The sequence below is a fragment of the Tripterygium wilfordii genome, chromosome 10 (assembly GCF_013401445.1).
Source record: "Tripterygium wilfordii isolate XIE 37 chromosome 10, ASM1340144v1, whole genome shotgun sequence".
In the NCBI taxonomy this organism is placed as follows: domain Eukaryota; kingdom Viridiplantae; phylum Streptophyta; class Magnoliopsida; order Celastrales; family Celastraceae; genus Tripterygium; species Tripterygium wilfordii.
Window position 1 is genome coordinate 4,195,432 of NC_052241.1, and position 70,458 is coordinate 4,265,889.

The following is a 70,458-nucleotide window of genomic DNA, read 5'->3' on the forward strand; positions in this document are numbered from 1 at the left end:
GTAATAGAGGTGGGACCCAAAATTAATTTTGTTGGGGACATTTCCCATTAAACCATTGCAGGTGCCTTTAACAAAACTCTCACACAAACAAACGACAGTTCAACTTCTCATGCTCTACTATAGGCAGCACACCTTCAGGTCCATCCTTAACCCACATTTTACATTGTTTGTCCTGGACTGCCATTTGAGCTAGGCAATGTGCTGCCGAATTTGACCCCCTTCGAACATGGCATACATCCCAGCTCCTAAATGATGCAGTGAGGCTGCAGGTTCCCTTATCCCACATCGGGTAGATGGGGCTTGGTGAAATGCTTTATATGCGCGAGGGGAACCTTAATCTTCTAGCCAAGGTTTTCGGGCCAGCCCTGGGATGGGGTTGGGCCCTGGGCCTTGGTTACAGCCGGCCCATGGGTAATATTGGGTGCAGGCTGGGCCTTGGTTGAGAGTATGCATCAATTTTGCCATTTGAGCTAAGCAATGTGCTGCCGAATTTGACCCCCTTCGAACATGGCATACATCCCAGCTCCTAAATGATGCAGTGAGGCTGCAGGTTCCCTTATCCCACATCGAGCAGATGGGGCTTGGTGAAGTGCTTTATATGCGCGAGGGGAACCTTAATCTTCCAGCCAAGGTTTTCGGGTTAGCCCTGGGATAGGGTTGGGCCCTGGGCCTTGGTTACAACCAGCCCATGGGTAATATTGGGTGCGGGCTGGGCCTTGGTTGGGAGTATGCATCAATTTGGTATCGAAGCGGGTGCCCATGCTGACGGTGCGGGTGCATGTGGGTCCACGGGGTGGGGTTCCACACGTGGGACACGTGTTCTCTTGTTGGAGGGAGGGAATTGATGCAGTGAGGCTGCAGGTTCCCTTATCCCACATTGGGCAGATGAGGCTTGGTGAAGTGCTTTATATGCGCGAGGGGAACCTTAATCTTCCAACCAAGGTTTTCGGGCCAGCCCTGGGATGGGGTTGGGCCCTGGGCCTTAGTTACAACCGGCCCATAGGTAATATTGGGTGCGGGCTGGGCCTTGGTTGGGAGTATGCATCACTAAAATAGGAAGATAGCAGTCGATAGATCTCCACAGCCACCACTCCCCAGTTTGATAAATTCATCTCATCTCCTCTTATGGTTTCCACAACAACACTCGAGTCTCCTTCAAGGATAATTTGACGAAACCCCAAATCAATGGCCAACTTGACCGCATGGAGTGCACCCAATGCTTCTGCATGGATAGGATGAAGAATAGCCTTCCCAATGGAATAACTACGTACAAGCCAACAAGTCACCATACGTATCTCTAAAAATAACACCTATTCCAGTACAGTTCCCCTTCTTATCAATAGCCGCATCCCAATTGGCCTTTACAAACTCATTAGGAGGACCTTTCCATCCTTCGCCACCATCCACCACACTTGTCAAACTCGGGGCACTATCATCCATAGTTGACTGGGCCGAAGCAAACTCATCAGCAGTGAGAATACATTGTTGTGCAATTTGAGTAGGATGAATAAAAACATTATCATGAATGAATTTATTTCGTCTGTGCCATATACACCTCATAGTGATAGCAAGGATAGCCTGATCTCTTTGGGATAACACCATTGTGGACATTCCCCAGAACTGGGTGAAAGAACCTGAAAAATCCCCTTCCATCTTCTGTAGTTTCTTAGTGCTAGCACAAAATACATCTTTGGCAGCAGGACATTCCCACAAAGCATGCAATATAGACTCAACTGGGCACTTACAAATAGGACAGTCTGAATGGCTACCAATATGTCTGGACAGAAGATTAGCATAAGTTGGGAGAATACCTTGTGCAGCACGCCAAATAAAGACCTTCGTAGATGGGAGAACTATAAGGGACCAAATAAATGATGAATGAAAACTTTCTATCAATTTTCGTAAAAGAATTTTACACTTAAAATTGTTCAAAATGTTGTACATTATTAAATCCCTGTTAAGGATGAATTGATATCAGTGATAGTGATAACGTGATTTCAAACTCTCTAATACTGAGGAATTATTTGGAAATTGACAGGACATTTTATGCATGTCTATGCACATAACCATTTCAACCCTGGCTATGTTATGGGTTTTGTAAACTAGTCTCAAAGTGTGACTAGGATGGTAGTGGTACGAGCAATTATACTCCCATATTCCTAAAGAATTGTTACCACGATCTTTCTAACGAGAAAGTATACCGGTGAATTCCCCTCTTACTAACCGATTGACAAATTCGGGAAGAACCTTAAACTGGGGAAAACAAGAATCCGACATATGAATTTATGAATGGAAATGTCAGACAAGAGGGTTTTTAAGACATTATTGAAATTGTATTATAAGAAAATACATTCGTCTTTATAATGAATTTTTGTCACTCACTGATTTACTGTCGCTTTCCGATGGAGGATCAAGTTTAACACAAGAGGTGGGGTGAATTGTGTCTCCAAATTTCAGTTGGAATCCCTTTTTAAAATTTAAACAAATTAATGCCATTAACAAGTAGCACACAAATTTGGACTTTAATGATTATCCTAATCAATATTCAATCCAATTCAAGATGTGATACAATATAGTGAATAATCAAATATCAAATAATCAAGAATTGCACAAAACAGATTTTCAAACAACACACTACGCACAGATTTTTTCAACTCAGATTTCACCTATCAAATGATGTTGAAATACAACGAAATTTTAAATGCAATGTCACAACATCTTAATAAACACTATATCAAAATTTCAGATCAAAATTCAAAGTTTAAGGCAGCCTGCTAATCTCGGACAGATTAGGGTTTTTGAAAATCCTGCAGTTTGAAACAAGTAGTAAATAGAAGCAAGTAAACAAGGAAATCAACACAGCGATTTATAGTAGTTTGGAGACCCTTCTCCTACGTCTACTACCTAGATTCACCAACCTAGGATTTTCCCAACTCCACTAAGGTGTGGTTTTAAGAGACCCATAAAACTCCTTACACCAAGGGTTTCTAAGAACTCCCTCAAACTTCAATGTTTGCAATTTGCCCTAACAAAGGGACTTTCTCAATAGGGTTTTTAGCCAAGGTTCTCACAACTAGCACTAAGCTATTTAAGTGAAGAACTTTCAATAACAACAATCACACACTCACGGGTAGGATTTACAAGTAGGTAAGGTGAGGTGATTTTAGGAGAAGTAACACCTTGAGCTTAAGTGGAAGCGCCCTCTCTTTGCAGCAGAAAATAGTGAGAAGGCCTTGAGTATTGGCTCAGGAAGAAGCTGGGATTTCAATAGACAATGGATGCTTGAATGCTTGAAAGCTTTGAACAAAGTTCTTTCTTGATTGCAAATGCTTCTCCAAGTTGAATGAAAGAGAAGACCCCTCTTTTGTGTCAATGTTCTCCTATGCTTGCAGCCATTAGATCAAACTTCAAGAGTTGATCTTTACCATTCATTGCAGCTCTTAATCTTGGCCATTGATAACTCAAACAAGTCAAATCTCAGCCCTTCCTTATAGAGCCGTTGCACATGTCTCAAGTAAGACTATATTTGCAAGCAAAATGGTTGTCATAACCACAGCCATTGATTCTCTTTCTTGGTCTCCATCTTTGCCCTTCAAAGTTGTGTCGTACAACAAGTAAACCTCAGCCATAGGATGAAAATGTACTGACCAATCTTGTCCTTCCATTTTGGCTCCAAAACTTCAAAAGCAAACCCTAGGCAAGGGCCTTGTTTGGTTGCACCAAACTAATCTTCTTGGTAGCACAAGTCTTGAGTGAAAAAGCTAAACAAAGAATATACCACTTCCAATAGAGAGTACAAGGCTTGTTCCACATGTTTGTATATTTTTGGTAAAAGCCTTGTTGAACAAATCTCCATGCTTCACATGATTGGGTCCAATTTGTCACACACTTAACACAGCTGCACTCTTCACTTGATAAATATCAGTTGTATCTTCATGAAGACCATAACCAATAGCCTCAATACTGGATTTATTCAACCTGATCAAATGCCTTAGTGGAAAGTTGGCGAATTTAAGATTTTTCTTAGTTTCCTAGAGCTCCAACCTCATTCTTAGAAACCGGACTTAGAAAATCTTGAACATACTGAATTCTGAGTCATATGATACCACAATGATGATTAACCTACAAGGAAATAGGAGGTAGAACTCCCCAATTGCATGTAAGCTCAAAGTGCTTCATATAAAGCGCATAGGTTAATTATAATAGAAAAACAACCCAGAAAATTCATATTACTACATAATAAATCATTTTATATGTATTAGAATATCCATATAAAATTTCATAACCATCGGAAATCTTTTGGTCACTCAACCAAGCAAATAGGTCATTAATAGCGAAACAGATAAATTTCAAGTGTAAATTCAATGTCATTTTGCAAACTCAGTGTAAATGACATTTCCTCTTGAAGTTTCCTAAGTCAAATATGTTTATAGTAATGAAACTAAGGTGCACACGAAATTTCATTTGAATCGGAGTTCATTTGATTCACCACGTTCACAAAAAACACATGCACAAAATTAGGTAAAACCTAGTTTTGACGAAATTTAAGCGTATGACCAAATATATATGTGATGCACTTAATTTCTCATTATTATAGTCCTAGAACATATATTAAACGTTCATGTGCATGTGGTTCAAGTTTCAAGTCATTTGGACCTAAGTTGGCTAAGATATGATAATTGGAAAATTAATACTCTTTCTTAACTTAGTCCATTCTAGTTCATTTGCAATTCTGAATTTTCAGCAATATATCAAGCATGAGTAAATGTCAAATTCACATAGTATTAGGCAAAAGCCTCACTTCAATGACATATTCATGTAAGGTAATCAATAAGATATATTAATTTAAATTCAATTCACATAAATCAAATATTGCTATAATGTTTCATTATCATTTACAAAAGATTTAATATCATCAAAATTAGACATGTAGGACCATAGATCCAACATCCGATTCCATGAAATTTTGAATGTTTTGAATAAATACTGTTAATGGAGAAATTACTATTCCCTTGTGTTTAAAATTTATGTGTTTGCTTGTAATTATTCAACGTTTAGCTTGGCTAACCCGCCTATATGTTCCCCGTACATATTGGGTTTGTTTGGGAATGTTGTGAGGTGCTGTGAGGTGTGGTGTGTTGCTGTGAGTTATAAAACTGTGGTGCTGTGAGGTGAGTTAGAACGCAAAAAGCTGTTTGGCGCATCACTTTTAAAACTGTGGTGCGGTGCGGTGTGGTGCTGTGAGGTGCGTTTGACGTATCTAAATTACGGTTATATTAGATGACTAATAATATTAATATAAAATCACTTAATTTTTATATTGTACATTAATCTAAAATAAAATAATTGACCTAATTTGATTACGTAGGACAATTCAACATACATTGTAAGCGTTTGGGAGTGTTGTGAGGTGTGGTGAGGTGCTGTGAGGTAAAAAGTTGTGGTGCTGTGAGGTGAGTTGGAACGCAAAAGCTGTTTGGCGTGTCACAAAAAACTGTGGTACTGTGAGGTGTGTTGCAACTGAACGCAGTGCAAACGCACTACCAAACACCCACACTGAAAGTGTGGAAGGGAAGAAATCCATACAAGAATAAGTGTATTTGAATACTTTTAAATTATGGATTATGTATCAATAAAGTATTTCAATGAATTGAAGTATAGTGATGTATTCGGATAATAAGACTATGGGCACACTAATCGTATGAACTTAGATAGCTGAGAAAATACAAGTAATTACCGTGTCATGTAATTAACTTTGGAAAAGGTTTGGGGTGTTACAAAAGTTTAGGTTTAAAGATTTCAATTTCTTCTTCTCCATTTTTCAAATCAAGAACGATAATCGTTTTGAGGGAGAACAAGGAGGTGGGCAAGAAGAATGAGATGGAGATTCAGGAAAGAAGGACTTTTGATCAATTTGTTCAAATTCAAGGGCTTAGTTGATTCACCATCTGAAGTATAAGGACATTTATGCTCTTAAAATGTCACATCAGTAATGATAAACAAAAAAAAATTATGCATTTAATGGTCACATGATGCCATTATAATGAAAATGTGCTACAATTACAGGTACTTGTTTAGCCCAACCTTCAAAGTACAGGGGCGTGTTTAGTCTGAAGTAAAGTAGAGTAATTTGATCCAGCATTTTTCATACGTGCAGAGCCAATTCGATATTTTTTAACAGTAGCGGGCCCATCGGCCCATGTTTAACAAAAGGAAAAAGAAATAGGTAATAACTAAAATTTAACACAAAACTAAAAAAACTAATAAAATAACCAAGGTTTTTAAAACCGGACCGGTCATCAAACCGGAAAAGTCTTCGGTTCACGGTTCAAAGGTTCAACCGTGGTTTAAAGCGGGTTCAAACCGGTTTTAACGTAATGAATTATTTATATATATATTTATATTATATGCATATAATATATAAGGAAACTTCATAAAAATACAATATATTTAAATAAATTACCATTTTAAACAAAGAAAATCTCATAACCTAGTGGTTAAAGCCTTTTTTAATGAACAAAAGGTCATGAGTTCAAACCCCACAAATAACAAAATTTCAAAAAATATTTTGTTAACTTTAATAAATGACCGAACCGGTCAAAATCGGCCCGGTTCTGACCGATTCAACCGAAGAACCGGCTGGTTCAACCGAAAATATCCCGGTTCATCAATTACCGGTTCTGGTACCTCAACCGGACCGGATAAGTGGCCGGTCACCGGTTGGACCGGTCCGACCGGCCGGTCCGGTCCGGTTTTCAAAACCTTGAAAATAACAGGAGAAAGAGATGTTAGAAACCGAGAAAGGAGTGAAACGGAGTCGTTCCTAAGCTTTCTGTAGCTCCGGCCGCGCCTCTCTTTGTCCGGTATAAGGCTCGTCGGGGCTCCGCGTTGATTCAGTGAAGATGATCAGGTCGAGACTCCGAACTTCTATTTACCCTCCATTAACCGGTAAAACTCTCCTTCTCACAAGTACTCTAAAATCTATAACAGAACATCACAGATGTCGTCATTTTGATGTGTATTAGGTGAAAATCGGCTGATTAAGCTCGAAGGAAAGCTCAATTTGCTTGAAAGGTAATTTATGGCGTTCATTTTCTCTGATTTACCGTCATAGTATTACGTACTAACTACTACTGGAACTGATTAGGGCGTGACATATTCATTTTTTTTCATTTTAATTTTTTATTAATTCTTTCTGTTTGGATACCTCTCTGTGAATTTTTTACTCTTGCACGGGTGTGAATGTATTTTTAGACTGTCCTTACAAGGGTTGATAGATACAGATTTGAACGGTGCAAGGTGAAGATATATGTGTGGTCCTTTGCCAAAGGAAACTTCGTCTCTTCACTGAATGAGGGAGGTTTGGTTGGAGAGGTTTTAACTCACTATCGGTTGAATAGAGTTTAGTGGACTCCTATATCATAATACTCTTCAGTTGATTACATCTATTTCAAATTTCAATATTATGGTCACTTGATTTTTAGGTGCTTTTCTATATCCCAACTTGGTGGCTTGCAATTGGTTTTCTAAGTTCATGACCTTGAGTGAAATATTTAAATAAATATGCGAGGAAGATTGATTAGCCATGTAGGTGCATGACCTCACAGTGAGGAAAAAAGGTATTGGGCTAATTAGCCATTTTACTTACCTGTTGGACTTCTGTTATTGGCTTTTTTATTCTTATTTATCATATTTTCACAGGCTTTACCCTGCTTTCTAAGATCATAATGTGAAGCTCACGTTTTTTGACCTGGAGTTTCTTCATCTTGAAGTGTGTGAGAATTACTTGGCTTATCTGTTTGTGGAAGATTCATGCTCAGTGCTTTCTTGTTTTCCCCTGAATTTAATATGCTCACCTCATTAAACATTCAACAATCTCTAATGCCATTGATTGCTACAACATTTTCTTTTATCTATGATTAGTAGTTACTGCTGATTTATTCTGATTTGAAGAGCAGTGGTGGTCTCTGGATGGTAGGTGCAATGTCAGAATAGGTAATTCTATTGACTTATTTTCGGTGAGGAATCTTTTGTGCTCAAGAACATTGTCCAACTTCATAACAAAAGGAGTAGGGAATCCGGAGCAGTCTCCAGACAGTTCATCTGATGAAGACGATTTTTCTGAATTGGGTCCGCCTGTGGGACAAGGCATAGATACCTTCCCTATATCGATGACAGAAAAACCTCAACATTTTAGGGTATACATACGATAATCTACTCGCTCACTAGAACACTAGCCTTGTCGTTCTGCGTGAATATTTGTGTGGGTTTGTATGCGGACAGTTCAGGTTTTTCATCCATTGTCATCACTATTTGCACATTTATATATGTTGTAGTTGTTATGGTTTCTATTGGATCTAGTCATTTGATTTGTTTCTCACCTTTTCATGTCTCTAGAAGCGTAAAATTGACAGGGCAAGGCACGCTTTATCTGGTTCATCTTTACATGAAATAGGCAGCCTGAGGTCAATAAATGAAGCCCTGGAGCTACATAACTCTTCTTCTGATCTACATTTTGGGCTTGAGAACCACAAGCATTCAAGTTCCAACGGTAAAGCTGATAAATTTTTAGATTTGGGATCCTCATTGCCGCAAGGCATAGGTCCAACTCTGAAATTGAGAACAGAAAAACCTGACCGATTTATGGTATGCAAATGTTGTTCTGACTTGAGTTTACTCTCTTGCTCACCTATCTTTTATTTGTGCTCTTGTAAATGCATCGTTGATAAATATGCTTTGAGTAAGACCTGTTTTCTTGCTTTGGTTCTTGATCTCTATATCATGCAGAAAACTAAGAGTACAAGAAATGCGTCAGCTGTTTCACTCCCCAAAAGCAGGCCCCAACTGAAAGATGAAGCCCTGAGGTTGGGTAACTCGTCGTCACCTCCACATCTCAAACTTGAGAACCACAATGGTGGCCCTAGATCTAATATTGGCAATAAACAGGAGTCCAATGTTAGAAATTTGAATTCTGTAACTGTTCAAAAAATACCTTCTACAATTAATCCTCCTCAGTTGAAAGAGGCAATGTCCATTTTTGGGAAGATCTCGAATGCAACTATGAGGACCGTAGAAAGTGGACTAAACTGCTGCGACGTTGAATTTGAGGTGATTCCCCATCCCCGTAATAGCTACCTCATCCCCATCCCCATCCCCCTCCTTGAAGGTTTTTGACGTATGCTTTTCTGATGCATGTCATTTGTGTCTAATTTTCAAGAGTGTAGAATCAAGCAGGAAAGCACTATCTGCTGGTCAAATTATGGTGAATAACTTCAGTATTCCAATTTCTCCTCTGCATGCCTTGGAGGCTGTAACCATTAGAATTAGCAACTTAAACGCCAGAACTGATGATTCTATGATTCACTCAGTGTGCATGTCTTATGGCAATTTGGACACTCTTGTAAGGACAAAAGATGATGCAGTAGATGCCGTGTTTCTCGTGAAGGACAAATATGGCTTGCTTGCCATGCTAAAAAAGTAAGAAAAAATTGCTGTTTGTAAGTTTATGTACTCATTGTTCTCTCTGTGCTATTAAATGCAATTGGATTTTCTTGTTATGAAACTATGAAAGACAAAAATGACAAGCTTATGGCATCCGGCAGAATAGAAGTTATTAATGACCATTTTATAACTTATCTTTCTGGGTCATGCAATAGTTTCTCTGCTTCTCCTTATATTGGACCATAGATAAAAAGTCATTCCTGTAGAAATAAACCAGTTCTTCATTTGGGCTGGGCAGGGGTGTGTGTGTGTGTGTGTTGAACGGGGGCTGTTGAGGGAGGCATTTTGTGTCTTGTTGGGGGCATTTGGTTCGTCTTGTGAGAGTGGAATAAGGTGGGAATCCACCATTCCCTTGTTTGGTTGGGTTTTGGGAGGGTGGAATCCCAAGTTCACCATTTTGGTGAGAATGAGCCATCTCCCTTGTGGAGACTAGAGAATGAGTTCCATTTATGTATTTCACCCTTGATGAAAATTAGTTGTTGTTGCTTTTTTTTCAAAAAAAAAACGAAAGGATATTTTGGGTGTCGTATGCTTACAAGGTCATGCTCACCCTCAATTCCCACAAGAAATGACCGTTCTCACTCCTATGATCACCTCAGTTCACCGTGTGCATTGACATATAATTGCATAGTAGTTGAATTCTTCATGTTTGTACTTCATTGTGCAACATTGGGCTTTATCATGGATTTGATTTTCCTGGAAGGTAATTAAGGTGTTCCAGAACTCGGAAAAGGTGATAATCAATGAAGATGAAGAGATTAGTGATGCCCTCAATTTGCAAATATTAAAATACATTCATATCTTATCTATACTTTAGGCTGCATTAATCAGTACGTGTTTTCAATATCTTTAAATTAACTGTTTATTCTTATTTTAGGCTGAACAACACGATGATGGATGATTGCCAATGGTCAGCTTGTATACAACCACCAGGTTCCCCATCTGCTGTGGTGGCTAATGAGAACGTTTCCCAACAGCAGTTGGGGTTACAAGTTCACCGTCATATGCTTGTGTTGTTGGGGCAACTCTCTGAAAACATTATTTATATGGAAGATTTGGAGAACTTGCATTGTGCTTTAATGCACCTTGACAGTCACCCAATGAACAGTGGTAATCTCTACAACATTATTAACTGAGATGTCTCTTACCTTAGAATGGTTTTGTCACATTATTGAGGTTGAATGCTAATTTTGGTTATGACTTTTGTTTTCTGATGTTCACTGTTAATTTTAGGAACCAAAGGCGTGAACGAGTCACAAAAGAAGTGTCAAAATGATGTATATGTTGAAAGCATGTAAAGAGGCAAATCTATGAACTTGAACATGGTTTACGACTCAGAAAATCGAGGCTACGTATTTGTCTGGATGAGCTCATTTGATCCCAAATAAATTTTTATGGATGAGCTAGCCGATGAAAAATTGATGGAAAGATATTCCTGTTTTTAGAAGCAATTGAGATTGGAGGAGAGTCTAGAAGTTATCGTGGACCCCTGCCCCCATGGGTGATGTTTATTTGACTGATATTGGGCTCATTGTGACAAGATGTTATACCACAAACATTGCTATTTGCTGATGAATTCATAGGCTGTTAAGATCTTCTGTAATGGAATGTCATTCCAGCAAAAATTGGCCTTATTTTTATCAGCTTTAAGAAATTGAACTTGTTCTGACCTTTTCTTTTCTTTTTTTGGTTTTTCTTTCATTGTTCTACTGAATTCTAGGTGACAAATTTATTTTGTAGAAGGAATGTGCATGGATGATGGATCTTCCTAGAAGATAAAATACTTTTGGTATTAGATGAAGAAAACAAAAAAAAAAAAAAAAGAATTGCCACTGTTAAGGGCTTTGCAAACAGATGATTTCTTAGACTCACGAATGGGCTACTTTGTTAAGGAAGCTAAGTCTATTGTGTGTTGCCTTGGGGTGTGTCAATGTCAACACTCTACTCGTTCGGGTAATGTTATAGCTCATTCTCTTGTGAGAATGACCAAGTATGTTAGAGTTTGATTTCAATTAGTGTGGTCAAATTCTTATCCTGGTGAAATTGAGCCCCTTGTTGCAAAGGATCAATTTTCTTTAAAAAAAAAGAAAGAAATGGCGGACACATTGTGATTGAGTTCCATTGCCCAGCGTGATTTTTTTTTAAAATTTTTTTTGAGACAGTGATGTTCAGCTGTAATTAAAGTGGTTGGATGATATTAAAAAAAATTAAAAAGTAAATTTTGCAGGTGCGGGATCCACATGAGACTTAGAAGAGAAGAATGAGAGAAAGAATATAATGATTGGGCTACAAGGTGGGCAAGAATTGGGCTGGGCGGGGCCTAATGACTACAAACCTACAATTACACATAGGCTGAGCCAAATAGCTTATCAAGGTGGATAAGAATTGGGCTACAAAGGGATTTAGTTTAAGTAAGTCATTGAAGATACCCTAATTTACAATTGGCTCACCTAAAAAAAAAATTTTCAAATTGGCCGGTTAGAAAGTGAACAAAAGGTTGGGAGAGGCAGAAAAATGGATTACACGTGTCGAACGAGAACCATGACAACACAGACAACCAATCATGTTCTGCCAAATCACTAAGATGACGGCCATGCGAGTGAAGGTCTCCTTACTCGGGCTTTTCCCGCACGAGAGTCGTACCTGCCTCCACAAAACCGGCGTGAGCTCACAAAATCAACGTAGTGAAAGCGAAGAAAGACTGAAACTCTGAAATCAAGCGATGGCGAAATTTCAGATCTGGCTAGCCGTTGTGTCGACGGCTTTGTTGGCTGCATCAGTTTTGGCAGACGTCGTTGTGCTTACCGAAGATAACTTCGACAAGGAAGTTGGTCAAGATAGAGGAGCTCTCGTCGAGTTCTACGCTCCATGGTGATTCATCTCCTTAACTCTAACCTTCACATTTTGTATCGGTTTATTGCATATCTAGTTTCTTCGTTTTGTATGAGCAATCGTTTAAAACTTAAAGACATGATAGGATCCATAGCTATCTGGATCTGTATTTCGGATGATATGCTTTGTACGGATCTTTGTATTTTTTAGTGGCTGTTGTTTGATGGGTTTTGTTTAACTGAATCTAGATTTATATGATATGATCGCGACAAATTTAGTACGACTAGTTGAGGATATTTAAGCGATAGAATTACCAAAAGTATCATCAGAAAATTGATGAGATGGAAAATTCCTATTTAGTTGCTGTAAATGTAACTGCAAGACGTTTTCTGAGATGGAGAACTGACTTACGATTACCAATTTTTGGAAACTTTTGATTTGATACGAATCAAACTTAGGATACACTTGACTAACAAAATTAGGAGATGCAATGTGATGGTTGAGAATTATTTTTCTCGATTGACTCTTGCAACTGACTTTTTGAGTTTGTACTGTGGTTTCTGGGAATATTTACAGAAACCAGCATGAATTGTAATAAGTTTTTAAAATAGAAATTGAGCATGTAAATGCCTTAATTTTCAGTCATGCGTTCCAACTTCCATTTTGTGGTTTATAATAAATTTGAATTAGTATCAATCAAATTGAGAAATGCACTTGAGTAACCAAATGAACTTGCATATCTTGATGGGAGAGGATATGTTCTTTTGCAAGTTTTAATTGGCTCATCGCAAAATTGTCTTTGGATGTTTCCAGAAATCAGGCTTTCATCACAAAATTAGTTCATGGAAGTTACTGACCTGGATTTATATTATGTTTTAAATGACAGGTGTGGGCACTGTAAAAAACTTGCTCCAGAGTATGAGAACCTTGGCACAAGCTTTAAGAAGGCAAAATCTGTTTTAATTGGAAAGGTCAGTTGTGAACTATTGCCATTGCTTGGTACTTTGTTCATCTGCATACTATTAATATACTGAAGCTATCCTTGTCTGGTTTTAAACAATCTTATACCTGAAGTTTCGGGTACTTGTTATTGTAGCTTCATCTATCATAAATCTGTTGGTTCTTTGATCATATTGCTTGAACTCATGTGTTGTAGGTGGACTGTGATGAGCATAAGAGCTTATGCAGCAAATATGGAGTGAGTGGATACCCCACACTTCAATGGTTTCCTAAGGGAACTATGGAGCCCAAAAAGTATGGCTAATTCTTCTTGTTTAAAACTGAGTTTTCTGACCTTCTTCATAAACTTAGGACATCATATATCTGAATACTATTTGGGTCATTACTCATTTTTTCCCAACTTTGCACAACACTCTTGATGCGTGTGTTGCCTTTTTGTGCTTATAGGTATGAAGGGCCACGCACTGCAGAAGCCCTTGCTGAGTTCGTGAATAGTGAAGGAGGTAATAAATATGTGGTTCCTTATAATCCTAACACGTGGAAACTTCATCTCAATATTAACTTTGGTAATATCAACATTGGAATAATCTTCATTATTGAGTATGGAGGACAGTGGCACGTCATTATGAAGCACATCCCTCCCTTCTGATGTTGTGTTACATCTACTCTCCCATCTTCTGATGATATGCTTGTTAGGCTATAACGTGCTGCATCCTGATGGGTCTCAACTCTCAAAGTTTTAAACTACCATGTCTTTCCTAAAAATGCTATGTAGAACACATCCTATTATTTTTTATTGCACTTAAATATGCTGTGGAGCTTCTGCAAATAATAATTTGATTAATTTTTTCAGGGACCAATGTGAAGATTGCTGTTGCACCATCTGATGTAGTGGTACTCACGGGTGATAACTTTAATGAGGTGGTCCTGGATGAGAGCAAGGATGTTTTGGTAGAGTTTTATGCACCATGGTAGGCACACTCTCTTCCTTATGCCTGATAATATGAATTGTTTGAAGCTTGACTTTTGAAACTAATATTTGTTTGTGGGTGTTTGCTAGTTTTTTTGGGGTAACTTTACAAGGGTGAGCTAAATGTGGCCCTTCCTTCGGGAGGCTCTATGTTCTCAAAAGACGTAATTTTTTCTGTGGTTTTATACTCTTTCTATTTGCATAGTTGAAATAGTGTTGGATCTGGTTCTTTTGGACTTTAGACAATTGCTGTTGGTGCAATATTGTCTCGGCGTATTCCTTCTGTTCAATAAAACGTATTTACTGTCCATCCTATAAAAATATTAAAGAGCAAGAGAATGAAACAGAAAATCAGGGAGAAATGCATTGTCTTCAATCATGTATTTATGCTTATCCTGTCTTCTCATTTGTGTTCCTTTGTTAACAAATTTTGGATTGCATTTTCCCAGGTGCGGCCATTGCAAAAATCTTGCTCCTGTAAGCCCTGCAACCATTCTTATTTTTCATTGTGGCACATGCTTAATTTTCAATTTTTTGGCTTGAAAAGATTTGGACCCACCTTGGCTGTGGTGGTAATGATAGACTCTTCTATATCTTTTTCTTTTAGACTTATGAAAAGGTGGCTTCAGCATTTAAGTTGGAAAAAGATGTAGTGATTGCCAACCTAGATGCTGACAAACACAAAGATCTCGGAGAGAAGTAAGTTCAGACTTGCTCATAACCTACAGATGATTGATTCTCAATTTTATAGAACTGTGAGAACAATGTTTGAGGCTAATGATTTGAGCAGGTATGGAGTTAGTGGATTTCCTACGTTGAAATTCTTTCCAAAGAGTAACAAAGCTGGTGAAGATTATGAGGGCGGCAGAGATTTAGAAGACTTTGTCTCTACCATCAATGAAAAGTGTGGCACTAATAGGGATAGCAAAGGTCAACTCACTTCAAAGGTGACCAACTCAATGAAACTGGGACACTTTCTGAAATTATTTGCTTCAATCTTTTATTTTCTGCTTAATTTTGTTTATAGGCTGGCATAGTTGCAAGTTTAGATGACTTGGTAAAAGAGTTCTTATCTGCTGGCGATGAAGAGAAGAAGACTGTCTTCACCCGGATAGAAGAAGAAGTTGAGAAGCTCAGGGATTCCACCGCAAGGTATCAAGTAGTTGTAGCTGTTTGATAAGTTAACCAATGCTGTCTTGGGAGTTCCATCCTATTCAACAGTACAGCTTGAAAGTATCAGTTGTTTTTTTTTTTTGTTATATTAGTTGTACTTTAGCCCATTGTTAGAACTCGATAGTTGGTATTGGGCATTTAAAGTCTCCCTCTCCTTTGCACCAACCTCTATTCAATACTAAGCAATTGTGTGACCCTAGAAATAAGTATCTTTTCCCTCTTCTCGCAAGGTATGGAAAGATTTACCTAAAAGCTGCTAAAAGTACTTTGGAGAAAGGCGCAGACTATCCAAAGAAGGAGATTGAGCGGCTCCAGCGCATACTTGCAAAGGTAAAGTTTATAATTTATTTTTATCTCAATTGGGGCCATTCCTGAAGTTTCCTTTAATTTTTTCTGTTCTTTATTATGGTTACTGGATAAGAAGTACTTGTTTCTTACCCTGAGTCTTAGCAAATCCTTGCATCTAGGGTCCTGAGAATTTTAATTGTACAGAGGCAGGCTTTGGCATAGAAATAGGGCCAGATTCAGAATTTACATAGGGAATGATGATAGTCATCTTGAAGTTCAGTCCAATCCCTCTGCTTTGATCACCTCTAGTACCTTTTTTTTGGATAATTCATCTGAGTGCCCTGATGAGGTTAAATATGAAATAAAAACAAACTGGGGCTGGTGTTCTCTTGGTTGATCTTTAATGTTCCCTTACGATCATCCAAAGAATTTTACCATCTTGTACATTTGGATCGAGTTTTAGAACCTGCAGCAACGTGAGGACATTCTCCTAGTAGACGAAACTATATAGATATACAACAGTGATAATAACTTGAGTTATTTTTGTGGTGCATGTACTTTGGACAGCGGGAAAGGTAACCTCACCCTATTTTGGTGAACATAAAGTTATTTAATCTATTTTTGGTTAATTATTGCAGTCAATCAGCCCTGCAAAAGCAGACGAGTTCACCCTTAAGAAGAATATCCTGTCAGCATTCACCTAATCCAATGGCTTGCAGCACGTCTTGGCCAGAGTGTGGGCCACTATCTAGTTTCCAGCAGACTGGTTTCTTTCACCATTCCCGTGATGGCGGGACTCTTGCGATGCAAAATATAGTTGGCCATGGTCAATCAAGCAGATATACAGCAATTAGTATTTTTCCCCGGGGTAGTTTCTCTTTGTAATCTTATTTACAGTGACAACTTCAGTTTTGTGATAAAACGTATCAGCTGATTTATCTAAAATTTGCATGCTGATGACCGTAGACATTATATTCTGATTTGCGGGCGTGGTTTTTAGTGGATAACATTTGTAGGAAAACTAGTTGCATGACACGTAATTAATTTGGAAAATAAAGATTTTTGACAATTTTTTAATACTTTGTTATCATGATGAACAGCAGTAGAACTTGAATTATAGAGAATGGAGATAATTGTGAGATAAATAAATAACTATAATATCTTTTTCTCAATATGATAAGAAATAATTTTTTAAAAGGGAGCGAAAAATTTGATGCATAAGAAAAAAATATGTTCAGAGTTTAGCAATTCTTATTTGCGTTGCTTTTTTCTCTAAAGTGGCAAAGGTTATCAAGAATATGTGTATGGACAACATTCTATGCATAGTAGTAAATGGACAAATCATAAATCTCATTCTAAACCTGAATACTCAGTAGTGTCAACAAATTGAAAATATGTGTCCCCATTTATTCACGCAACTAAAAGGTAAAACTAAAAGGTTTTTAAAAGTGATCAAATTTGAAGTGCAATACACTTCACAAAGATTTTAATTATAATGTGAGTACATTCAGTAGTAAGATAATAGCACTGCTACATATAACATGACATTATTGAATTGTAACATATGATTGATCACATGAGGCGGAAAAGGCGTGATGATTGAAAGTATTTTTTAATACAACTTCAATTTAATTTTATTTTATTTTATTACATGTGGCAAGAGTTTGAGCCATACAGAAGCAGATGTGACTGCTTCTCAAGCACTTCAGTATTTTGTAATACACTTATCTTAGTTATATGATTATGATTAGGCTGTTCAATTGTTTAGTCGTTACTTTTCATTATGTTACTTTTTTTAATCATTTTTTTTTCTCCTATTAGTATTTATGCACATTTGATTGGTACTTAGTCATTACTTTTCATTATTTTACGTCTTTTATCACTTTTTGTTGTTCCTAATAGTATTATGCACATTTAATTGGTTATCATTGAAATAGCATTGATTTTCCCGTAATTAACATCTTTAATATTATGTTTATTTAATTTTTTAACATATTTAATATTATTTTATTTAATTTTTAATGGGTCTTTATTATTAGTATTGATGATTTCCCTATAATTAAGGGAAAGCATTTTACCCCACTTTTTGTTATTCTCCACAATTCAAGGGAAAACATCCTTATGACCTCCATTATATATATATAAATTCATCGATTGATTGATGATTAACTTTGTTATCGTATTGCATCGCTTATGGACTCCTGCTTATCAACTATCAGATGCGATCAATAGCAGTATTACTGCTACTGGTACAACATGGATGGGCCTGCCAGGTCCAATTTTGCTGTGTCTCGACTCAATTTGAGAATTTGAGACTTTTGAGTGAACCAGTCAGGCTCAAGTAAGATATTAATGGGTTAGCCAGGCCAGAGTTTGATCTGATTATCCTGATGCCGATGGGCCAGTGAGGCCCAAATTTAAGCCCAATTGATAAGGGCCTCGTCCTGATGCTAATGTGCTAGTGAGCCTCAAACTGTAGGGGTCTCTTGGGCAATTTTGGGCCTGTCAAAGGTTGAAGCTAGCGGCCCAAATTGTTACGATTTTTGTAATGGGCTGATCTGTTCCACAATGGATTATGAAAATGGGTAACGTGCCCCTGTGCCTGTGGGCGTCGTCAATCGTCATGGCCTGAAATAATATAGGTGATCAAGGAATGAAATCAACGAATGGGGCTGCAGCTCCAGTCGATAAGACTGAGGCCCAATTAAAAATTGGTCCAGGGGACTGAATTTTGATTTGCCTATGCCCATTTAAATGTGGCGCAATTATTGCAACCTGTAGGACATATCAACTGTGGACCATATACAATTACGAGTAGCTCATATTGTACTTATGTGTACGTGTGTACGGTATCTCATAAAGAAATTGATTATTAACTAGTTATACACCCGCGCTTCGCGCACCATGAATTTAATTTGAAAATCCATAACACAAATCAAATATATTTTCAAAGTCATAAAATGATGTAATAAAGATGTGTGACAATTAATCGAAAATCAAAGAATAAGTGTCCGCGCTTCGTGCGGTATCGCAAATCCTATTTTACGGTATTAAGTTAGTTGCACACCCACGCTTCGCGTTATTATAGAACACACGTTATTCACAATTCTACTATGTGCGGATATAATAGTCTTTACCTGTACATTCATTCTTGCCATGGCAGTGACAACACTTGAAAAATTAGAATCCTTCAAAACCATAATGTCCTAAAAAAATAATCAAAACAATGAAAAGAGTAAGAAACTCAAACCAGTCTGAACATGACCATGCCAACTATATAGTAGAAAATTACATATTGAAAACCTGGAGTTCAGGAGTTACAATATTAGTGGTGAAAGAATCAAAAAGAGAAAGTGAGGGCTTATGTAATAATATAATATAGACAAATGATGAATAAAATATGTAAAAACCAATTGTGCAACTATACCACCAAGAACATATCCTGACAACTCAGGATATGTTCTTTGCAAGATTTAAGTATCTAATATCCAGAAAAAAAAAACATATTCATTTGAGGCAGAATCTGGTAGGAGGCCATGAAGGCACCTGGGCTACACAGATAAATCAAACCAAGTCAAAATACAATTAACCTACAAACCATAAAGAATTACATGGTAGAGGAGAGAACTCATTAAAAAACAATATTCCCACAATCCAGCAATAATGTTACTATCTATATGGGTTATGCCAATATAGCAAACAACTTGGACACAAAAAAATAATAAAGAGAAGGTCGGGAGTACCCTATGGAACAGTAAGGTTGATAAATCAAGCTAGATTTAAGAACCGCAACAATCAGTGTGAGCCCATAATAGCAATTGCTCAACTCCTCAATATATACAACAGACCCCTTCCACCATTAAATTAGAAATGATTTGTGCTTTCCATGGACAACTGTTTTAGAGGCTTTGCAAAGGATAAACATATAATACCAAGTAAATTGCGGAAGCATGAGTAATCATCAGCACTTAGCAATCCCTTTCCTGGTATTGAATATACTCTTCTGAACTGTTGAAGATGGACTAATGAAAACACAGAGAGTTTTGATTTTGAACGTCAAGATAAAGGCAAAAGGCTTGGAACTTACTTGTCATTTGCATTTGTCCAATCCGTGGAACTGTCCCCACTCCCCAGAAGCCCTTTCGCTAACCTGATGACCAATTCCTCCACCCAGTCATTCATGTGCACAGCATAATCCCAGCATGCACCAAATCGGCGACAATGCAAAATCCTGCACAAAATCGAAGACATCATGTTAGCAATTCGAAGAGGAAAGTTTAAAAACATAATTGCCAAACCAACGGAGTTCATTCACCACTTTGAAATATCCCAACCTGCGAGCGGCTTAAGGGTTCAGTCTTGCAAATCTGACATCTACCAAAAAGAAATGAGAAAGTACAAAGAGGGAATATGTACAGCTACAAAACGATTAGAGAAAATAAGATAAAAAAAAAATTTGAACCAGAGAGAATGGTACCTATGAAAACCCAACCGATTGCTTGAAACAGGTTGCCGAGAAGAGAGAAACCGAAGCTTAGAGTAGAGAGAATTGAAGCAGAGAGAATGGTACATATGAACACCCTACCGATTGTTTGAAACAGGTTGCCGAGAAGAGAGAAACCCAAGCTTAGAGAAGAATTGTAGTTCACCCGCCAGGTGCATGCGGCAGACCAAAGACGATTGGGCTCTTTGTTGATTCAGGTGATTTATGAACATGAGACAAGAAGAGTAATAGGAATAGCAAAATACGATTCATGAACAGAAGTCAAAAGGATCATCTGAAGAATCGTAAACGACAACATGTCAATATTAACTCAAGTCCAATTTGTTTTTTTTCTTTAAATTTTAATTTTACTCCGATTAGCCACGTGGCAATCATATGCTCTTTACAGAAGTTGAGGTGGACACTCTGTAAACACTCCTGATCCTCCGTTATTATATAGGTATAGATAGATTATTTTTGAGGTGCTTGGGAAAATTGCAAGCATCACTTGTGCAACTTTTACACATTTAGGTCTTTAAAAAAACTTTTTTTTCCCTAAATACCCATAATAAATTAATTATATTTTTACCCGAACTATACCATGATCTAATGAAGTCAATAGCGTTATGGATAAAAATCTGTCAAATCATTTAGGACTATTAGAATTTGCAGCCCATACACATCAATAATATTATCCACTTTGGATTATCCGATTACACGGATACATCGGGTCCCACGACTTTGTCTTCTCAGGAGGTCACTCATCCGAATAATACTCTCGTAGAAGCACGCTTAACTACAGAGTTACTACGGAATGTTGTCCTCCAACAAAACACATTATTTATGATTAAAAACTGAAATTATCTATATATGTTTACACCCCCGCACTTGTGGGATATGTTATACATGGCCCAACAAGTGGACTGTACAGGTTAGGATTATTTGTGGGTGGTTCGTCCATCAGTCCATTGGACATCCGAAAGGCCATGCAAGTACCACTCATCTGTCGATGGTCTGTCCATAAGAACATCCGAAGGCCAAACAGGTGACCCTAACTGGCGGAGCTAGCTCATATTAGAATTTTCAGCCCATACACATCAACAATATTGTCCTCTTTGGGTTGTCCAGTTCCCACGGATACATCGGACCCATATGATTTTGCCTTCCTATCTCAATAATGCTCTCGCAGAAGCATATTTAACTGCAGAGTTATTACGGGATGCTGTCCTACAGGAAAACACATTGTTTATGGTTAGGAACTAAAATTATGGATATATGTTAACAAATACCACAATATAAAGTGGTAATTTGGGTTGGGTTTCACTCCAAACCGACATTAGCAGCCGTTGGTAGACCGTGCCACCTTCCACACTAAGTTGCCATAAACAATGTATATGTTTGGCAGTGTGTTTACACTGTATTCAGGTGCATCTCATTTGACAGTACTACAATTTTTTGTGACACACCAAACGCTTTTACAACAAAACTCACCTCACAGCACCACAGTTTTTTATCTCGCAGCACCTCACCTCACCTCATAGCACTCCCAAATGTTTACAATATATATTGAATTGTCCCACGTAATCAAATTAGGTCAATTATTTTATTTTAGATTAATGTACAATGTAAACATTAAGTTATTTTATATTAATATTATTAGTCATATAATATAACCGTAATTTAGATACGCCAAACGCACCTCACAGCACCATAGTCTTATAATTCACAACACCGCACAACACTTCACAGTAGTTGACAGCACTCCCAAACAACACCAACTTTTACCATGATAAAAAAATTTGGTCACAGCTGAACATAGTGCATGGAGAGTAAGAGTGTGTTTGGATTGAAGAATTTAGGGGGAAGGGAATAGAAGGGAAATTCTGTGCATGTTTGGTTACTGTTTTTAAAATTGTTTTTTGTTTTTGAAAATTCAAATGGGATTGAAAATTCGTTCTGGTGGATATTTTTAAAAATTATTTTGTAAAACTGAGAACCATTTTTGGTTTTCAAAACCAAAAAACCAAAACTAGCATTTGATGTTTTCCAAAATTCTATCAACTTTCCTCTTTCCTCTTTCTCGGTACAGAATCCTCTATCAAATTAATTTTGTTTTCATCATTATTTCTTAAAATTGTTTTCAAATTTTAAACTTGAAATTCATTTTTAGAAACAAAAAAGCAAAAGCATTTCCAAACACACCCAGAGTTTTCTTTCAATTCTCTTATTTGGATAGTTTATAAAAAAATTAAGGGGAGAGATTTGAGGGGAATTGGAGGGAACATTTCATTAAATTTTTGTCAAAATTCTTCATCCTCAAAATGAAGTCATTTAGAGGAAATAAATGATATTTATAAGTTAAAAACATATTTTACCCTTGTACATAATACTTAAACGTTAAAAATAATGATAAATTAAACTAATTTTCTTTCATTTCTTTTTTTATCTATCCAAACATAAGAGGTGGAAAAGTATTTTACCTTCCATTCTCTTCCATTCCTTCCCTTTCCCTTCTCTTTCCTTCCCCCAAAATCCCTCAATCCAAACACACTCTAAGAATACATTGCACAGTGTTTATAAGAGCAGCTAGACCCTAGGTTGTGGAGGATTTTCTTCAAGGCCGTGGATTGTGGGACATTGTTGATGGATCTGAAACTCAACCCAATGCCACCGAAATCAAGAAGCTCAAGGAATGGAAAATGAATAATTCTAAAATTATTTCATGGATTTGCTCTACATGCAAACAATCCATCGCTATCACCATTGGTAAGGCTTCATCTGCTAAAACTGTGTGGGACAAATTTAAGAATACTTATCTCCAGACAGATTTTGCTCGTGCATATCAACTGGAGATGCAGATACGAGAGGTTTGACAACAGCCTTCTCAACGTATCTCTGAGTTTCATTCTCAATTGTTCAGTCTATGGGATCAATTGGCAATGACTGAACCAGCTTGGACAAATTCACATGCCGCGTACCAAGTTCTTCGTGAAAGGACCAAATTGGTTCAACTTCTTCTTGCTCTCACTGATGAATTTGAGTCTCTTCGGAGTTCAATTCTTCATCGGAAGCCTTTACCCACCATTGATGACATTCTCCCTGAGTTATTTGCTGAACAAACAAGAAAAGGTATTCATGCACCCTTGTCCACAGATACTGCTCTCTTTACATCTTCAAAAGGTTTTGGCCATTTTGAGTCTCACAACTCCAAGGGAAAGAAACCTTTTTGTGTATATTGTCGCAAACCAGGACACTAGAAATCTAGATGCCTTCGGCTTCAACGCCTACAGAAGGATAATCCTCCTCGTGCCGCTGCCACTTCTAGCACCTCATCTAACACTCCTACACTTGAAGAAGTTCAGGAGATGATACGTCATGCACTCACTAGTCCGGGTAATCCTTATCTTGCTGCCTCTGCTACTACACCTTCAGGTATGCATTATAATTCCTTATGGTACTTAGACTCTGGAGCGTCTAACCATATGACTTTCCATCCCACATTATTTTCTCAATCATATACTGTTTCCTCACCCTTTCCCATTTATACTGCCAACAATATGCCTCTTTTTGTTACTCATATAGGAACTGTCAATACCGCATCCATTACTTTACATAATGTTATGCTTGTACCATGACTATCCATGAATCTTGTATCTATTAGTCAGTTGTGTGACCAACGTTACCATGTTCACTTTACTGACTCTAGTTGTGTTGTACAGGATCATCGGACGGGGAAATTATGTGGGACCGGACGTAGACTCGGGCGTCTTTATTGCATTAAGTCTCTTCACCTTCCCAGCCATTTCATGTTGTTGCTAGTGCTTCTACTCTCTAGCACAATCGTCTTGGTCTTATCTCTTTTTCTCGCTTAAATATCATGCGATCAATAATGGCTATTTGGGTTCTACCAAGTCCAATAAACATATTAATTGTCAGCATTGTTTGTTAGGCAAACAAACTTCATCACCATTTTCATTAAGCTCTAGGACTACTACTGGTATCTGTGATTTAATTCATAGTGATGTTTGGACTTGTTCTATTCCTTCCTTAAGTGGTGCTCGTTCTTATGCGATTTTTATTGATGATTTTTCATGTTACACATAGCTTTATGTGATTTCTCATAAATCTGATGTCTATAAAATATATGTCGAATTCACTTCTATGATTCACACCCAATTTTCAAAACATGTTAAAATTTTTGTATCTGATTTCGATGGTGAATTTCATTCCAATGCATTTTTGGACCTCCTTAAATCACATGGTACTTCGCCTCAATTGTCTTGCCCTGATACACCCCAACAAAATGGGGTCACGGAGAGAAAACATCGCCACATTGTTGAAAATGCACGCATGATGCTTTTATCCTCTCATCTACCTAAGATTTTTTGGGGTGAGGTCGTCTCCACAGCCGCATATCTCATAAATCGCACACCGGCACCACTACTCCAACACAAGTCCCCCTATGAGTTATTATTTGGTGTACCATCATCCTACGCTCATTTACGAACTTTTGGCTCAACTTGTTTTGTTTTATTGCCTACCATAGAATGCTCCAAACTATCACCCAAATCAGCCATATGTATTTTTGTTGGTTATGGTGTTGAGCAAAAAGGTTACCGATGCTATGATCCGACCACAAAAAGCATTCGCATCTCTCGCAAGGTTGTTTTTTGGGAATCTATTCCATTTATGGACCTCCCTTGTAAGAAATCTCTCACTATGGTCCCATACATTGATCCTTTTCCCTCAAAGCCTTCTCCTACAAATCAATCATCATCCTCACCGGCTCCTTCGTCATCGACACATTCACCTTATGCGTCCGAGTCCCACACTGATTCCCCATCTGTTGGTCCTTCCGAGGTAATCTCTCGTTATCCCACTCATACCCATACTCACCCACTTATCTTCGTGATTATCATTGTTATGCTACTAATATGTTAGACCTCCATGAGCCTCAGTCCTATAGGGAAGCGAGTTCGCATCCTGAATGGTCTAAGGCAATGCAAGCATAGCTCCAGGCTTTGGATCGCACTCGTACTTGGGAACTAATGTATTTACCTCCTGGAAAGTCTACTGTTGGTTGCAGGTGGATCTACAAAATAAAGATGCGTGCTGATGGTACTATTGAGCGCTACAAAGCTCGTCTTGTGGCAAAAGGCTGCACACAAGAGTATGGTCTTGATTATGAGGAAACATTTGCCCTAGTTGCTCGCATGACCACGGTTCGCACTGTCATTGCTGTTGCATCTTTTCGACATTGGTCCTTACATCAGATGGTTGTCAAAAATGCATTTCTCAATGGTGATCTCCGTAAGGAAGTATATATGGATCCTCCACCTGGTCTTTTTGCATTCACCTGGGCAGGTGTGTCGACTATAACGTGCTTTATATTGTCTAAAACAAGCACCCCATGCCTGGTTTGAGAAGTTTCACTCTACCATCACCACCTTTGGTTTTATTCAAAGCTCCAATGACTCTGCCCTATTTATTCGGCATAGTGCTCATGGTGATGTATTTCTTCTATTATATGTGGATGACATGATCTTGACAGGCAATGACAAACAAGAAATCTCTGCAACCAAGGCCTTCTTGTCTAAATCTTTTGAAATGAAGGATCTTGGTGACTTAACATATTTTCTGGGTATTGAGGTTGGTCGCAGTTCTCAAGGCTATGTTCTTTCTCATATTAAATATGTCTCAGATATTCTCTCTATATCTCACCTATCCGATGGCAAAGTTGCTAACACTCCACTCGCCATTAATGTCAAGCTTAGTCCCACCGATGGTACACCTCTTAAGGATCCCACATTGTATCGGCAATTGGTTGGTATGCTCACATATTTGACAATTACACGACCCGACATTGCTCATGCCTTTCATATCGTCTCTCAATTCACGGCCTCTCCTCGCACCGATCATTATGCAGCCGTTCTTCGGATCATTCGTTATCTACGTGGCACAATTCGTCGTGGTCTTTCGCTCTCCTCATCTTCTTCTCCAACCTTGTCAACTTACTCTGATGCTGATTGGGCTGGGGATATTACAGATCGCAAAGCTATGACTAGGTTTCTTATCTTTCTTGGTGACTCATTGATATCCTGGAAGATCAAGAAACATAGTATTGTCTCACGTTCTAATGCCGAATCAAATTATCGTGCGCTTGCTGACACCACCTGTGAGCTTGTATGGCTTTATTGTCTCTTAACTGATCTTGGTGTTCCACAAGCACAACCCACTACTCTTTTCTGTGACAATCAAAGTGCGATACACATTTCTCATAAAGATGTTTTTCACGAGCGCACCAAACACATAGAGATTGATTGTCATCTCGTTTGTCATCATTATCTGCATGGCACCATTAATCTCCCGCACATATCAACTGATATACAATTTGCTGATTTATTGACCAAATCTCACTCCGCTGCTCGCTTTACCTTCCTTCTTTCCAAACTCCAGCTACTGTCCTTGCCCGCGCCTACAGTTTGAGGAGGGGTGTTAACGATATGTGCCTACAATTTACATATCATGTATATCCCTCCATCACAGCCATGTATATCCCTTAATCATAGCCACCCGTAGCTTAATCATAGCAACCCATAGCTTGTATATATTTCCGTAATTGTGATAATTAAATTAAGCTTCCAATTCTATCTTTCTTTCATTGTCTTGCTATGGTCTGTAACCATATCCACCAAAGTCACGGCCCATATTTTGACATCAAAGAAGTTTAAATTGTTAGGAAACCTCTCTGCAGTTCCAATGATTCATTTCATACAATCTAAAGTTGAAATTCACTTAACATAGCATGCTTGAAGATTAAGGTGGCCCACAGACCTTTTCTGAGAACCCCGGCATCATAATATAGGTAAGGAATAAGTTTATGTGTTTAAAGTGTTGTTGAAAAGGATTTCAGAAAACCTCGTCGAGTAAATTATTGTCCAAATGGGACTCGCAAAGCCGCAATATTTGCTACTTTTCTGCAGGATAACCTTTTAGATGATATCGTATACCACAACATCCATGAAGGGTGACAAGTAAACCAAAACGCCCGTCCATGATAAAAATTACAAATAATTTCATAAAAACTACAGTATCACAACCCGATGAATATCCGGCAAACCACTTTGTTGATAGTTTAGTTGATGAATATCTCTATAACCAAATCATATGAACTCGAGAAGTCTTGAATTCAATTCGCACATAAGCAATATGAGATTTGACACAACTTACACCATAAAAAAAATATATCCAGCAGGCATCCCAAGTTCCCAACAACCTCATAGTCCACAAGGCCAAAACTAAGGTCTTTAATTTATTCTTCACATGGAGCATTGCCCCGACACTTCATTGAATTGAAAGTATCATTGTAATAAAGTACTTTGAAACTATAAAAAGCCCTTTGTAAATTATCTGAATTAGGTAGATCTCAAATCGTCTATTCAAGTAATGAGGAGGACCCTCATCCATCCCAAGCCCCCACTCCTTACGCCTCTACCCAATCAATGAAACAAAATACAGAAAATTATTGGTAAGAAACGCCCAAAAAGTCACATACAGGGTCTTTCAAGCTTTCAATGATGGGTGTGATCTCACACCTAACACTAACAGGGCCATGTGGGACTCCAACCAGGTTGCCATAGCCTTAACCTGACATTACACTATAATTGAGCCCCAAAAGCTTTACCACATCGGCCCACAGATTGTTGTTCATTCTGGTTCACAGGATAAGAGGTCCACTAACCCAAGTTTTATTGAATCTAAACCACCAATTCTGCTACTACAGCAAAATTTCATGAATAAACCCACTGATAATTACAAAATCCAAATCAATCAAAAAAAATTTGTGTATTCATCAAATGACATGCCATGATCCCAAGTGAATAAATTGGAAAGGCAAAGCAAGTCAAAAGAAATAAGACAAAAGGCCAACACGATACAGATCGATCGATTCTCGGATTAGCTGAAGCATGGGAACAAGAATAAAAACATCACCGATAGTGGGTGATTTCACCAATTTAGCTTAGATACTGTACATATTACACTAAGCCACCTCCGATTAATTCAGATAATAATATCAATGCATAAACGATAATTTAATTATTTAATTCTGCGAACCCAAAGAGCTATACACAAAACTTGAAGGAGACGGGTGGTCTACCTGGAAGAAACTGGGTTGAAGGACCTGGCTAGTCCGTTAAGTGCACCATAACCCTTCAAACTGAATCCTAAGCAGCCAAATAGCCCATGTCTGTACGGCAAGTACGTCCTCTTCTTCATCTCTTCTGCCTGAGCTCTGTTCGCTGTGTAATGCAGCTCGTGAGGCGATAGAGGGAGCCGTCGTTTTGATACACCGTTCGTCGGCTTAGTAGAGGACGATTTCTTGCTTGACCCTTGCTCCTTTCGCTTGTGTTTGTGTGGAGTCGTCGGCGTCGTTTCTGTTGTAGCAGAAGAGGATAGAGGAGGCTTTTCAATTTTAGAGGGAGAGAGCGAAGGCAGAGCGACTTTCTTATCCTTTGATGGAGAGAATGAAATGGAGGACCAGAACTTCTCCTTCCCGTTTCCTCTCCCTTCGCTTTTGCTTCTGTTCAGAAGATCCTTCAGGAATATCCATTTCTTAGAATTCCTACCAGACGAAGAAGACCTCGAAGAGGAAGCAGAAACAGAAGGCGTTGTTTCGCTCGACACTCTTTCAGTTTGCTTGCGCTCAAAATCCTTCAACTCCAGAATGCGCTCACTCACCTCTAGCTCTTCCCTGCAATCTTCTTCACGCCATTGAAACGTCGAGTTTCGGAGAGGAGATAGAGATCTGGCCTTCCTGTGAAGAGATCTGCTCCGTAGTTTCAGATCTCTCCCTCTCTCCGCCGCCTGTTGTCGCTTATTGTACTGCTCGCCGTTGTCGTCCTCGTAATCCTCTTCTTCGTCCAGATCTAGAAGCGGCGCCAAATTTTGCGGCCTCTGCAAGTGAGACGAGAGCTTCATGGGCCTGATATGTCCGTTCAAGAACAACTCATCAGCCGAGCTCATAGATCCAACGGCAACCGAACCACCTCCGGAGGACCGAGACGTAACCTCAAACTCAAAAGACGTGTCAGACTGAGGCGACAAATACGCCGAGTTGGAATGAGGACACGTGGCAGAAGGAGCGGAACACAGCACGAAATGCATGGGGCTTGCCGGTGCACTGAAGAAATATCCACCGCCGTAGCTAGCTTCCCGGCCGGGGCTGGAAGGAGCACTGACATAGGGAGTCGAGCATGTCGAGTCGATATCCTCGCTAAAACGCGGCGTTTCAGGGAGGTTGGCATTTGAGACGTCGCCGTTTCCAGTGTCTGGGGAGAGGAGAACAACCATTATGAGAGAGAAATTGAAAAGGCTGTGAGAGAATTAACGGGATTTTCGCTTGTGCGACACGCAATAATGGTGCAGAGAGAGAGCGCTCAAAGCGAGCAGAGTGCATCAGTGCATATGCACAGACGAGCTTACGCAGGCAATTATGCTCCCGTTACTCATGTTTTTTAAAAAAAAATTGTACAAATTTTTGTTGGGTTTGATTGAAAAATGACCCCTGCTAATAAACATTTTTCAAATATAACCCTTCTTTTTAAAACACTTAAATTTGACCATTTCAGTCAAAGAAAAGACATAGACACCCTTTCACGTCTTTTTATGCATTTCCCTCTCACTTGCAACCCTAGAAATGGTTTCCCTCCTAAAACCACTTCACTCTCTCTATGAAACCTCTCTCTCTCCTTCAAACCAAGTAACACCGCTCCATCTATACCTCTTTCCTTCAAACATTGTCATAGATCTAGTGAAATCCATATGCCCAAACTCAAATCTTCAAGGTTGAAGTGTCGTGACGTCAAATCTCCGTAAGTTGTCATAACGATATCGCCAACAATGCCAACAAGCCTAAAGTCAGCAATGCAAGCTCCGTCTTCGTTCCCATTGAACATAGAAGTGCTCACCGTCGTCGATAAGTGTCCCGCCCTTCGTACAAAATATTTCTTTGATAAATGCATGTTCTTTTCGTTGAGAACTATATTTGTTTTCGTTGATGTGAGACAAATTTTTCATTGGAAACTTCATTTGTTTTCGTTTAACGATGGTTTCATGAGAGACGATCAATAGTTGTTGAAATGAAAGGCGAACTGATTAACTATTATGAGAAAGTTTCAGAAGAAAGAAGGGATAAGTATGTAACGTAATTTATTTTTTGTTGATAACGTTGAGAATTTTAGTTGATGGTCTATTTATTTCGTTGGGAATTTTGTTATTTTGGTTGATAAACTTTTTTATTGATAATTATCATTTTCGTTTACTACTTAAGTTTTTTCATTTATAGTTAGTTTAATAGTATTTTCGTCGACAAATGATTTAGTTTATGTTATAATTTCATTTATTACTATAATTTTATCATTAATAATTAGAGTTTTGTTAAATTGACAGTGCTAGAGTCATGTGGATCTATTTAACAAGTACCCATGGGATATTTTGTCTTACAAGAAAACAATTCAGTCCCTGAACAATTGTCTTGTTGGTAGATCTGAGAAATTTAAGGAGAAGAAAAATGATTATGAGTGGTACAATCTGTTGAGTTTCCCCTGGACTTTGAAGTGATCATCAACAAAGACACCAAAATCCAAGACAGTCAATGATTTATTGGAAGACAAAGAGGTAAATATATTTTTTCTCGTTGATAGTGAGAATGTTTACGTTGTTAATGAGAATGTTTACGTTGACAATATAGATGTTTACGTTGATAATGTAAATTTTTACGTTGATGATTACCATGTTTACGTTGACAATATATTATATTTTAGTTGATAAGTGTATTATTAGGTTGATAATGATTTACAATATAGTTTATTAATTTATATGATTTTTTTTCATCTTCAGGTACATGTCATTGAAATGGTTCTCACACATTCAGAGCGTGACCAGAATTATACTAGTAATATAGATGAGAATGTTGAATTCATATTGAACAAGGCAAAGAAATTTAAGCAATCCAAGAATAAGCCCGAAGTTGAACCTGATGTCACTTCATCTAAAAAGTTGGATGATACAATTGATATTTCCATAAGGCTTAGTTCAATTGAGCAGAAAATTTTGGCCCTCAAATCGACTCAGAATACATACAAGAAGGAAGAGAAGAAGACTGTAGAGGAGATTGTTGAAAAAAAAAAGAAAAAAAGAAATGAGGATGAAAAGAATGAAGGGATTACTTATATTGATGATCAGGAAAATGATATTGTATTTAACTGTATTTAATTTATATAACTCTAATTATTTAATTTCTATGTATGATATATTATATTTATCAACGAAAACAGTTATAGTAATAAACGTTACAAATAATAGTTATCAACGAAAAATTAGGGACCCTAAAAAATAACTATTAACGAAAACAATTACAGGAATAAACCTTACATATAATAGTTATAAATGAAAAATTGGTGACCCTAACAAATAACTATCAACGAAAATAATTACAGTAATCAATGTTACAAATAATAGTTACCAATGAAAAATTAGTGACCCTCACAAATAACTATCAACGAAAACAAATACAATAGTAAACCTTACATATAATAGTTATCAATGAAAAATTAGTGACCCTAACAAATAACTATCAACGAAAACAATTATAGTAATCAACGTTACAAATAATAGTTATCAACCATAATTCTCATAGTGCTAATGTGTTAGGGTGTAAAACAATGAGCTCACTACAAGTTTGATGGTTGTGACAATCTTTTTTGCAATGACTGCATTTTTTTTTTGATATTTGCTCACCGGAATATGATATTCAACGTTTCCTTGGTCTCCCACTTTTTCTCCTGGTTGCTGGTGGTAGCAGAACTCTCACTTCCTCAATCAACACATTAGTGTCTGTGCTAAAATAGGATTGATTGGTTTTGCGTATGTCAGTAGAAACATATCAGTACGGTAATAAGGCGACCACAAGGAAATTGTTGGTAATTTCCTAACTTTACATGCTGCAAATGCGTGGACGCAAGTTATCTGGTCAATATCAAAAACTCTGCAGGAGCAAGTCTTGCTGGCCAAATCCACTTGTCCTCTAACATCACCGTCTTTCACAAGAAAAGTATTTATACTAATAGGCTTCATAGTCATGACTCTAGCCCTGCCAATTTAACAAAAACTTTAATTATCAACGATAAAATTATAGTAGTAAACGAAATTATAACATAAACTAAATCATTTGTCGATGAAAATACTATTAAACTAACTATAAACGAAAAAACTTAAGTAGTAAACGAAAATGATAATTATCAACAAAAAAGTTTGTCAACCAAAATAACGAAATTCGCAACGAAATAAATAGATTATCAACTAAAATTCTCAACGAAAAATAAATTACGTTACATATTTATCCCTTCTTTTTTCTGAAACTTTATCATAATAGTTAATCAGTTCGCCTTTCATTTCAACAATGATTGATCGTCTTTCATGAAACCATCGTTGTAATAAAGACTGCAGATGGTCCATCAACTTTGTAATAGGTAAGTTTCGAACATCCCCCAATATTCCATTTAAGCATTCAGCAAAACTTAAGTAGTAACTATCCTATTCATTTTGACTGGTCGAACCATGTTCTGTGCTATGCTTCTAGCCATGGTTAAAGTCTTTGGTTGAGAAACCCCCTTCATTGAAATTGTGATATTATCAATGGAAAAATTGTCTGAGTTAAACGAAAACAAACGAAGTTTCCAACGAAAAATTTGTCTCTCATCAACGAAAACAAATATAGTTCTCAACGAAAAAAACAGGCATTTATCAACGAAATATTTTGTACGAAGGGCGGGACACTTATCGACGACGGTGAGCACTTCTATGTTCAACAGGAACGAAGACGGAGCTTGCATTGCTGACTTTAGGCTTGTTGGCATTGTGGGCGACATCGCTATGACAACTTACAAAGATTTGACGTCGCGACACTTCAACCTTGAAGATTTGAGTTTAGGCATATGGATTTCACTAGATTTGTGACAAAATTTGAAGGAAAGAGATATAGATGGAGCGGTTTTATTGGGTTTGAAGGAGAGAGATGTTTCATAGAGAGAGAGAAGTGGTTTTAGGAGGGAAACCATTTCTAGGGTTGCAAGTGAGAGGGAAGTGCATAAAAAGACGTGAAAGGGTGTTTATGTCTTTTCCTTGACTGAAAGGGTCAGATTTAAGTGTTTTAAAAAGAAGGGTTATATTTGAAAAATGTTTATTAGCAAGGGTCATTTTTCAATAAAACCCATTTTTGTTCTATGAAGGTCAATGGGCTTGTCCAACTTGTCTTCTTCTGAGTATACTTCTTGAAATTCCTCTTATGCCCTTGATGGACGAGTATTATGGTTTTTTTCCTTAAGCTTTTTTTATTATAAATCCTTAAATTTTGGTTATGGTTTGTACCAAAAGTGACATCTAGTCACTTAATGACACGTGGCAGCATGGGCCCATAATGACAATTCTCATCCAATCTCCAATGGACACATGGCAATGGTAAGAAAGTTTTACGGTGACATTTTTTTCATTTTGTATGAAACTTGAGTTGATTTGAATTGAAATCCAGAATAAGTTGTTGAAAATTCGAAAGGATAAAATTTAGGGATATATTATTATTATTAAGGTTGTTTCATTCTATTTTAAAACAGTTTGTTAGGTAATGATGGAGATTTTAGCTAAACAATATCATAAGAGGTTCAGAAGATCAAGGAGTTTAAAGCCCTCACGTTCTTAGTTTGTCTCAGACACATTCTCAGTTGTTACACGACAACTAGAGACCATAACTGATTTTCTTCTACACTTTGAGGGTCAAGTTATTTCACACATTCATCAACCAATAGAAGCAACGAATGACAACCATCAGCCTCTTCTCATCAAAAGCCAGTATGAAGACTACATTACAAGAAAGTGGAATGAGATACATATTTTTCGTGCTCTAACAGCCGCCATGAAGAGAGATTACAGTTTGCATTCATTACCATGATCCACACGACTTTGGAGACATGAAAGTTACATGGGATATGGTCCAATAACTTAAGTAGCAAGCAAGCGATTTTTATGATCTACCATGACAAGACGTGTCAAGATCGTGCCAAGGAAACAGGAGATAATGACCACCATCAAGAAACAAGAAGACTATGAGGCAGAAAGCAAGCAGAATTTGTACTCACTAACCTTGAATCATTTGCATTAGCACGACTCCGGTCAATTAGTTTAGCCTAATTATTTTCTTTTCAAGCTTTTATGGTTGTAGCCTCCGCAGTTATCATGTATATTTTGGCTTGTAAAGCACGTTCTTTCATATATATATATATATGTATATATATATATATATGTATATTCCCTATGAAAATGCTAAGCATTCTAGCAATGTGTTGCTTTCATTCTGTTTAAAAGAAGTGCTCTCATTCCGATATTAGTCTTATATCTCTTGTTTTTCTCACTTGACACTAGATAAATTTAAGTTCTTTTTAGGAAGACAACCCTCGAACCAATAATTTTGTGCTCTCAAATTGCACAGAGTTCGTTTGACGACATGTAAGATTGGTGCGCAAATCCTATGTAAAATATTTTGAATTGACAGTAAATCTTGGCTGGTTCGAAACACACATCATCACATCACAAACTCAAACACCTCCTATCCCTAGGAGTTAGAATCGAGAGATCTCCTACTCAACGGGAAAGACGACCAATAATTATGCACTTGTTTCACTATAGTATACTATTTATGTGGGGAAAAAAAGGATAATACGCAACTACACCCTTTGAGGTTTGGTTTCATAACATTCTTTTTTATTTATTAAATTCGATATTTTGTTTTAAGAATTAGTTTGATACTTCAAAATTTTGAGGTAGGAGAGGAGGGGAATATGATGTAAAGAATAAGGTTAAAAGAGGAAGGGGAATGTAGTACATTCCCCGGGTTTGAGTTGATGTGCATGTGATGATAGCAATAAGGTCTTTGGTCAGACTCTTCAGGAATCCAGTGAAGACCCTTCGTATCGTTTTACGTTTTTTTTAATGAATAAAAAAAAACTTTCCAAGAAGATAATTTAATCTACACGTATTAACTTCAATAGAATTTTAGTTGGGCTCCATACAATATGTACACCAAATGGACTAGCTCAGGTTTTAGAATGCAAAGAGCCCAAGAGGCACAACATTAGGAACACTTGCAATGGTGAGTTTTTATTGCAGACAAAAAAAATGTATTGGAAGACGTGTTTTACTGAAATGGTTGAGAATGAGAATGAAATGTTGCATATATTAGTATAATGATATAAATTTGTTGGCTTGATTTTTGATGTAGTAGAGGTATAACCTAGTATTGATTTTTGGTAGGGGTGTTCACAATGGCCCTACTTGTTTTGCAAACCCATACCCCACATGTTTGAGACCATGGGCCGCCAGCCCAATTCTATGGCCCAAAATGTAGGTTGGCCCAAAGTGTTGTCCATAAATGATCACGCAGAAGCTGAATGAAGCCTAATGAGTACTGACCATCAAAATAATAAAGAAATTGTTACATTGGTAGTTTTATATCAATGGACACAACTCCTCTTTTATAATATCTTTTGGGCACAACCCTTCACAAGAGGTGTGTTTCTTTTTGGACACAATGCTTCACCAAAAAGGTATTTCTTTTTGGACATTACTTTTCACCGAAAGGAAAATGACAAAGATCCCAAACTTTTGGTGGCCCAAAGATCCTAAATCTATGTGGCTCCTACTGACATTGCCATGTCACATGACATGTCATGATCCAAGGTGGAAAGTTTTTAAAATTTGATATTTGAAAGCCTCTCACCCTCATACTCACGTTCTCTCTCCTCCTCTCTATTTTTTCTCTCTTTCTCCCCCATTGTCGGAAAGGAAGGTCCACCATCCGGCAACCGATGAGGGCGGCCGACCAATCAATCTGAACCGTATGAGCACCATGACTCATCCCTAGTCGTCATTTGCTGCTAACAGCCGCCTATTTTGCCGGAATCTTGCCTTAAAGTCGTGGCCAATGAAACTTTTGGAGCCATATCCGGCCACCATAGGCAACCCCTCCGCTAACCACCACCACCGTTGAACTTGTTTTGTCGAACTCTACATGTTGAAGCTCTTGGATGGCTTGAATAGTCGTCAGAAAGTGAAACCCATTTGTAACCCGGTTGTAACCCATTTTTGGAGTAATTGAACTGTATATTTTTTGTTTTGTCTTCATGTTATCAATGTGGAGTGGATTTTATTTTGGAATTTATTAATTTTAATGTCATTCAGCTGCTTTTAATCTCATACAAATTCTTATTCCATTTTTTTTATAATTATTCCACTATTTTTAATTATCAAGCAGATTGTTATTCCACTGTTTTAATATCAAACAGATCATTATTCCATTGATTTTGATGTCATTACACTGATTTTGATCCTTGAATACAAACCCCATCTCAACAGCTATTGTATGCTCTTACGTTTTGTTTTTTGTTCCATGATTTCTTAATGAAAGTTTCTTCAAGAGATATATTCTATCGATTTTTAACAATGGATTTAACTGTTTCACTAGTTCAAAACAATTAATTTAGTTGTTCCACTGGTTCAAAATAATGAATTTATCTGTTCCATTGATTCAAAACAATGAATTTAGTTATTCCATTGATTCAAAACAATGAATTTAGTTGTTCCACTAGTTCAGAACTGTTTTTAATCTCAGGTAAATTGATTAATAAAAATTAATGGAATAGTCGAAATCCACTAATAAAATAAATGAAATAGTCCAAATCCACAAATAAAATCAATGGAATAACCCAAATCCATTGATATAAATTTTTTGTTCAATAACTATATTTCTTACAATAAAATCATTGGGATGATTAAATGGAACAACATACGAAATTAATGGAATAACCAGATGTCTCAAAAAAAAGGTAATGGAACAACATACGAAATCAATGGAATAACTATTCCGGTGACTATTTCGACCGTCCAATGGCTAAAACCTGTAGAGCTCAACAAGACGAGTCCAACGGTGGTGATGATTCATGAAAAGGTGGCCTATGGTGGTCAGATTGAGCTTCAAAAGTTTCGTTTGGCCACGATTTCAAACTCAGGTTCCGGTGAAATAGGCGGTTGTTGGCGACAAACGAAGGCTGAGGGTGAGTCATAACGCTTCGACGCTTCAGTTTGATGGGTCGGTGTCTCAGATCGGTGGCCGACCGATAGACTTTGGGTTCAGGCAAAGTGGGAGAAAAAAGAGAGAGAAAAGGAGAGGGAAAAAGAGGGAAAGAGAGAGAACGTGAGAGTGTAGAAGAGATGTAAGAGTTTGAGTATTTGTTTGAAATTTTTAAAATTTTCTCTCTCATTAGCCTAGTCATCAATCTAGTCACCATGCCACCTAGATTTGGGCTCTTTTGGGCTCCTATATTTTAGGCTACCTAGCATTGTTGTTCACCAAAATGTGTGTTATTCTATATAAATAAATCATTCCGAGAGATTCAATCATCATCTCAAAAACTCTCAAACTTGGATTCTATCATTGTAAAATAGAATTCCAAGCACTTGTTAAAGTTTTATTTTTCTTGATCATTCTTGTTTGTTATTCCTTTGTGCATAAGACCAAACATCAAACGTTAAATACGTGGTGCTTCATTATATTTTGGAAGTGTATTTGCTGCTATCATGTGCACACCAATTAGTGGAGGCAAATAACACTTTAAAGAAAGCATTAATCCGTGCCTTGAAGTAAAATCTGCAGTGCTTAAATTCTCCAACATACAAAACATGCTACATTAACTTAAGCTTCTAAAATCGTCTCCAAATAGTAGTTTAGCACTTGTTGAGTGGATACTTTTGTGCGTTTACACTTTACATATTATTTACAAGAGAAATAATATTCTCACCCCTTCAAATTGGTTATCCCACCCCCAATAATTGATTTTAATTTTTCGTTATTATTTTATGTATGATTTGATCTTTGATTTATTCAAATTGCGTGTGATTTGACATTTGATTTTCATTTCAAAAATTAATTTTTCCACCCTCTTATTGGTTTTCCCACACATATCAATTAATTAAAACAAATTTATTACATCACATCAATACAGATTAGCAGATACATTTTTTTTTGATAAGCAGATTAGCGGTTACATTTAACATATGCTGCAAGTTGTTCTCTATACGGAGTGACCTATTCATTTGCATGATCATACCTGTACATGAACCATTGAATCATAATAGGAGGCATCTGATAACCATTTGTCAATGTCAATTGAACGAAGTGATTACCATTCACAAATTCTATTGTGATAGTAATACGTTCATGTTGAGGTGGAGATATTGAACGCAGAGGTAAAAATGTCAAGCACTGTTCATAACTAAGAACGTGTAAAACCACATTGTATTTAGAAGCAATCAAGTGACCCATACTGAGATACATGTATGATTATGCAAACGAATGGGTCACTCTGTACCGAGAACAACTTGCAGCATACATTAAAGTTAATCTGCATTGATGTAATGTAATAAGTTTGTTTTAATTAATTGATGGGCGTGGAAAAACCAATAAGGGATGGGAAACTAATTTTTGAAAATTTGAAATTTGATTCAATTCATTAACATTGTATTTTAAAAACTTGAAATATAGATGATATCATTCTGTTGGTGAAAGAAAGCAACATGTGTGTTGATTTTTAAAGACATTTTATCATTTGTACCTTTTTTACCTTTCCTTTGCAAGACGTGAAAGAGTGAAAGCGGAATAGATATGCAAGCCCAAGTAGAAAAGAGGGTAAAAAAATTATTTAGAATTTGTTAAATACGTGTCTCTCGTTTGTATTGATCTTGTGGGTTCAATTTTTATCCACAACAGACACTCCATATCACGTATGTGGACAATTTCAAGTGAAACACAAGTGTCATTTTTATTCCATTATGAGTTGGTAGCACTGTAAATTAATATCTGAAGTTCTTTATATTGCTATTCTTTATATTGCTATTTTCAAAAGCCCATTGTATATCCTCTAAAAAAAAATCCCTTTTCCAGTACCTACGGAAAAGCACATCCATGACAATAACACCTTCGGTCTTTATTGAGAGATTTACTGTTATGTGATTCCTTGCAGAGCAATTAAATCTAATGGGGAAAAAAAAACCTAAAGCATCAATAAGAGATGTCAAGTTCGATGGAATATTTCACGTGTTTCATAGCCAAAGTGGAGACCCTCTAATACTATGCAACAAGATAATATTATATATATATATATATATATATATATATATATTTTTTTTTTTTTATGTTCACCTATCAAAATTAAATTGCAAGAAAATTGCTTAAAATGGTATGAATATGTTTAATGTAGAGATAGCGGTATGACGATGAGGAGGAATGAGAGAATTGTATATTAAAGATTATGTAGTGACGAGAAATATCTAAAAAGACATGACTTAAAGTGATGGGAAGAATGATATGAATTTAATAAGAGTGGATGCATGTATGAACCATGATTGGAATGAATGGAAAAAATAAATACATGTGGTGGATTTCAAGTAATATTCTCATAGACATATTTAGTCTATTCTAAATTTTTGGGATAAAAGTTCGGTTAATGATGATGATATGTGTTGACTCATAATTAAAATTTTTTTTTGAAATATCACAATTACGTTTGTGGTTGGAATCCAACATTGAACACACAGAATTACTTTTGTGGTTAAAATCGAATATTGGCCAACATTGAGCACACAGAATTACATTTGTGGTTAAAATCGAACATTGGATACATATATGTCTAATCCAATCGATTGTCAAATAAACCAACTCAATACAACTATATTATATTTAAAAGAAAGACATTTAAAATGAAAACGCAAATTTGATATTTGATTCCTTAGTGGGCGCCTGTGCGAGACGTTTGCGGAGCGGCAGCCGCTGAGCAAAAAGGTTCGGAAGGATAAACCAATTCAGAGTTCATACTTGATTGACTTTTGTTAAAAAGTGTACCGTCTCGAAACTCGAGACGAAAGCGACTAAGAGCAACTCTGATGCGTGCGCTGTAAACTCGCTACTCGCTAGAAGCCCAGAACACGAGGCTGTGTTTGGATTGTTGCTCTCTCCGTGTTTTCCCCACTTGGACATTAACGCAAATACTTCGCCTGCAACTAGAAGTTGCCAAAGTGAACCGAGCTAGAAGAGGAACTCGTAGTATATGGAGAAGAGAATGAAATACGTGGTGGTGACAGGAGGCGTGGTGAGTGGGCTAGGCAAGGGCGTCACAGCTAGCAGCATAGGTGTCGTCCTCAAAGCTTGCGGCCTTCGCGTCACCTCCATCAAAATTGGTTCTCTTTCTGGCACTTTTATTCGGCACTGTCTGTTATTGCATGTTGTATCAGGATTGCTGTTGGATTATGCGATTCTTATCAATTCATTTAACTTGGGCAATGCTTGTAGTCGTCTCCAAATTGGTTGTCTTTTAATGGTCTTTTCTACTGAAGCTTAATATTATTGGTTGGGTGCAGCCAATTTTTGGACTGCTATTAATTGTCCTCATGTTGTTTGCCTTTTAATTTGTTACTGTGTGTATTTTTCTTTTTGTCTAATTAGCTATTCTCAAAGATTATGAAACTATGAATTTCTTCACAGTCTCAATTCCAGTAAATTTTCATGTTTCTCAGATCCTTATCTAAACATAGATGCTGGTACCATGTCTCCTTTTGAACATGGAGAGGTGTTTGTTCTTGATGATGGAGGAGAGGTTCTTACTTTTTCATGTTTTTTCCGTTTCACTATTTTCAAGGCAATTTTATGTTATGTAAGAAGGAAATTAGAAATCATAAGGCATTAGTGGACCATTGTATTAGTGGATTTATTGCTTGTTTTGTACTTCTTTTTTGTGTCCTGGAAAAAGGTTGATTTGGATCTGGGTAACTATGAGCGCTTCCTGGATTTGAGGCTTACTAGAGACAACAACATCACCACTGGAAAGATTTATCAGGTACTTAAATTTATTTAGTTCAGATTCCAGTCCTCCAAGTTGCTCAAATGATTAAAATTTTCCGTCATTGGTCAGTCTGTACTTGAGAAGGAACGTAAAGGCGATTATCTTGGAAAGACGGTTCAGGTGATTTTTTGACTGTGCGGTTATGCTTGAAATTTACTTCCATGAAAAGTAGTACCAATGGCTTGTTTTGATCAAGTGGGACTGGGAGATTATCAACTACTCAAGTTTCTGGTATCCAGGTTGTTCCTCACATAACAGATGCTATTAAAGATTGGATTGAATCAGTTGCTGTCATCCCTGTTGATGGAAAGGAGGGTCTGGCAGATGTTTGTGTGATTGAGTTAGGGGGAACTGTAGGTAACTGTCACTATGAAGAAAGATCTTTGTGCCATCTTTTTATCTGTTGTTTATTTTTGTATGCTAGAGAGAGTCTAAGTTGGCATCTTTTTTGACATAAGGTGATATTGAGTCGATGCCATTTATTGAGGCTTTGCGACAATTATCCTTTTCTGTTGGTAAGGTTGCTCAAAAATTCTTTTCTTTTTATTTTTCTTTTTTAAAGTTCTGAATATTAATTGTAATTCCATATTGTGCTATCTAATTAGTTTATTTAGTACAATTTGATTTTACGATGTAGGGCTAATAATTAAAAATGAGAAACTGTTTCCCTGATTTATTTATAGTTTCTCATGTTAATTCGCAATTCACTCCTCAGGACAAGATAATTTCTGCCTCATCCATGTGAGCCTGATACCTGTGCTGGGTGTTGTTGGAGAGCAAGTAAATACTGCTTACTTATCCTGCATACTATGTTTTCTGGAAAAATTTCATAAATGGAGGCTAAACTTTTACGGTCCTTCTTTATTGAGCTTTTCCCCCCATTTGAGTGGTTATAACTCTTTCCCCTTCTCCCTTCTTGTGTGAGTATTTATAGAAAACAAAGCCTACACAACATAGTGTCCGGGAATTGAGAGCACTAGGCTTAATGCCACATCTGTTGGCATGTCGTTCTGCACAGGTATATCTTTTTCTCTGGCCTGTTATTTTCAGCATGTGAGAAGACTATTGAGATAATCTTGGCTGAAAAGTCTTGTTGGTATGTGTTGGATAATGAGCTTAGTCGTTCTTTGTATTATTATAGCTCCGCGATGACTTTTTCCTGATATGATTGTTACTGTTCGGATAGTGAAACCTCCTATTATTCTTCTGTACCTGTAGTGATAGAGTTACCACATTGGCCAGTTTACTTTGGTCAGTTGTTTGCATATGTGCACTTAAAGTGTAGTTTGTTGTCGAATTGTTATTGTCTCGTGAATGAGCAATTTGAAATATTGTGGTTTCCTCTCTATTTAATTAGAAAGACATTAATCCATATTCATTCCTTTTTTTGAATGCTTGACGACAATTGATCTTCAAAATTTGTCTACTTAATTGATTTAATCAACGTACTCTGATTGCATTGCAGCCTTTATTGGATAGTACAAAGGAGAAACTTTCTCAGTTTTGCCATGTTGCGGTAAATCATTGTTGAAGTGTACTTTGTACTTGTTCAAGTTAATGTCATTTCTTGACAGCCTTTTTTTTCTTGTTTCTACAGGCTGAAAATATTCTCAATATTCATGATGTTCCAAATATTTGGCATGTTCCTCTGTTACTGAGAGTGAGTTTTACACCAGTTCTCTATTTCATCTGGGGTGTAAAACTTTGAGCTATTCAGACTTCAGAGTATCCCCCCCCCCCGGCCCACTCTTTTGTTTTTTGAAAAATCCTTTGATGCATGCTACTTTTTCAGAACCAAAACGCTCACTATTCGATTCTAAAGCAGCTGAACTTGCACAGGTGAGTGACTCTATGCTGAAAGACTGTTTTTATTCTTGTTCATATTTTACTATTTTGACATCTAGTGCCCTGATGCTATAATTTGTTGTGTGGGTTAATGAGCCTGGGCCTGCCGAAAGTATATTAAGAGCATGTGTGAGTGTACGTTTCTTTTGAGCATCTATAATTATTGGCTTCCTGTTCTCTCTCCCAACTTTGTAATTATTGGCCGAGTAGCTGGTCATGTGCTCTATTTTTGCATAGTGTGTTGTGAATTCTTCTTAATGAAATGTGTCATCAACCTGGACTGAAGATATTGAAACCAGCAAGGCTAATTTTGTTAACTAATTGCCCATTGGTGGGGTTGCACCCCTTTGGTGCTTCAATAAATTTGTTTCCATTCAAAAAAAAACAAACTAATTGCCCATAAATTTTGGTCCAGCATTGCTACACCTCCCGAGTTACAGTCTTGGACCAAGATGGCTGAGACATTTGACAATCTCACAGATTCTGTAAGTATTATCTTAAGTAGGTTGTAATGGTCATTTTTTTGGATATTCTTTCTTCTCTGGGAATTTAGAAGATTCTCTCTTGTGCAGGTAAGAATTGCGATGGTTGGGAAGTATGTTGGCCTAACAGACTCATATCTTTCTGTTGTGAAGGTTTGCTACTAGCTTTAATTTTAGAATGTTTGCACAAATGATGTCCTTGTTGTTTGTAGAGAGGGGATTTGAGAGAGAAAGAGCAAAGAATTTTGTTGCGTTTAATTGTTATTCTGGTTGCCTCTTTCGAGAATAGATGCCCATAGTGAAATGGATTATGCAGTATCCATTTTTATCTGCTGCAGAATGGTGGCCTCTTTTTGGTAAAAAAGGGGCACATTTCTACATGGTACTTTTATTTTGACAGTTATCTGAGTGGAAATAGACGCATGCAACAGAGCCGAATTGGTTGGATAAAGTCTTGATGATGATGGTGATCTGGTTAGAAAATTGTGTAGATATTTTATTGCTAAAAAATATGCCAATCAGAACGTTTTGCTACTGAGGGTCAACTAGACAGAGTGATTAAGTATTCATAATCTTTACTTTTATGTCAACCACCTGTTATGTTTTGCTTAATTCCACTTGCAGGCCCTTTTGCATGCTTGCATTGCTTGTTCATTGAAGCCAGTAATTGACTGGATTGCAGCTTCTGATCTTGAAGATGATAGCGCCAAATTGGTAGAACTTAATGGTCACATTTAATAGAGGTTTTTGTTGAATAACTGGAATTGCCTTAATACTCTTACTCTGTCTACCTCATACAGGCACCTGAAGCTCATGCCGCTGCCTGGAATACTTTGAGGGTGTGCTTTGACTTTTTCTGTTTCTATTTGTCTTTAGTTGCTCTATGGACATTTGTCTGACGTTTTTGGGCTTGTACAAAATCACAGTAGCCTGAGTGTTCATGTTTATGTTTTGATTATCTTGACAGACAAGTTTTAACTGTCTTATTTTTTAAAAGAGAAAAGAAACAACTTTATCATTGTTCTGATTTACATATAATAAAAGAGAGGAAGTTCTTGAACTTCTTTATCCATCTTTGTCTTGTTGATGGATGTCAGATAAGCTAATATCTGGTTTTCCAATTGCTTCTGTTAGATTTAAGATGACTCTTAGACCATTTATGCTGATTTCTTTAGCTAATGCATTATGATGCTAAGGTCTCTTTAATTGCACAGCATGTTCTTAACAAGAAATTTTAGTAATATGTACTATTGATGTTAAAACTTTAGTGAGCTGTTTTTGACAAAATATAGAATTGCAGAATGCAAAATGTGTTTTGGTTCCCGGTGGATTTGGAGATCGTGGTGTCAAGGGAATGATATTGGCTGCCAAGTATGCTAGAGAGAACAATGTCCCTTATTTGGGGATTTGTTTGGGCATGCAAATTGCGGTCATTGAATTTGCTAGATCTGTGAGTGACTTCTCTATTTTTTTTTTTTTTATGATGATGATCTGTGTAATCTCTGGTTTGCACCTGCTTGGTGCCTCAATAACAATTTTCTATTAAAAGAAACTTTCTTTTTCAGTAGTATACTGGAAGACGCTAATCTAATTTTATATTAGGTTTTGCGTCTGGAAAGAGCAAACAGCGCAGAGTTTGATGACCAGACACCCAATCCTGTTGTAATTTTCATGCCTGAGGTACGTATTTAGTGTGATTGGCGTTTAGTTCTACTTATTGTTTTACAGGCAACTGCATATATAGTGTAGATATTAACTATTTGGAATTTCTATTTGTGTAGGGTTCAAGAACCCATATGGGAAGCACAATGAGACTAGGTTCTCGGCGAACGCTATTCCAAACCCCTGATTGCATCACTTCAAAACTGTCAGTAATGTGCAATTTCCAATTTCAAAAACAGAAGGACTCCTTTTACACATGGGGCATTGGTTAAGAAGTCATTTTAGTCTGTTAGTAATTTGCATTTTACATAATATGGAGGCTTGTGCATCTCTGAACCTAGGGGTGACTTAGATGATGTGTCTGGCTGATAATCCCCACATCTGCAAGGCCATGCGAATTGTTGTTACCTACACTTATGTACACTAACTAGGACTGGCAGTATATAAAGCCCGATGAAATATAGAACAATATTAGTAGTTTGGGGAGACATATGATACCGTTCTATTTTGATGTCCCATATCATACTGATTTAACTAGTTACCTACTTTTGGTCCTTAGGTACTGTAATCCAGAGTACGTGGATGAACGGCATCGTCATAGATACGAGGTTAGTTGTAAACAGTGACGGAAGATTATGACTTTTCCTATTTTATTTTCAAGGTCATTGTATGATTATTTAGCATCCATGGTTCAGGTAAACCCTGAGTTGATCGAACTTCTGGAAGAAGGTGGCCTAAAATTTGTAGGGAAGGATGAAACAGGAAAGCGTATGGAGGTGGGTCTTCTGCTGAATAATTATCCCTCAATGAAGCTTATGCATAGTGTTAGATGGGTCAAAATTTAATTGTCTATAATTGCTGAGGTAATTACCCAAGTTTCGTGACTTGTGATCCAACACTTGCTGAAGTAATTACCCAAGTTTTGTAACTTGTAAGACAACACTACCGATGTGTCTTGAAAATCCATCAGTTGAGCTTCATGAATTTTCCACCTTTCAGCAAAATAAAACTTAGTTTTCTGCTTGCAAACAACATTGAATTTTGGAGTTTGTCAATTCTCTTGCTCTAACAGGTTTTAGAGCTCCCAAGCCATCCATTCTACGTGGGAGTGCAATTCCATCCAGAATTCAAATCCCGGCCTGGGAAGCCTTCAGCTCTATTTAGAGGTAAATATTAAATTGATCTTGCCGAATTTGTAGCATGAGTAATAAAAGGTAAACAACTCCCGTACACAAGGCTCTCGCAGTGGGCGAGCTCAGGGATAGAGAGGATGTATGCAGACCTTACCCTACATAGCAAGAATTGAACTTGTGACATCTAGATTGCATCCATCCATGCAACTCTATCACTGGGTCAAATGTTCGTCTGTAAAGATGAGTAACTCATGTGCATAAGGCTTCCATAGTGGGTGGAGTCGGGGACATGCAACATGAGTAATATTATAGTTTTTGGAAGACAACATAATTAGTCAATGTTGAATAAGGTACTGACCTGTTATATAGGAAAGATATAGTCTTGCATATAGCGGAAGTGAAACCAACTCATTGTTTAGCTTTATTGTCTTTAGTTTAATTAGTAGTCTTTTGCATTTTTATACTCCAAACTATAATTCTCTGAGCAGAAATGGGTTAGAACAATAAAGGTCTTTTTCTAGATCAATATATGCGCTTAGCAATTTTCACGTAAATGCAGATACTTTATATCGTTTCTTTTTGGCGGTAAATGCTCCTTGAGCAAATATTAGTTACAAGTGGAGTGTTCCAAGTTCATGTCCTCCATAATTAAATCTCCTTTTGAAGTTGACATTTCGATATTGCCATTGCAGGCCTAGTTTTGGCAGCAACAGGACAGTTGGAAGCATATCTTAACGGGCACCATAATGGAGGTTGATATTCAGCTGCCACCATCTTATATTCTTATTGTTTCAGAATCATTCTTACAAGGTGCACCATATTTTGGGAGAATAGATACCTAGTGAAACACTTGCTTTGAGTGATGTAGGCATGGCAATGTGATTTTTTTAATCCTCATTACTCTGATTACTTTTTTCTTATGATGCAAGAGCTTGAGTTTACTTATAATTTCTCTCTTTGTTCTTGTGCATGAGTTACAGGCCTATCAATTGAGCTGAATCGCTGTGGGTACTCGTTTTACGTCTACAATTTTTTTCAACACGTCTTTCATGTTTGGTTCGCAGATGCTAGCTATCTGTTCTGATCAAAATTTGAACTATAGCTATTATTGATGCAATGGCTTGCATTTATGTTCCATCAGGCATCAATTAATTATGTAGATCATGTTGGTTGGGGTAGTAGTTTTGTCACAATCTCTAGCACAGCCTCTCATCTGTGTTTTCATGGAACTTTAGCATTTGAAATTATGCTGTTGGTGGACTCTACAAGTGTGTTTGGATTGAAGGATTTGGGAGAAAGGAAGAGAATAGAAGGGAAATGAGTTCCCTCTAAATTCTTTTGTTTGGACTTTTGATAACTCAGGGAAAAAAAAGAAGGGAATGATTTGAAAAGAATTGGAGCGGATTTCATAATATTTTTGTCAAAATACTCTCTCTCAAAATGGGGTTATTTGGAGGGAGCGAAATGCTCAATTAGTTTATCTATAAAAGTTAAATACTTATTTTACTTATATACATAATACTTTAACATAAAAACAAGTATAAATAATTTTCTTTATTTTCTTATGATTATCTAAAAAAATATAATGAATGATTTTTTTTATCTATTCAAACATGAAAGAGGAAAATGTATTCTACATTCTATTCTCTCCATTTTCCCCCAAATCCTCTCATTCCAAACACACCCTAAACCTTTTATTTTTAAAAATAACCCTCAATCCCAAAGAGAGCTTCTGGTATTTACAGAAAATGCGGCAATGCCTCTACAAAAACATCAAAATTATCAAGGAGCCTCAAAAACTCCATAATCAACTTGTCCTTTGTTCTGCAAATACGAAATCTGTTTTTGCATCCTCAGCTCATAAAATTTGGCAAAGAACTTCTTTGCCCTCACATCAATCCCTTATTCTCATAATTCTTAATAGGGTATTGATGACATGTATTCTAATGACACTTGTTAAGGATTCATTACAGCAAATCACGGTATGTCATGTGTGATAAACACTCTCACCTAATTTTTTAAATTTAAAATAAATATTTTTTTTTTCAGATTTCAATGCACATTTTTCATTCTTATCAAGTATCTTAAGGGCACATCAAGGTCTTTTGAAACCAGGAGGGTCCAATACAACGCGATTGTTATTAAAGTACGCACGTCACAAGTTAGACATTCATTGTCTCCTACATTGGTGCCAAGATGCACTGAGACATATGTGAGAGTTTGCCCTGCCATGGACGGATGACGTATAAAAAAACAAAAGAAGCCCATGATTTTAAGATTAGGATAGACATTTGGAATGTAAGGTCACTTACATGCCTAATTTGTGGGTTCAAGACTCTTGAAATGCAAGATTTGCTCATATTTCGTTTGGATGGATTGGAGGAATTTTGCATATGACACTTGTGGAGAGATTCATAGCCAGCTGGTACCTTGTTGAGGTTGTGATGACGAACTCAATAGGGGATTTGCTACGTTGATTGCCCCTGCTCATCCTTTTCCATGTTAAAAAAGAAAGAAAAGGTAGCTGAGTTTCTTCTCTCCAAACATCAAGCCCATTCCACAGCCTTCACACGTTGTACTCGACCTGCTGTTTAATTGTAACACTTATTCATAGTTCCAATTCAAATTGACGAATCCCATATATTTTATATTTTTTACGTTCATAGGAATATGATTTCTAGTCCACTTGGTGACTTCAATACAATTCAAAAATTATAGAATTATATGTATATATTGTTTTGTAAATAAATCAAAATCTAATGATCCAAAATGGAGCATCAAAAATCAAAATATTCAAAACATCCAATGATCCAAAATGCCAAATAACTAAGCCAATACATATGTCAAAGTTCAAAGTTTTAGTAGTTAATATCTACCAATGCCTCCACCCCTATAAACATTATTGCAATACAAGCACATTGACTTTTTACCATCTGCTTCATCAATTTATTTACAATACGTGCTAGATCATTTTTTTCTCTACTAGTAGTATTTCCAACAAACAAAGTTGTTGATGGCATGGATTCATTGGTTGAGGGTTGTATAGGCCAAAAATCATTTGCTCGAAATACTTAAGCCCACGATGAAAGGCCTACGAAGGCCCAGGTCAAGTAGGACTAGACGTCCGTCCAAAGATAAGCTCACAATGGGCAAACTCAAGCCCAAATGGGGCGAAGGCTTGTGACTGGAGTAAGCGCAAGAATATACATGTAAGGCCTAGAGCCCATAATGCTAAGTAAGTCCAATTTTGGGCCGAAGGCCCAATCAAAGCCCAAAGGTCGAAGCCCGTCCTTAAGGTCAGCACATGTTAGTCATGTGAGTTGGAAAACTATAAATAGAGGATGACCCCCTCCTCATTGAGCTCTCAACTAGGGTATTCTCGCTCTCTCTCTCTCTCACTTAAATATCTCTCACCGTTGACAGACTTGACCGTCGGAACTTCTTCGATTGGCACCGCACCGGTGACCTAGCTTCACGATCGATCCTACCTTTGATCTTGTGGGATTGTCATAGGCCTTATCCGATGATTACAAGTTGATTGTAAATTTTAGGATCTACAATTTGGCATCCACCATGGGGCCTTGACAATCATTCGGCTAGATCAAGTTGCTTCGATCGACTCATTACTACATTATGTCTTCTTTAGACGACCCGAACTACTTCGTTGCCTAGTTGGCTACTATCAAGACCCAAATGGTAGAGGAGAATATCGCAGCACGAGCCGAGAGTGGGTCCATCCAGACATAAAGCATCTCCTTGAGGGGTAGGATAGAGCAGCTGATGGCTCAGCTTTCCATTGCGTTGGTGGAGATGCCAATAAAGTTCCATGTCTCAAACATGCATTCGTTTGATGGGACCAGTTATCCGGACTACCACATGGCCTGATCCAACAACGGATGCTCATCACAATGCTGAGAGAATCATACGAAATTTGCATGAGTAAAAGATTCGAATGTTGCCCGACTGACCCGGTGTTACGATGAATGGTTCATCAACCTTCCCAACTCATCCATCAGTTCTTTCGCCAAGCTGACGGATCCCTTCAGTGAACGGTTTGCAAGCACTCGTAGGTTACTAAAGGCTTCGATCAAAATAGTACTCTGTTCGATCGACCTACTCACCCAACCGTTCGAACAAGTCATCAGCTTTATCAATGACGAAGCCACAGTACTCCGTTCAAGCAAACTAATCACCCAACCATCCAAACTAGTCATCAGCTTTATCAATGACGAAGCCACAATACTCTATTAGAGCGAACTAATCACCCAACCATACGGAATAGTCATCAGCCTTATCAATGACGAAGCCACGAAGTTGCTTAACCCGCATCACAATGCTCTGGTAATCTCCATCCTTGTTGTCAATTATACGATTAAATGTGTCTTGATTGACAATGGGAGCTAGACGAATGTCCTTTTGAGTTATCTCAAAGCTGTGAAAATTGACGAGGCATATATCATCGGACGATCGACCGTACTCGTGGAGAACAGGCTTATAGTCTTGGGGAATCACTTTTCTGATCTATACGGAGACGGTGAATCTCAACATCGGAGACGGTGAATCTCAACATCCACTTCGTCATACTCAATAGTGCATCTTCGTACAATACCATATTCGACAGACCATGAATTCATGAAAGGAAGGCAGATCGACGCACGACTGATTTATGATATAAGTACCAAGTCGATCAAATTCCTCACACAAAACCATGATTGCTTGCCTGGTCGAACATTGATATGGTAGAAATATATTCAAAAGTTGCAGTCCACCGACTCGAAGTCGACCCAGATCATGAACCTATCAAGAAGAAAAGAAGAAAGTTCGTACCAATAAAGCGAAACCGCATCATCAACGAAGAAATTTGTAAGCCAATTGACATAGGCTCTTTTCGTAAAGTAAAACACCCGGACTGGTTAGCCAATGTCGTCGTTAAAAAAAAGGGACAAGTGGAAGGTCTACATTGACTTGAATAAAGCTTGTCCAAAAGATCTTTTTCCACTCCCACATAATCCTCGTGCATATGGACGACCATGACAAGTTTGCATTGACGACATGTTGGTAAAACATCTGAAGGCTAAACAACATCTGGAAAACCTACGAAGGGCGTTCGACGTGCTCCGCAAGCACATCATGAAACTCAATCCCACCAAGTGTTCTCTTGGAGTGTCGGCCAGCAAATTCCTCAGGTGCATGGTGTCATACTTAAATAATCTCCGAAAGTCCAAAGACTTCGAATGGTAGACTGAACCAGAAGAGGCTTTGCAGCAGTTGAAGCACTTGGTGTTAGCGCCACCACTCTCCAAACCAAAACAAGGTCAGTCACTCTACATGTACCTTGCACTTTACTTTGCCCAAATCTCTCGTCTTTACTAAATTGTCTGTTGCCACGGGGCAAAGGGCATATGACCAAGGATTGCATAGCAACCTTGATATGTTCGACGAGCTTAGGGAAGATGTTTGAGCCCAAACGGCCATTTAGTCGATCGAGAAGCATATAAGCTTTATATAAAGGATGGTCAGAAAATAGTTGGAACGCTACTCACCTTAAGTCACATCACTTCTGATCTAAATAAAACTCCCCATCTTGTCAAATAGCCTTTTTGAACAACAACTCTAAGACAAGTACGAGTTAAAGTAAAACACTCAAAAGGGAGTTAATATTATATAGTATCAAAAAGATATGACCAACCGATCGAACTTTACAACCCACCCATACATAGAAACTTCACAAAAATTTGCCAAAGGAACATAAATCATTGGCGGACGAAGCTAAGCAGTGTCATTGTTGGTTGTGTCAAAGCCATCATTGACGCCATCATTCGCTCCTCCTTCATTATTATCTTCTTCATCACCGTCATTAACAACCGGAGCTCCACCGTCATCATCATTCTCATTTTCCTTATTGACCTCGCCATCATCAGTGAACATTTTAAGATACTCCTCATACTGCTGGATGAGTTGGTCTACCTCTCATTCATTGGTCTTCCCCTCTTTGAACTCCATCATCAGCTTTCCAGTAGTGCAAATCGTCTAGCGAGGACTCAAGTTGGCTCTTCAGTTCAGTAATTTCCTCCTCAGATGACTTATTGTCAGCCTCAAGACTTCAAATTTTAGCACGCAGTGCTTCAAGCTTCCCTTCCAATGAGCTATTCTTGGACTTCAAATGATTGGTGTTCGAGATTGTCGCTTCCCCCTTCTATCTCATGATCATAGCTTCGATCGACAGATCTCAGACCCTCATCGCGGCAGCTATGTATTTGTTCCTCATTTTAGTATACTGCTAGCGGAGATGAAGGCAACCCTCGAAAAGCTGAAGACAAACGAAGCCGAAAGACTTAGATTAGCAAAAGATAAATCCTACTACGAACCATTAAGTCACAAATGAAAGAAGCAAACCCGAAATGCATGAGTAACATTGAAATCTACAACTCTTTCAGTCTAATTATCAGAGAACTCCTTTTAGTCAGCCGAAAGCATGAAACCACTAGCAACAGTCATAAATACATCACGGTCTAAAAAAAGCAACAGTCATGAATACTTGACCTCTTTTTCCTATACAAGTTGAAGATGTAGCGACCGGGATCTGTCGGATGCTTTTTCTAGTAATAGCAATTCAATAATTCTTTATACCCAAATGGACGACCCAATCCTTCGCTAAAACATTCGACTGCAAGTAACAATCTCCAACCGTTCGACATCAGCTGAAATGTGAAAGTACCTCAGCACGTCCCACGCTAACTCTAGAATCGGAAAACGCAGGCCCAACTTAAAAGGAGCTTCATACATCGCTACCCATCCTGGCACATCCCAGTCAATTCTTCAATAGTAAGCAGCAACCTTCACCTTTACTTAGTCCAAAAATTTATAACAGTACTTCAACCTCAATACGTCATTTCCTTTAGAGCTGAAGTGTCAGTCTTCACCAAGAAGTTCAATGGCCTACCATCAGCAACGATTGGTTCGGTCCCACCTCCCATGGGGGGGAAGGGCCTGACCACCACTAGGTCCAACCTCCTCAACTACCTCAGTACATCGTAATCCTAACGCATGATGAGCCATTCTCAAGCAACAGACTACCCTCAAAGGAGTCAACCAGCCTGAATCGGTTCTATCCTTATCTTCCCCAGCTAGTGTAACTTTCGTGTCAATGAACGTTTGTCGATCGATACTTCCTTCACTCTCATCACCCAATCGGCCACTCTTAACCTTGTCTAGATCAGATTCCCTAGGATTGGCAATCTCTTCTAAACAAGAAAGAGAAGCCATGGGAACCAGTCACCAAAAAATTTCACTAGAAGCCTAGACACAGGAATAGACGAACTGGGAATCACTAGAAAATTGAAGAAAACTCAAAACCGGCTAAAAACCAATGTAAGACAACCCAAAATGCTAGAAAAGGCAACAGAAGTGGCACAATCAAGGAAGAAAAACAGAAGCACGCAAAGAAACACCGAGAAATCACCTGAAAGTAAGAGGAGGGAGCATCGGAGCAAAGAGGAATCGTAGGCAAGACAAGAGTAGAAGAAGAGAGCTCTGGAACAAGAAGGCAAAATGAAAAGAGAAAACAAATCTCAACCTTCATAAGTAGGGGTGCGATAAACAAAGACCAATAAATTTTTAATGATGATTACCTAGAAAAACGAAACGACGGCTTCCCTCTTTTTCCTGATGCATCCTCTGAAGAAGCGTGCACAAAGGGACGCATTTAATGAAGGAACCCTAGAGGTTGTCTCTTGAGAAACCAAATGCCAGTAAACAGCAAGCATGCATTTAATAGAAAGTATCCTCCAAGATACGGAGGACACGTGGCGTAACTCATCTAAGATTCATGCAAAGACTTCCATCTGAACAAAATACTAGACCTATGAGAGTTTGAATTTCAAGCCTAAGTGGCCAAGGACCTTAGTCCGACTAAACACCAGACCCACAAGAGTATGAAATTCAAGCCTAAGTGGCCAAAGACCTCCTTCCAAACGAACACCAGACCCATGAGAGTCTAAAGTTCAAGCCTAAGTGGTCAATGACCTTCGTCTGACCGAATACCAGACCCATGAGAGTCTGAAATTCAAGTCTAACTGGCCAAGGATCTCCATCCAAACGAACACTAGACCCGTGAGAGTCTCAAGTTCAAGCTTAAGTGGCCAAGGATCTTCGACCGATGACCTGACTACTCTCAAAGTCAAGAAACTTAACTTTGAGAGTGGGGGACAAACTGTATGGGCCAAAAACCGTTTATCCAAAATACTTAAGCCCACGATGAAAGGCCCACGAAGGCCTGATCAAGTAGGACCAGACGTTCGTCCGAAGATGGGCCCACGATGGGCAAACTCAAGCCCAAATGGGGCAAAGGCTGGTGATTGGAATAAGCGCATGAATATACACATAAGGCCCAGAGCCCATGATGCTAAGTAAGTCCCATTTTGGGTCGAAGGCCCAATCAAATCCCAAAGGTCGAAGCCAGTCCGTACGGTCATCACATGTTAGTCACGTGAGTTGGACACTATAAATAGAGGAGGACCCCCTCCTCATTGAGCTCTCAACTACCTGGTAGTCTCTCTCTCTCTCACTTAAATATCTCTCACCATCAACTGACTTGACTGTTAGAGCTACTTTGGTCGGCACCACACCGATGACCTAGCTTCATGCTACCTTTGATCTTGCAAGATTGTCATAGACCTTATCCGACGATTACAAGTTGATTGCAGATTTTAGGATCTACAAGGGTGTAGCAAAGGATCCATCTAGAAATTAAGTAAGTACCTACTGTTAATAGAGCAGAAGCAGACTGCAGAGGTGACAAATTTTTCCTCGTCGCTTGCCTAACCTATAAAGTACAAAAGACAAGTAAAATAACATGAGTTCTCGATCAAAAATTCAAAACAATGGAGCATCAAAAATCAAAATATTCAAAACAACTTAGTTATAGAGAAATTAAGGCTCAAGGGATTTGATTACGATATTTACTTAAAAAGGTTAAATCCTATATTTTGTGAAGTGTTTGAGTGTTGCCATGGATGTGAGTCTGAAGCAGAGTTACAATCGCAGAGTAGAGGCGGATGAGTGAAGATGTGAAGGTAAGGTTACAATCGCACTCGCCAGTGCACTTGCAATGTCGCCATAAATGTCTAATGTAGTATGTATGTCGGTCTGCGAAGCTAGACCTGAGAGGCGAGATGTTGAGAGCAATTTGGGGGAATTTGGGTTTGGATTTTCTTTTTAACTTTTTTTAATCTATAACTAACAATATTGAATATTTTGATAAGTGATATTGTATTATTCATAATTTCATTATAATGATATTAATCATATATAATATTATGAAATTACAATAGAATTCAATATTTATATGAGGAAAAATTTCTTAGTTAGATTTAGTAGTCATTTAACCGTAAACACGTGAATCTTTCCGGTTCATATAAACCTAACCGACTTTGCGGTTTAATGAAATATTGATCGATTTGACCGTTTTTTCTTAAGCGATAATATTTATAGGACCGTGTCGACATGGTGGTCAGATCACCAGATTTCAAGTCCAATCGACCGACACAGTCCGGTTTTAACAACACTGAATAAAATAAAATTAAGGAGTAAGTGAAGGAGAAATTGTTGGATTAAATTAGTCTAATGTTTCAAATTGGAGAAGATTCAGTGACTAGACGTGCATCTCTTCCATTTTCTCCTCATTTTGTCGTTGTATTCAATATATGGGTCTTCGAAAATGAATATTAACATCCCTGAAAATTGACTTGGGCAACCGTGGAATGTGCTTGAGGTCAAAAAATGAAAAATGACATATTAGTGTCCACTTAATGAAACTTTTTTATATACATATCAGCATCATAACCCGATCCGGTTTACCCTCCTTGCTTCTCGTCATCTTTTCGTTTCAGTTAATTTGATATTGATGTTCTGTTCTTTCTACGATTGTTCAATTGCTCATGGTTGCGCAGACATATGTTTATGGGGATTTTTGTGATTTTTTTTAGTTCGAGCCGGTATCTTAATCTCTCTTTGATTTGGCTTGGTATCTTCATTCGTTATCATTTTTTCTAGTTGGTCTTGCGCTTTGTGGTGGTCGACTCCTTCAATGCGTCATTGATGACTAATTGATGAGGTGAATTATGGCTATATTCCATAGAATTTGATGCCTAATTTGTGGGTATATATTATCATTTGAAGGACTGAAGGAATAATGGTATTTATTATGGTCATTGATATCATTTCGTTTCATGGTAATGTTTCTCTTTAAGTTGAGCTTAGCAGAGAATAAAATTGTGCAGTAGGACTCAACTTGTGTAGTAGGACTCAACCGGTTGAGTGCTACCATCGCCCTTGTTTTAATGTTAAAATCTTCTTAGGCTACTCCCCATTTTTTTAACCTCCAGAAACAAAAGGCAGAAGTCCAAAGACAAAAGCAATCCAAAATCAAACCTACAAAATATTAAGAGCAGTCATCAAAATATTGCAAGGGTATTGTTAATGATGTTACTGTTTTGAAACAGTAACATTAGACTAATATTTGCCTATGTTATAATATTATTGTTTTGAAAAAGTAACATTAGACAAATATTTACCTACATTATAATGTTATTATTTTAAAAAATAAAAAATATTAGCGTTATACCACATGGAACGACACAGTTATAATGTTACTGTTTTGAAACGATAACATTAGACTAATATTACTATTTTGAAAAAGCGACGCTAGACTAATATTTACCTATATTATAATGTTACTGTTTTGATAAAGTAACATTAGACTAATATTTATTTACATTATAATGTTACTGTTTTGAAAAATAAAAAATATTAGCATTACACCCACAAACAGTGACAGTTATAAGTTACTGTTTTTAAATAGTAACATTAGACTAATATTTACCTACATTATAATGTTATTGTTTTGAGAAAGTAACATTAGACTAATATTAGTATATTACAAACATTACAATGTTACATTTTGAAAATTTTTAAACATTAGTATTATACCCACCCACATGTAATGACACAGTTATAATGTTACTGTTTCGATGTTATTGTCTAATGTTACTATTTTGAAAAAGTAACATTAGACTCATATTTACCTATAGTAAAATGTTAATTGTTTTGAAATAGTAACATTTGACTAACATTTACTTGTGTTGCACAATGACATTGTGTTTTTTAAAGGTCATTTGCTCCAGTAACAAACATGACAATGATATTATTACTAACAGTAACATTATACAATCAAATATTTTGGTTTACTTTATTTGTTCGAATTTTGTTGTTATTAATTTCCCTTTGTTTACATGTGTCATACATTATTAATAAAAATTAGTTTTTAGAAAATAATTTAATTTAATTTTAAATAATAATAATAGTATTCAAATTTTCACTTAATTATCCCCAGCTAGCTAGAGTGCCAGACAATCTCTTATTCCTAACTCCATTTAAATTTCACTATACCTTTTTTTATGTTAATTCTTATAATGACTGTATATTATTTAAAACTTAAAACTCTAAAAGTATTACTCGGAACAATTTTACCATTTCAATTGACATACCGCCACTCAAATTATTGGAGTCAACTCATCACCTAATGCGTTTTCTTCAACTCCTCACCTGTCATGTAGAGATTTAGACATGTAGTGATTTCTTTATTATTGTTCAAAATAACCAAAAAATAGAATTAAATTAAAAACATGATAATCAATACTTGTTTGGACTTTGGAGATCTCAAAGTCATTACCCTGTTCATCTACAATGCGGTGGTTGAGCAATAAATTTGTTTGGACTCAAATTCTTTCCATTTCAATGGGCGATGAGAAATTGACGATTGTGATGGGGAATTTAGAAAGAGAAAGAGATCGGGAACTTCTCCTGTTGCTAACTCCGTTTACGAAGCGTCACCTCTAAACCTTGTCGTCTTATTGCAAAGTAACGAAAAAGAAACAGTTCGTGCGAAGAAGAACGATATGAATGGTAAAGATGTAATTGATTGTTCCACGGATACTTAAGTGTCCATAAGTTTTTTTTGTTGACTTAGGTGTCCAGAAGTTACTGAGTGAGTATCGGCCTGTCATTGGCTCGTCAAAAAACCAACAACAAAATTGAAGCTTATGAAGAAACAAGGTCCAACAAAACTAATAATGAGTCCCATTTCAACTACACTAAAAATTAAGATAGTAAATTTACAACATTGTACCAATAAATTTTCATTCCCAACCATATCAACAAAACACATATCCTAATACATTTTATTGTCCCCAATAACCATTGTAGTTGCTCTTAATGAAGCCCAAAGTGGAACTTCCATGTGAGAACACTATATTTCTGCACACGATAGGTAATCACATAACAAGATTAAGCGGGTAGAGTGGTTGATGGACAAAAAGTGAAAAAGATGTTGGAGTTATCAAAATAGAACAAATTTTAATTTTAGGGTATTGAAATGTTTGAACATCAATCATGAAAATGGAACAACGCTAATATTTCGATCATGACATGTTATATTAACCTCAGATAACAACCATTACTTTCGAAGTATAAATGAGTATCACTAGAGGTTTAAAATTTGATTCCAATGAAAATATATTTCTCAGCGATATTTCAAAAAAAAATCTACTCTGAACCATAAAAAATGGCACCAAATGCCTACCTATCAAGCAATCTGTAATAGTGTAATCAATCCACAGATAAAGCCATCTAATGACAAACAAAAAAATGATCTATTTTTGTATTGAAGAAAATCCAACCCACAAATTTCAATTTGCAGATTTTGCCTCTTTTTAGGCTCCTCAGAGGTATCACTGTGCCACCCACTCCATCAAGATCTCACCACATCACCAATTTGAGACCACCAGATCAACTCGAATCCGACGTGTAACTAATTAATATCCACGTACGAGTTTGGAGCACTGATTCTTAATCCAACGGAGTCCCTTGTTGAACGAAGCCTTGACATTCCCTTCTACAGTGTACACCTTGTACTTGGCAATCCTCTTCTTTCTCTTCATCTCTGGATCTCCGAATCCCCACGGCTTCGACGCCACCTCTCTCGGCTTAATCTGCGGCGGCGGTCGGTTAGGCGAGTGGGGCTTAGCGACGTAGATCTGGCTGGCATTCCCGAAACTCTTCCCGCTCACGATTTCGAGCCTCCGATCACTTGGATTCGACCATTGACGGGACCCTGACCCGGATCCGAATCCGTCCATTTGGATTGTCGTCGGTCAAAGGAGGTAGAGAATGGTAAGGAAGGAAGAGATTAGGGTTTTTTAAGAGCGACTTATTGAAGTAGTCCGGGAATCTGAGAAGGCAAAAGTAAGTAATAAATTAGAGAGAAATGAAGGGACATTTTGCAGAATTTGTGCAAGTGGTCTCCGGATTCGATAACTTTGTCCTTCTCCTTTCATATTTAATTGAGGAAAGAATCCTTTTAGGGTTTGAAAGACAGATCATAAAGAAGGATTAATAGCCATTATTAGCCAAATTAATTACAGATTCAGCACTCTGTTTTGCTCGATCATCCGATTTAGGCTAATCAATGGCATCATCGAATCATTGGATAAATTATGAATAATGTTTGAAATCCCTAAAAGGTGATCCCTAAAAGACCTCTTATAGAGTGTTGGATGTAAAGTGAGTCCTACATGTATGTTTTTAATTAACGATTATTTTAATATCACATAGATTTTATAAACTTTTGAGGGTGATATTTTACGGGTCTCTAGCATTATTTATAAATTATTTGAGTGATATTCATAAGCCTTTACCCAATCTGGTCCAACAAACTGCAAAAGAATTGGGCCCAAGCTGCATGTGCTAATCAACCCAAAACTTTTTTGATTCTATAATGTCAAAGCCCAAGACTAAGCCCAATAACAAATGCAATATATCTATTATAGTATAGAGAAAATGGAGAGTATTCTGAAATTTCCCCATAGTATAATATTCAATGCTGAAGAATAAGTTTGGTGGAGAAAATACAAAATTATGGTGTGTGATATGATGCATTGGCGGATGCACTTGTAAGGCATTGGGGGCCTGCCCCAGTGAAAAAAATAATTTAGTTATACTTTTATATATAAAATAATATGGATCCCCACTGATAATATCTTAAACAATGCTCAAGTCCAATCTAAATGAAACAGTAAAAATATTTTTTATTTTAACTCATTCAATCATTCTAGCCCAGTGTTCTAGGCTCTCAGCCTTGGTCTCTACTATCTCAACCTAAAGGAATGTGTCCATGGTAGACAATATTATCTATCATCGAAGAAATGTGCATGACTTTTGAGCATCAACTAAAGATATACATTGTAGAACAAATGAAACGTTTATTATCTGCATACCATATAAATAATCCGAAAAAATTTTTGGGGCCGTTGCCCCCGAACCCCCATTACTCAATTGTACCCCCAGTGAATTCGAATCCTAGATCCGTCACTAATATTGTGATGTGATATGAAACACCTTCCAAATTATTTGATAAATGAGAATTCCCCAATCCAGATGAAAATAGACGGGTATAAAACTAATATGTGCTTATGGAGTTGGTATGCATGCTTTATGAGCTGAGTAATTATAATAACATGAGATGGTCAAGAATAACTGATCTCATGAATAATCTTTCCAATGTGTAGTAAAGTCTTATTTTAGTCACTGAAAGAAGAACTTTTTTTCAACTCAGTCATTCATGTTTAAAATTTTTAAATTTGATCATGAAAAGAATAATTTTTATCTCCCATGGTCCTTCCGTGGTCGGAAATGTATTCTGATAGCCCAAGTGCCTAATTGGCACTAAAAAAATAATAACTATTCGAAATTTCTTTTATTCATTTTTATTCAATTAATTTAAATCTAAAAATGTAATTCGACCATATAACTATAAAAATTATATAAAATTAAACTTTTCCAAATTATACCCCTTCTGAGTTTTTATTTAATTATTTAGAAAATTACATGTGTATTTAGTTAATATTTTTTTAATTACATGTGTGTTCGATGACAGTGAAATGACCATAGAAAATAAATTTTGTCATTTCAATGATCAAATTGAAAAAATTAAAACATGAGTGACTGAGTTGAAAAGAGCATTATCCTTTAATGACAACAATAAGACTTTTACTCTCCCAAAGTGTTAAAAGAAAGTTTGGACAATACATGCGAAATTGGCAAATGAAGGTATGTAAATAAATATGTAGCTATGAAAATAATTTATGATTGGATAAGCGCCTTAAAATGGTTATGTATTCACCTGCAAATTCTCTATCATTAATTAATATTCGAATTCTAGAACTTCGCATTAATGCGCGCTAGCTCACTCTATTAACCAAATCAAACCCAACATGCTCACTCTGTTTGTCTTTTAACTAGACGGAGAAAGTTTCAGATGGAGATCGACGCCGGTGTTGTCTCCGTCAGGTGTCTCACCCAGAGTCCCAGCAAATGGAGGCCTTGCAGCAGCAAGAACCGAGGGTTGTGCGATGTGAGTTTGAGAAGACGACAGTGGCAGCAACAATGTGGCTGAAGGGTAACAACTTACCGGTAGTGACCCGAGTCTCGAAGCAGCGCCGGAGTTGCACCCTGTGAACCCGTTTGGATGGATGGAGGGGACTGATGATCCAACTATACGTGATCTTAGAACCGGTGCTATAAAACGCCTACCAGGTGTTTGATAAATTGTCGGCCTTGCCCTTTGGCGTTCTCTCTTGTGTGCGTTTTGGTGGCCTCCAAGTGCTTGTGAGTTAGCAAACATTCTATTACAGAACTGACACTCGAATTTCCTGTCTTCCACAGGGTTCTCTGGTTTGGTGGCCAGGATTTCATCTTGCTTGGTCAGTATAGAACCAAAAAGTTTCAGTTTTGAAGTGGGATTGTGATCGCACATTGGTTTCTCTGGGGAGGACGAGAATTTGGCGTGGAATGAGCTCTCAGCCATATTTCTCAGAAGTGGACGTTCTGTTAGATGATTGAAACATGATGCCTTGTATTTATACACACAGGTATTACTTACTTTGGTCATTCTCATTTCTACTTTTTTATCTTTTCACTTCTTTTAGCTTAGAAATCCCATTTATACGAGAACTGAAACAAGCATGGATTTTTCTTCTCTACTTTTTGTGTTCTCTACCGTTGTACTAGTTACCACGTGTGGTCCAAACAGAAAGAGTTTTCAATTTGCAGGCTTTGGTTCAAGAAGCAATTATGTCGCATGATATTATTTTCTTTTACATTCTACTAAACAGTTAAATCTTACAATTCTCAAAAGTTGTTGATTTTGTTAAAAACCCCACTTGTTAGTTGTTAGCAGGCATGTTCCTGAGTGGAGTACCATGTTTTTTTGTTTTTTTGTTTCCTTGTGTATTTCATTTTTTCCTGTAATATTTAGTTTTGTTTGATTCATTGGCATCTCGGACCCACTAATAGGCCCATTCCAAAATCTTCTCGACTTCATAATAAAATTTCTTTCTCTCATTCGTCCCATGAACTTAAGTTTTTTTTACCAAGCCATGTCTTGTATATTTCTTTCTCTCATTCGTCCCATGAACTTAAGTTTTTTTTTTACCTTTGTACTTAATAGATAGCGAAACAACTCTTGATTGTACGAGTCCGATTGGAAACATGGTAGAATTGTAGGCATTCGGTAAAAGAACTAGCTAGCTAGACTTACAAACAAGGGGCTAGGTTTAGTTTAGTTTAAGGTTGTCCTTGGACTAGGTTTAGTTTAAGGATGTCATTCCTTTATATTTCATATCTTGCCCACTCTCTGCCTTTGTATAGTCCTGAGAGCCAGCAATCTTAACCTTTTGATTGAAAAGTCAGAAATATCAGGAGTTCCGGAGGTGTATCATCTCTACTGGTCCTAGCTAGATCCAAAGATGAAAAAAATGGGGAAGTCAAAAACAAAAGTAAAAGAACAGAGAATGAACTAGTTTTATGACATCATGTATAACAAGATCTCTCTGCTGGAGTGATTAGGTACTTGAAAAACCAAAAGATTAACACGTAATCATCTTGAGACCCATTTTATTCACGTTATTGGATTAAGGCTTGAGTTTAGATAAGATCAATAATTCTAATATGACATGAGTTTTTTGCTTTTAAATTGTTTGGGATAAAAATCTATTTTCCTCCTGAGTCCTTAACATGGATCGGAGTTCTTGTAGTATGAATTCCATTCCAATTTCTTCCTTACGAGCTATGTGGGACCAAATAGTTGCTGGTACCAAATTTCAAGTGGACTCTCAATCTTAATGAGCATATAGACTATAATGTTTGGTTAGTAGTATTAACTATTAAGGACTTGAACTGTCAACCAGTGTGAATGCATTTAAATTCCTGTGAGTCATTGGTATAGTTGTCAAGAGTCAAGACATGGCTAGGTAAAAAAAACTTAAGACAGAAACTGGAAAAGCCTCGTAGAATTAGATATGATGGGCAAAACTGAAAAGATAGATGGACGAAGTCTCCAGGGACTCAACAACTTTCATTCTCCACAACTGGCTATTTATTTGAAATTCATCAAAGAACTTAGTTCTCCATCTCCACCACATTAAGCATAGAATTTTATTAGGGATGAGCCTGCCAAGCACATTGATCCTAATTAGCATACTTATTTGGCTCAATTATGTGAAAAATTCAATCTAAAAGACTGCAGAATGCACACATGGAACCTCTTTCACTAATGAATTAATATATTTATCATTAAACTTTTCAGCTCCCATATATTTTTTGAAGGTTAATCATTTATCAGTATCAAACTATTCACTCGCTTTGAACTCAAAGGGGGAAAAATTTTTGATAGTGTGTTTTTGCAAAATTATTCCTTACACAAAATAATTTATATATATTGAAGTGGGAAGAAAGTTCGAGTAAGGCAAGGAAGTATGTCAAAGGTCTAGGTAGCATGATAGAGACACACAACCACATAGAAGACTTAACAAGAGAAAACCGAGACATTACTATCAAAAAGGGCAGGATTACAAAAGGAGTTGCGCATCTTGAGTAGATCTAGCATCTCCGACATGTTAGCTTTCATGGTCGCCATATCGTCCTTCATAGCTCCCACGGTATCCTTCAAATCGGTCATGTCTTTCTCTAAAATTCCATTTCATGCTTAGATTTTTGATTTCACCATGCTCGGGTCGACTGCTCCGATACCAATTGATAGAGACACAACCACATAGAGGAACAAATATTACTATCAAAAAGCGTAGGATAACAGAAGGACTGACCACGAACACCGGTAACCCTAGCAATTCAAGGAGCTAGGAATCTCCAGATCGGGTTTTCGAGGAACCAGAAACCTCCCACCAAATACTTCCAAAAAGATCCCTTTTCACTCGGCAGAAAACCTACTTAATATCTAAACTTCCTGACAATTACAAAAATACCCTAACTAAAAACAACTTAATACAATACCTATCAATACCCCTCCCTAAAAAACTCAACCTTTACCTCAAGGTTGAAGGCAAAGACGACAGTCAACCAATTCCCACACTATCCAGCACGGTTGAACGTTGTGTTTTAAGCTAGCGAACCCTGACGAGTACTGAGTTCTTTTCTTCGATTCATTGAGCCAAGTCCATCAAACTGTCCAATGTAAGGAGTGGCCTCAATTTTACTTCAGCCCGTATCTCCTCCTGAAGGCCATTGATGAAAGCCGCTGCGAGCATGTCCTCGCTAACATCGGGTAACTGCGCAGAGATCTGCTCAAAATGTGACACTTCCATCCTGGCATATGGCTGCCAGTTGTTCATGATTGCTTCCCTTTTGTGAGTGGCGGAAACGCTTCAACAGCTCAAACCTGAAGGATGGCCAAGTGAGAATGGGTGCTATTGTCTCCATCCATTGGTACCAACTTAGGGCTTTCCCTTCAAGACAAACTACAACAGCAGCCATCTTCTCCTTGGTTGTGATTTGATTGACGGAGAAATATCTTTTAGCGCGATATAGCCAGCCCATTGGATCATCGCCAGGAAAAATAGGAAGCTTGAGTTTCCGACGACCAAAGTCCCAGTCCGACTGTGTTCTTTTGTTATAAATCTCCTCAGCAGACCCATAAACTTCACCTGAGATTTTCTCGTTCCTTTTTTTGGCAGATGAGTCGCACATCTTGAGTAGATCTAGCATCTCCGACATGTTAGCTTTCATGGCCACCATATTGTCCTTCATAGCTCCCACGGTATCCTTCAAATCGGTCATGTCTTTCTCTAAAATTCCATTTCACGCTTCAATTTTTGATTTCACCATGCTCAGGTGGTCGATTGCTCTGATACTAATTGATAGAAACACACAACCACATAGAAGACTTAACAAGAGAATACTGAGATATTACTATCAAAAATGGTAGGATTATAGAAGGACTGACCACTGGTAACCCTAGCAATTTGAGGAGCTAGGAACCTCCAGATCTGATTTTCGAGGAACCAGAAACCTCTAGATCTCGTTAGCTTCTTGTTTGCTAAAATCATGGGAATCAATGTACTTTATATCCTTCATCGGGATGATCACTGCTTGTCTCCTATGATCCATGTTTGATTAATGTTATCTTTCTTAAAAGTATCTAGGAAGCCATAGAAAGTGTCCTTGGACATCTTATGCGACCTTTGCTAAAAGCACTGCCATTGACGATCTATGTGAGCTTGTTTGTTTAAACATTTTCGCGTTGTATTATATATTGGAGAAAAAAACAATATTACTAAAAACGGGAAGAGATCAATTAATTTGGAGTGTTTATTTTCAATTGCATGCTAATTGGAATTATATGTATGAATACCATATCAAAGATGTTTAGTTTTGAGAAGATAACAAAAAAGTTAAAGAAATATAGGATATTTCAAGGGTTTTGGCATAAAAATATGTTGTCACTGCAATAATGTTTTGGAATGCATGTTGTGAGATGAGAGGTTCAGCTCAGCTTCTTTTGTGTTGTTCTCTTGTTTATGCTTCTTGGCTTTTCTGAATGTATATACATAGTTCTTATTTGTTGGTCTTCCATAGTGATTTAAACAAAAACTTAAGTCACAGTGACTTGAGGATGAATCTGTAATAGTTTATTATTTCAGTAATACATCTAAGTTGTGTATTGTAGCTCTTTTATAGATAGGTAGACACAAACACCCGACAAAAACGACAGGGTTAGTAGCTCACTTGAGTAATATGTATTAAATTGTTGTGTTTATGCTCTCTTCCCTTGGATAGTTTCTGATGAGACATTATGGGTAGATATTCTCTTGTGCTTGCTTTTTATGTTTTCTTTCATCCAATAATTTATGCACATTATATTGTGTTAGAATATATATATATATATATATATATATATATATATTTATTGTGTTAACTTGTTGGGTTGGGACATTTCACGCCTTATATATATAACTTATTGGGTTGAATGACAAAGTAACTAATCTCAACATGGTATCAAAGCGAGAAGTCTTAGGTTCAAACCTTAACCTCCGCAATTTAAAAAACTCCCATTTATTATTACCCCAAAGGTGAGCCTTTGTGTGTTTGTTTATTCCCCTAGTGTTGGGCCTTGCCTTGTTTGTTGTGCATGTGTTGGGTCGTTGGAGTTGCGTGCCCACACGTGAGGGGGAGTGTTAATGTGTATATGTCACGCCCCTCTCTCCTAAGGTATACCGAACTGTACCTAAACCCATAAGAACGTGACCGACAGGGGACCCCATCCCCCGAACCAACCCTTAATCCAATATACCTAAATCAATATATAAAATAGTAACAACTCCTGAAATATAACATGGGCATAGTCTCTCTAGAATACCACATATATACACCTATCGAAAACATCGGAGTATCTATACAACAGCGGAAATAAGAAGACTTATCTACCCGAGATCAGACTGAGCAAATAAGTAACATATATACAGATACAAAACCCCAAATCCTCAAAACCTGCTAAAGAAACAGCTAGAGGCTACACACCAGCTCATGCGTCCCGCCGCTGACCAGCATGAGATGCAGCACAATAAATATACAATCATTGGCAATTCAACCAAGTAATATGGTAGCCGATAAGGCTATACAGCACCGTAACCACAAACACTAATCTCCGGTAATCCATAATTCACCCCTGGACCCACCCTAATCCCCGTAGGGTGTCTCCCAGTCCAGGTCCACACCGAAACTGGATGAGGATCGGATATCCCGATAGCATAGCCTACACCAGAGAGCGTCCCCTGTGATGCACCTCACCTCAGACGGTCTACAGGTACGTACCTGATTGATTGTATAATCCATAATAATCCGATATATTGGGCTCCTATATGGGCCCCACAGTTTACCTCAACCACCTCCAAACACCCCACTCCCAAAGACGTACCAACAATGATAATCAACATAGAATACGTACAAATTATATAAACAGGTCGTATTTCCACCCCCGGAAACCGACAGAACCACAATATAGTAAGAGTCCGTGAAGCCGGAACCCTAGAATCACACGCAAGATACATAGAAAACCCCTACGTGAAAATCAGAAACCGAATACCACGCACGCGTCCCCCATAAACCCCTAACTCTGAAAGTCAACCTGCTTCAAATCTCAACCGGGATCACCGTCTACATCGAAAAACACATTATACGAAAATACAGTTAAAATACGTTCGGTTAACCATGGTCAACGGTCAACGGGCAAACCGGATCAAATGGGTCAAAACCGGGTGAAATGGGTCAAAACAGGGTTAAACCGGGTCAAATGGGTCAAACCGGGTTGAACCGGTCAACACATCAGTCAACCGAGTCAACTCGGCCTGACTCGGTCAACTCGGCCGGAACCCATTCAACGTCACCGCCGGCGATCCGGCCACCCAAACCTGCCAAATCTTATATCAAATTGAAGAGCTCGATGAAATGAACTCATAGGTACCTGAATCAAGCCAAACCGTCGCCGGAATCGGCCGGATCGACCAAAGAAGGTTCACGGTGGCCGGAATTTCAATCTCAGATTTCTCCCAAACCGGAGCTCCGATCGACGTGATTCAAGTTGGGTTACACTCGTCTCGTCCGTACGCTTCTTTTGATACTAGCCTTGACCGTCACCGTCGCCGGAATCATGATCTCACAGTTGAACCCGTTTTAGAGAGAGAAAGAGGAGAGAGAGAAAATCGTGAGAGAAGAGGGTATTTTTGCAATTTTTTTATTTTTTTTATTTTCTTTAATTTTTCTTTTATACAATATTTTACTTTCAAAAACACCCATCTTTCAAAAACACCCCTAACTAAAATGTTTAAATTAACTTCATAAATTTATAATAAATCCAATTTAAATCCGATTCGAGTAATTATTGCGCCAATAATTTTCTTTTTAAATCCCCCATTTATTAAAAATATTTTCATAGTTTTATCTTGAGTTAATTTTTATTCTCCCTAAATCCCGATTCACGATTACCGAGATTCACTCCACCTCGATCAACGTGTCAAAATACCATAAATAGTGTATAATCGGGTCAGGATATTACAGTATATATATATATGTGTGTGTATATATATATATAGGAATTCTCCTATAAGTATTCCAGGTAAGGACTTAAAATAAGTACAGTTTTTTGACCATTGATATAAGGTGTGAAACACCCCAACCCAACAAGTTAACTTATTGGGTTGAATGACAAAGTAACTAATCTCAACATATTGGTTTCACGTGCCACTGAAGATTTCTGGTTTATGAAACTCCTAAGAAGGCTAGCATTTGCCCCCACCACACCTCTTGTGGTGTCAAATCATAGTTTTCCTCACTTGTTTGAACCAGAATTGTTGGCCCCATACATTTCAGTTGTGTTATGATTATCATGACAAAACTTAGCTCATTTTCATTTCAAGTAGAAGTAACTGAAAGATCACACTTTCAGAGACAGCAATAAAGGTAGTTGGATTCGTTGTCTTCCTGTAGTGCCTAGCTATATCGATCCACACTTTGTGCCTATATATGGAACATATGAGAGTAGCATAGGATATAGCTTCCAGCAAGTGAAAACATAATATTAAGACAAAAGGAGGAACAGATGGTCATATTATAATCTTCCTTATTAATCTATACCCTAGTTTCTTTGATTAGCTTGATATTTAAAATATACTATTCATTATCTCATTGATATTATCGAAATTATAGATAAACACGTCTATTATGTAGTTCATGCAGACCAAATACATATTATGCTAGGAAGCACTGACTCGGCAAAATCGTTGCCGAGTCCGCGTCCCCTACGCACTCAGTTCGCCCGCACCTTTGATGCGCCGCAATGTTGCTGATACGCGCGTTGTCTGCGTCTCAACAGTTGGACTTGCAGAGATGCACCTCCGACGCGGGTAAGACGCAGAACTGACTCATTATTTCACTTAATTTACACGGCAGAAGCCTAAAACTCAAGAATCGACCCTCTCCTTCTTCGTCGTGACTTCTCCGTGCGAGTCATTACTGACTGCTACAACTGCTTCGACACCTCTGGATATCCTTCACTTCTTCGACTTCTCTTGATATCCTTCACTGCTTCACCTTCTCTAGATCTCCTTCTCTAGATCAGCTTCTCTGGGTCGACTACCGTGTAAGAAAGTGGAGAAGAAAAAGTGGAGAGGAAACAGTTGTATCACACTATCAGCTACATTATAAAATTTAATATATTATATTATATATAACATATAATATACTTGATGGGATGGGACTTGGGAGTATGGGATAGAAAAAGTTTGATAATATATGTATTATATATTATATATAATATACTTAATGGACACAAAGAGTTTGATTTGTATATAATATATTATAAATAAATGTGTATATTATATATTTGGATGTAATCCAATGTATATATTATTGGATGTGTGTAAATAAATATATGTATAAAATATATATAAATATTTTTTATTTGCCGAGTCCCCCGCACTCAAATACAGGATTCTTTGAGGTTTTGCGAATCCCCCCGTCTCTGCACCCGCATCCGAGTCAGTGCTTCCTAGATATTATGATTATAGGTTTCATTTCCTAGCACATATGATTTTCTTTTAGCTTTGTGTTCCAGCATAGCTAGCTACTCTAGGCACAAACTTACAGATGCGTAAAGGGTACTGAAACTTTTACTCTTCAGTCAGTTTGATTCAATAAGGTGACAAATGACTTTCTTTTTAAC

General features: G+C 37.4%; 7 protein-coding genes and 1 long non-coding RNA gene across 19 annotated transcripts in view; 4 read left to right on the plus strand and 4 right to left on the minus strand.

The window, feature by feature from the left end:
- Positions 1-1,263: 1,263 nt before the first annotated feature.
- LOC120007267 lies at positions 1,264-3,665 on the minus strand. Its single transcript, XM_038857469.1, has 2 exons — positions 3,506-3,665; positions 1,264-1,853 (listed from the first exon to the last, which is right to left on the minus strand). The coding sequence occupies exons 1-2, from the start codon at positions 3,663-3,665 to the stop codon at positions 1,264-1,266; spliced, it is 750 nt and encodes a 249-aa protein (XP_038713397.1).
- Positions 3,666-6,781: 3,116 nt separating this feature from the next.
- LOC120007754 lies at positions 6,782-11,307 on the plus strand. 6 transcript variants are annotated; one of them, XM_038858174.1, is made up of 8 exons: positions 6,782-6,948; positions 7,026-7,074; positions 7,979-8,198; positions 8,398-8,646; positions 8,788-9,108; positions 9,218-9,477; positions 10,379-10,611; positions 11,222-11,307. In XM_038858174.1, exons 1-8 carry the CDS (start codon positions 6,903-6,905, stop codon positions 11,239-11,241), a joined length of 1,398 nt encoding a protein of 465 aa, XP_038714102.1. In that variant the 5' UTR covers positions 6,782-6,902; the 3' UTR covers positions 11,242-11,307. The 6 variants fall into 6 exon arrangements, with proteins under 6 accessions (XP_038714102.1, XP_038714100.1, XP_038714103.1 ...); XM_038858172.1 differs by lacking the exon at positions 11,222-11,307 and adding an exon at positions 10,735-11,177 and having other exon boundaries at positions 8,404-8,646; XM_038858175.1 differs by lacking the exon at positions 11,222-11,307 and adding an exon at positions 10,735-11,177 and having other exon boundaries at positions 6,782-6,910; positions 7,959-8,198.
- An 805-nt stretch (positions 11,308-12,112) lies between these two features.
- LOC120008077 (probable protein disulfide-isomerase A6) lies at positions 12,113-16,745 on the plus strand. The gene is made up of 11 exons (XM_038858587.1): positions 12,113-12,372; positions 13,220-13,304; positions 13,490-13,587; positions 13,741-13,796; positions 14,147-14,264; positions 14,713-14,740; positions 14,871-14,962; positions 15,054-15,210; positions 15,291-15,415; positions 15,667-15,766; positions 16,363-16,745. The coding sequence occupies exons 1-11, from the start codon at positions 12,224-12,226 to the stop codon at positions 16,426-16,428; spliced, it is 1,074 nt and encodes a 357-aa protein (XP_038714515.1). The 5' UTR covers positions 12,113-12,223; the 3' UTR covers positions 16,429-16,745.
- A 2,095-nt stretch (positions 16,746-18,840) lies between these two features.
- LOC120007977 lies at positions 18,841-20,489 on the minus strand. Of its 4 annotated transcripts, none has more exons than XR_005470279.1 (3): positions 20,202-20,489; positions 20,059-20,091; positions 18,841-19,955 (listed from the first exon to the last, which is right to left on the minus strand). XR_005470279.1 is itself a non-coding variant. In XM_038858472.1 (3 exons), the coding sequence occupies exons 1-3, from the start codon at positions 20,294-20,296 to the stop codon at positions 19,206-19,208; spliced, it is 309 nt and encodes a 102-aa protein (XP_038714400.1). In that variant the 5' UTR covers positions 20,297-20,489; the 3' UTR covers positions 18,841-19,205. The 4 variants fall into 4 exon arrangements, 2 of the variants coding, with proteins under 2 accessions (XP_038714400.1, XP_038714401.1); XR_005470278.1 differs by having other exon boundaries at positions 20,059-20,098; XM_038858472.1 differs by lacking the exon at positions 20,059-20,091 and having other exon boundaries at positions 18,841-19,275; positions 19,812-19,955.
- A 7,546-nt stretch (positions 20,490-28,035) lies between these two features.
- On the minus strand, positions 28,036-29,719 carry LOC120007086. The gene has a single exon (XM_038857256.1). The coding sequence runs from the start codon at positions 29,556-29,558 to the stop codon at positions 28,362-28,364; it is 1,197 nt and encodes a 398-aa protein (XP_038713184.1). The 5' UTR covers positions 29,559-29,719; the 3' UTR covers positions 28,036-28,361.
- Positions 29,720-40,172: 10,453 nt separating this feature from the next.
- Positions 40,173-47,340, plus strand: LOC120007727 (CTP synthase-like). Of its 2 annotated transcripts, XM_038858127.1 has the most exons (22): positions 40,179-40,547; positions 40,884-40,963; positions 41,117-41,203; positions 41,279-41,329; positions 41,449-41,566; positions 41,668-41,724; positions 41,925-41,989; positions 42,144-42,227; positions 42,675-42,725; positions 42,807-42,869; positions 43,002-43,048; positions 43,470-43,539; positions 43,627-43,689; positions 44,161-44,250; positions 44,337-44,375; positions 44,837-44,986; positions 45,139-45,216; positions 45,318-45,403; positions 45,758-45,806; positions 45,894-45,974; positions 46,271-46,364; positions 47,024-47,340. In XM_038858127.1, exons 1-22 carry the CDS (start codon positions 40,418-40,420, stop codon positions 47,086-47,088), a joined length of 1,698 nt encoding a protein of 565 aa, XP_038714055.1. In that variant the 5' UTR covers positions 40,179-40,417; the 3' UTR covers positions 47,089-47,340. The 2 variants fall into 2 exon arrangements, with proteins under 2 accessions (XP_038714056.1, XP_038714055.1); XM_038858128.1 differs by lacking the exon at positions 42,675-42,725 and having other exon boundaries at positions 40,173-40,547.
- Positions 47,341-58,818: 11,478 nt separating this feature from the next.
- LOC120007872 lies at positions 58,819-59,845 on the minus strand. Its single transcript, XM_038858343.1, has one exon. The coding sequence runs from the start codon at positions 59,525-59,527 to the stop codon at positions 59,204-59,206; it is 324 nt and encodes a 107-aa protein (XP_038714271.1). The 5' UTR covers positions 59,528-59,845; the 3' UTR covers positions 58,819-59,203.
- A 1,674-nt stretch (positions 59,846-61,519) lies between these two features.
- LOC120007684 overlaps positions 61,520-70,458 on the plus strand; it is an 11,191-nt gene continuing 2,252 nt past the window's right edge. For 2 of the 3 annotated variants that reach the window (XR_005470224.1, XR_005470222.1), the window contains exons 1-2: positions 61,520-61,982; positions 62,112-62,317. This is a non-coding gene — a long non-coding RNA (uncharacterized LOC120007684). Of the gene's footprint in view, positions 62,028-62,111; positions 62,318-70,458 lie in introns of all 3 variants that reach the window. The other variant, XR_005470223.1, reaches the window with a different exon arrangement.

What these genes read in the sequence shown, in the direction of transcription:
- LOC120007267 (XM_038857469.1), bottom strand. Translation starts at nt 3,665, where the DNA reads ATGGAAGGACAAGATTGGTCAGTACATTTTCATCCTATGGCTGAGGTT. An exon ending in TATAGTCTTACTTGAGACAT is followed by an intron (nt 1,854 to 3,505) that starts GTGCAACGGCTC and finishes GGTCCCTTATAG; the next exon opens with TTCTCCCATCTACGAAGGTC.
- LOC120007754 (XM_038858171.1), top strand. Translation starts at nt 6,903, where the DNA reads ATGATCAGGTCGAGACTCCGAACTTCTATTTACCCTCCATTAACCG. An exon ending in AAAAACCTGACCGATTTATG is followed by an intron (nt 8,647 to 8,787) that starts GTATGCAAATGT and finishes TATATCATGCAG; the next exon opens with AAAACTAAGAGTACAAGAAA. An exon ending in GCTGCGACGTTGAATTTGAG is followed by an intron (nt 9,109 to 9,217) that starts GTGATTCCCCAT and finishes CTAATTTTCAAG; the next exon opens with AGTGTAGAATCAAGCAGGAA.
- LOC120008077 (XM_038858587.1), top strand. Translation starts at nt 12,224, where the DNA reads ATGGCGAAATTTCAGATCTGGCTAGCCGTTGTGTCGACGGCTTTGTTG. An exon ending in GTAGAGTTTTATGCACCATG is followed by an intron (nt 14,265 to 14,712) that starts GTAGGCACACTC and finishes GCATTTTCCCAG; the next exon opens with GTGCGGCCATTGCAAAAATC. An exon ending in ATTGCAAAAATCTTGCTCCT is followed by an intron (nt 14,741 to 14,870) that starts GTAAGCCCTGCA and finishes TTTTTCTTTTAG; the next exon opens with ACTTATGAAAAGGTGGCTTC.
- LOC120007977 (XM_038858472.1), bottom strand. Translation starts at nt 20,296, where the DNA reads ATGTACCATTCTCTCTGCTTCAATTCTCTCTACTCTAAGCTTCGGTTT. An exon ending in AATCGGTTGGGTTTTCATAG is followed by an intron (nt 19,956 to 20,201) that starts GTACCATTCTCT and finishes GATTTTGTGCAG; the next exon opens with GATTTTGCATTGTCGCCGAT. An exon ending in TGGACAAATGCAAATGACAA is followed by an intron (nt 19,276 to 19,811) that starts GTAAGTTCCAAG and finishes TTATCTGTGTAG; the next exon opens with CCCAGGTGCCTTCATGGCCT.
- LOC120007086 (XM_038857256.1), bottom strand. Translation starts at nt 29,558, where the DNA reads ATGGTTGTTCTCCTCTCCCCAGACACTGGAAACGGCGACGTCTCAAAT.
- LOC120007727 (XM_038858127.1), top strand. Translation starts at nt 40,418, where the DNA reads ATGGAGAAGAGAATGAAATACGTGGTGGTGACAGGAGGCGTGGTGAGT. An exon ending in TGGGTGTTGTTGGAGAGCAA is followed by an intron (nt 41,990 to 42,143) that starts GTAAATACTGCT and finishes GAGTATTTATAG; the next exon opens with AAAACAAAGCCTACACAACA. An exon ending in AAGATGATAGCGCCAAATTG is followed by an intron (nt 44,251 to 44,336) that starts GTAGAACTTAAT and finishes TACCTCATACAG; the next exon opens with GCACCTGAAGCTCATGCCGC.
- LOC120007872 (XM_038858343.1), bottom strand. Translation starts at nt 59,527, where the DNA reads ATGGACGGATTCGGATCCGGGTCAGGGTCCCGTCAATGGTCGAATCCA.